We start from the raw sequence: 72,089 nt of genomic DNA on the forward strand, positions 1-72,089 counted from the left end.
AGTCGAAGTAGATACTCCGTGCGAATTGGTATGGGTGGAGGTTATACTTAACAGCCGAACTAAGTTAATAATTGGCTCTTTCTACCGACCTCCAGACTCCGATGATATAGTTGCGGAACATTTCAGAAAAAATTTGAGTCTCGTAACAAATAAATACCCCACTCATACGGTTATAGTTGGTGGGGACTTCAACCTTCCCTCGATATGTTGTCAAAAATACTTGTTCACCATTTCGAGCAGTTAGTCCGCGAACCCACGCAAATTGTAAATGGTTGCAAAAACACACTTGACCTCTCAGCCACAAACAATCCTGAGCTGATAGAGAGCATCATGACCGATACAAGGATTAGTGATCACAATGTTTCTTCCAAATCCACCAGAAACAAACGCAAAATAATGTTATTTAAAAAAGCGGGTAAAGAATCACTAGAAGCCTTCCTAAAAGAAAATCTCTATTCCTTCCGAACTGACTATGCAAATGTAGACGAGATGTGGCTCAAATTCAAAGATATAGTAGCAACAGCAATTGAAAGATTCATACCATATAAATTGATAAGAGATGGAACTGATCCCCCATGGTACACAAAACAGGTCCGAACGCTGTTGCAGAGGCAACGGAAAAAGCATGCAAAGTTCAGAAGAACGCGAAATCCTGAAGACTGGCTAAAATTTACAGCCGCGTGAAATATTGCACGAACTTCAATGCGAGATGCCTTTAACAGGTTCCACAACGAAACATTGTTTCGAAATTTGGTAGAAAATTCGAAGAAATTCTGGTCGTATGTGAAGTACACAAGCGGCAAGACGCAGTCAATACCTTCGCTGCACAGTGCCGATGGTACTGTTACCGACTGTGCCGCTAAAGCGGAGTTATTGAACGCAGTTTTCCGAAATTCCTTCACCAGGGAAGACGAATGGAATATTCCAGAATTTGAAACACGAATAGCTGCTAGCATGAGTTTCTTAGAAGTAGATACCTTAGGGGTTGCGAAGCAACTCAAATCGCTTGATACGGGCAAGTCTTCAGGTCCATATTATATACCGATTAGGTTCCTTTCAGATTACGCTAATACAATAGCTCCCTACTTAGCAATCATATACAACCGCTCGCTCACTGATAGATCTGTACCTACAGATTGGAAAATTGCGCAGGTCGCACCAGTGTTTAAGAAGGGTAGTAGGAGTAATCCATCAAACTACAGACCTATATCATTGACATAGGTTTGCAGTAGGGTTTTGGAGGATATACTGTATTCAAACATTATGAATCACCTCGAAGGGAAAGATCTATTGATACGTAATCAGCATGGTTTCAGAAAACATTGTTCTTGTGCAACGCAGCTAGCTCTTTATTCGCTCGAAGTAATAGCCGCTATCGACAGGGGATCTCAGGTTGATTCTGTATTTCTGGATTTCCAGAAAGATTTTGACACCGTTCCTCACAAGCGATTTCTAATCAAGCTGCGGACTTATGGGGTATCGTCTCAGTTGTGCGACTGGATTCGTGATTTTCTGTCAGGAAGGTCGCAGTTCGTAGTAAAACAGAAGTGATTTCAGGTGTTCCCCAGGGAAGCGTCCTGGGACCTCTGCTGTTCCTGATCTATATAAATGACCTTAGGTTGTTCGCAGATGATGCTGTAATTTACTGTCTAGTAAGGTCATCCGAAGACCAGTATCAGTTTCAAAGCGATTTAGAAAAGTTTGCTGTATGGTGTGGCATGTGGCAGTTGACGCTAAATAACGAAAAATGTGAGATGATCCACATGAGTTCCAAAAGAAATCCGTTGGAATTCGATTACTCGATAAATAGTACAATTCTCAAGGCTGTAAATTCAACTAAGTACCTGGGTGTTAAAATTACGAACAACTTCAGTTGGAAAGATCACATAGATAATATTGAGGGAAGGAGAGCCAAAGGTTGCGTTTTATTGGCAGGACACTTAGAAGATGCAACAAGTCCACTAAAGAGACAGCTTACACTACACTCGTTCGTCCTCTGTTAGAATATTGCTGCGCGGTGTGGAATCCTTACCAGGTAGGGTTGACGGAGGGCATTGAAAGGGTGCAAAAAAAGGGCAGCTCGTTTTGTATTGTCATGTAATAGGGGAGAGAGTGTGGCAGATATGATACGCGAGTTGGGATGGAAGTCATTAATGCAAAGATGTTCTTCTTTGTGGTGAGATCTATTTACGAAATTTCAGTCGTCAACTTTCTCTTCGGAATGCGAAAATATTTTGTTGAGCCCAACCTACATAGGTAGGAATGATCATCAAAATAAAATAAGAGAAATCAGAGATCGAACAGAAAGGTGTTCGTATTTCCCGCACGCTGTTCGGGAGTGGAATGGTAGAGATATAGTATGGTTGTGGTTCGATGAACCCTCTGCCAAGCACTTAAATGTGAATTGCAGAGTAGTTATGTAGACTGAAAACCATCATAAAATGGTCACACAGTAAGGCTTCGTCATTCTGGCAACATCATAATTGGTCATCATCAGGAGGAGTAAAAGAACTATTCTGCCTAGATGTAGTTCATATTTAGAAGTAGGAGATGAAGAAGATCCAGGTTCTTTAAGGCCAGTTTCTCTTACACCAAAAATGTTAGAAAAGGTTCCCAAGTATTGCTTTGTTAGTCGGAAAAAGCAGTAATTGGTGACCATTTAGTGGAGTTTTTAATTGTTTTGATGATGATCAACTCTTGTTGATGATTTAAAACGTTTAATGTGAGAGCACAAAAGAAAATATTATGTGTACAACTCACAAGTTTCTGTAACTTTTTATATACATCTTACTTGTTCTCATCAGGACGTGAAACTTTCGATACATAGACTATAATGTTTTTGCTTTAAATGTGTTTTGATGATTTGAAAAATATGCTGTGCTATACTTTCTGAGATTGCTTTAACAATTCTAATGTTGATATCAAATTTTTTGTTCAGACAAATTTCAGACTTGCAGCTGGTCGTCGTTTAATTCATTTTATGATATGGCGAGTGGGCACCTCTCAATTATCTTCAAGTGAGCCATCGAAGACTGAGGGAGAATTGCTCCATTCCGCTACATATAGCACGCTTTGAGCATTCTGCACATGCATCAAAATTCAAGTTGACAGACAGACCACACTTAACGGCGCAACGACCTCGGTGGTAAAACCACAGAGGGCAGCTGTACTCTGTGTTACTGCTCACTGCAGCCTTTGGCGCACTCTGGCGGCTTCGATTAGAACAAATCGCCATTGGCACTATTTATGGTGCTTATAAAGACAAATGTGCTACATCGTTTGTGAAGGTATTAAACTATAGTGTTAACTTTGGTACATATGTAGACAGACTTGTTATTTGAGCACCAATTTCGCTATGGAACTCATATGTTTATGAAAAATTTCGCTCAACAAGTTAGCATACAAATCATCTAATTTAGTTGACATATCACTATTGGTATACATTTCATTATTCAAAGCAGTCCTTTTATTATTCAGAGTGGATATTTCATTTTTAATACAAATTTCATCACATAAGTTGGATATTTCACTACATATTTCAGATAACTATTGTTTCAGGATTTCACTAAAACTGGAAAGCTGTGTGGTATTCGAATCTTGTACTTGACTATTGGTTGGCTTAGCCACAGTATTAATTACAGGATTAAATGTAGGATTAACTACTTGGTTTTGGCTCACAAATCAATTTCTAGTGATGTAGCGTTTGTACCATCTACAACTGGAGCACACCATCAGTCTCATTAACATCAATACTAGATTCATTATTATGTTGTGTTGCTGGCTCCAATGTACCTCATTTTCCTATCTTTACCACAACAACACAATGCAACTGTATTCACTCATAACTCATGGAATTGCAGTATGCAAGTAATTAATTCTATTGAGCAAGAATGTTCTCACTGTACAACAGGGCTAAGTTGAAACACCATCACACATTCTCGTGACGTGAATTAAGCCATCTTGTATGGCAAAATACCTACTATTGTTAGAACATGTGATTATGGAAATGATCAATTCTGCTGTAGTAAGCAAATGTATTGACTGAATAGTGACTGCAGTTGAATCTAATCTAACATAAGTTGTTGTAATAGACAGTATCATCCCTACCTACTTTTGTATGTTGAGTACAGACAGCAATTTTTTTATATTATAATTTTTCTCGTTGATCCAATAAAATGTATTTGTCGCTGTTCACCATCTATTCGCCTTAATAATCTGCATCTGTTTGTCACATATATTACAGGTTTGTGCATATTGTACACTGGCCGTTCGTACAAGAAATAAAGACAAACATGTTACAACAGTGTAATAATATATAATACGCATCTAATACTCATACAGTTTACACGGTGTCCTCTCTGAAGGAAGCCAGTGTGATATTTCTCCTCATTGAATCGTGCCTCGAATATTAATACTTCTGAAGTGGGAAAATCACAGAAGGTGCAATGGGATTGAAATCGGTTTTGTTTAGGTTTCAGTTAAGATATGATCTGAACAAACTTCCACTGTAGCTGATTTATGCACGTGTTGTTATTATTTTTCCCACTGTGATGAAACCAACCATGGAGATCATTGCACGAGAGTGATACGTTGGGTGATTGGTGACCTTGCTGAAATGTAGTACAGTACAAATATACCACAATGCACAGCAAGAGTAATTGAATTTCGTATAACAAACAGTTCAGAGTGCAGTTTCTAAGAGAAAGGATGCAAATATGCACATGGTAGCGCGCTGATGGCGCGTAATCGTTCCATCACCAAATTTAAACTTCCTGGTGGAATTAGGTTGCTGAAACATACAACAGACTTGTACAAAGAGTTAGTTATATTTAAAGTACTTATTCAATAAATAGTAAGTCGTTCTAACTCAATATCGAGATTATCATTCATTATTTACTTAAATATATAAAATGGTGTTTATACATGCCTATAGGCAGAAGATGGAGTGGGACGTAAGTAGGGCTCTTCAGACGCATTCTGTTCTCTTGTAAGCTTTAGGCGGAAAAAAATTGTTCGTAGGAGCTCGAAAGCATGTTTTTGGACCTTGTTGATTACGTCTATCTTATCTCCATTTCTTTCTGCGGATCTTGGGCTGCACAGACGTGATATTCAGGATTATTAATTTATTTATTCGTCCATAGATCATTTAGTACAATAGTATCGGACCTATCAGAAGCATTACAGAAATAATATACAGGTTACATTGAAAACATTGGCAAAATGAGGCAGGATACGGTGAGGATAGAGCAGAAAGTAGACCATGGTCTAATCAGTGTCACAGAAATGTATAAAAATTAACATTATAGGTATTATATGAGGTGTTACAGTTCGCGAAGTATAATTTAGTCATAAAATCTGTAATGCGATTCGTTGAAGATGAAACATTTGCGTACTTTTAACTCACTGTTCTCATGGGGCTACTCGACTGTAATGACGTGTAACGGGAGCTTTTGATATCGATATAAATACAGCACATGGGAGTGTCAGGACCTACGCTATCGATGTTGATACTTGATAGAGGAAATTTGTTTCAGTTGCTGCAATCCAGGTTATTCTTTTTAGTCATAAATAGTTTTACATAAAAATATTTATATTTTAAGCCAATATTCAGTGAGAAAAATACTGTGGAGAGATAGGGGAATGGAAAGAATTGTCACTAAACGAAGTGGGTGACGCCCGTACTTGCCGCTCTTCCTAACCTGAGTTATGAAGTAATCTGACACATTTGCGACTGGTAAAACGGTGATTAGAATCTTTACACTATAACTGCTGGTTCCAGGGTTTAGTGATTCGGTAGGGATGACCTGTGTAATAAGTTTATTTGTGGTTATGAGATGTAAAACAACTGTCATAATCTGATTGTTCTTGTTTATGTTATTACAGTTCGCAGTCACATCGGATGACTGAAACGAAGAAGGCTCTTTCGCACTTAAAAAATAGTGCCTGCATACCTGCAAATCAGGTACTGGCATTGTGACAAACGAAGTGAAACCTGTGAAACACCAAAGAACTGCAAGGGCTGCAATTACCAGTCTGAATGGCAGCCACCCTCAGGCCGTATCTCACTGCCGTGAGACATACTCTCACAGCTGCAATGTGCCTAGACAATTTTTCGTCGCAGGTTGTGGAGAGACATAACAAACCAGAGGTGGAGGTGAGAACTAGTAAGGAGCTTCTTCTGACTCCAGTAATTATAAGCCGGAATGAAAAAGAAAAGGTGCTTATTGAGACATCAATCAATTCAGTCCGTATAAGTATTGCTGTTAAGCAAGCTGATGAGATAGAGCGCATATTGTGTCACAAATTCATGAGATTCATGATGATGAGAGCAGAAAATTTTATTGTGCTAAGACGAAAACCAGTTGAAGGATATGATATAAGTTTTCTTATCACTAATTTTCACACAGAACAGATGTATAAGCATAAGTTGGTTGATTTTGTCATACATTTCATGGAAGAAATTGATAAAGAAATTAGTGAAATGAAACTTGCAGTTAATGCACGTGCACGAATTTGTTCAGAAGAGTTCTTGAAGAGGTTTTAATGGCGTTTACATCTTACAGTATTTGGCAGTTGAATAGCATTTCTTGTTGTTAGATGACTTATCTGATGTATGAGCTACAGCAACTAAGATTGATACGAATTCTGCCAAGTCATATTCTCTTTTGCTGCTTTCCTGCACTCAGTGTGTGGGTGAAAAGCAGTCAGTGATTACGATTATGAACTTTACTGGCTAAGAATGTGTTATTAGGCTTTCTTTATGTTTGCAGTTCTGACATAATATATAAGAAGGTGCTGTTTGCTGTGATTCATGTAAGGAAATTCGCCTTGCATGCAAATATATTACCCAGAATCATAGTGAAATTTCATGCAAAGACTGTTGTTTCATAGCTCATTTGTTTTAGAATTTTAAAAATTGTAAGAAAAATGTTTTGTTAGCTCTGATTTTGTTGTGAGAAAGCAACAGTGTATGAGACATTTGCATTTGTAGACTATTTTGTTTTATGTAATATAAAGTATGATCCACAAAATTGCATGACCTATTTTTTGTTATAAACATTGTTTACTTATTAACACTGTTTAGTTTATACTTCTATATTAAGGAGAGTACAGTTTGTTCCTAGAAGTCTCATGTCATCCACTTACCACATTTTTGTATGAAATAATTAAAAGTGGTTTTATTGTAGAAATGTGATACAATTTTCATTTTTCTTTGAAACCATTTCTAAATAATGTTTTCTGACAGGAGAAGTATGTAACTAAAATAGCCCAAGACACCAACACTAAATTTTTGTTATACTGTAGATTCTCAATTGAACTTTTCAGTGTTTTTTATTTAATTACATGCTAGTCCTCTTTTTAAGTGTACTCCCCGGAATTGATTGGAAATTGAAGTGTTGGTACAAAAGTAACTTACATTGCACCAGCAGCTGCTATGTGCAATTTAATTTGAAGTCTGTTAGAAGGAATGTTTCATACTGTTCCATTAATGTTTAGATCAGTTACTGTTATCGTTAAAGGATTAAAAATTAAGGAAATTTTTGTGCTGTTGTTAGAAATTATGTAAACTGAGCTTCTAAAAGCTAGTTAGAGTGTGTTACAGAATAATTTTGAGACAGAAGGCAATCGCACAACTTTGTTGGTCACTTCAGTATATCAATTTTGTGAGATACAACATTTTTTAAAAATCATCCGGATAAAGCACCGATTGTGAATGTAAAACTTTAATGCTTTGCAAACAAATGCAGACAATGGCTGTGATGATAAACACATTTCACTGACACCAGAGTTGCAGTGCATATCTTTGCACCATATAAAGACTATCTCCTACTTTCGTCACGTGATCTCCTCCCCGCCTGCCTCCACTTCTCATTAGACACTTTCACGTCCACAATTGAAGTTATATTGCTGTCAGCAGATAAGCAATAGTTATTATAACCTTTACGTATTTTCGGAGTATGTATTTGATATGTTGATAGGTCCAGCTCTTAGGAGGCTGATACATTCAAATACCACAACTGTAGATGATGCAGTTGAACTGTGAAGATGGCATTTAATATGAAAATGAATCATTTACTTTCCTTGGTGGAAAATGGAGCATATATTCTCATAATAAATCATGATGCACTGATGAGAAAGAACATTGAGCAGCAGACAGACATGTAGACTATGTGCAAGGAAAGGTAACAATTTCATTTCACTGGACTGTTGTCCAAAATAAGTAGTACTGTGAATAGTGAAGCTTTTTCGAACTGCTCTGTTTTTGAGCCCTCTTAACACTTATATGTAATCTTGAGGACGTGTATTCTACATTTCATTTGTAGCAGTTCATTTGTTATGTAATACAACAGTCCAGAATCCTTATCAATACAAACAATACTTCCTGTGACCAGTAAATGAAGTTTTTTTTTCCTTATACAGAGTTGTACTGCGCCACCAGCAGACCGTAGTAGATAGTGATGCACTTATTAAAAAGTTTGAGAATAGCACACAGCATTAACTAACACAGTGCTTTGATGAGTCATTTGCATATTGTGGAATATGTTCTAGGATTTAAAATCCATTGACAGTGAGACAGAAATAAGATGCTAGCTGAATAGAACTAGCATGGTGGGTGATTTGTACTACTTAAGAAATCTAGAGAAGCCATAGCTTGCACATTCAGTATGGCGAGTCTGGAAATAAAATCTTTTGGTGCAAAATCAGACCATTCTATTCACCATTGAATATATGTGCACTACAATTACAATTTGTTACTTGGATCAGTGCTTTGTGTAGTTATAGTTCTCTTCTTCAGTTTGTACTTTCAGTAGAAGTTATTGAAAGCAAAATGTTGGGTCTATGTGATGAGTGTAAATAACATATTATGGCAGCCCGCCTGGTTAGCCATGCAGTCTATCACTCTGCTTTCCGGGCGAGAAGGTGTGCTGGTCCCCAGCATGAATCCAACCAGCGGAGTAGTGTCGAGGTCCAGTGTGCCGGCCAGTCTGTGGTTGGTTTTTAAGGTGGTTTTCCATCTGCCTCAGTGAATGGGGGCTGGTTCCACGTATTCCACCTCAGTTACACTATGTTGGCAGTTGTTGCACAAACGCCGTCTCCAGATACGCGTACATCATCATTACTCTGCCACACACCACACAAACATTGGGGTTACACTCATCTGGAATGAGACATTCCCAGCGGGGTCCACTGGGGGCCAAATCGCACAATAACTTGGGTTTGGTGTGGGGCGGCAATGGGGTGATTGGATTGCTGTAGCCTGTTGTTGGGTTGTGAGCCCCTGAGGGCTACAGCGGGGATTAAGCCCGCTCCGTTATTTCTAGGTCCCTGGTTCAATACAATAGAATACAGCATATTATGGCAGGCAAAATTAATCCAGTATTTCAACCTGCAGAGGCTATAATTGAATCAACTTAAGAAGATACCTAACAGTTGTAGTGGACTTGGAGCAGCAGCTTCATGTGCCTACCTCAGCCAATCACATAATGAGATTTTGTAAACATCTCTATGGCAGTGCCTAAGTGTTGCTGCAGTACCATGCAAGACTCTTGTTTTTGCCTGCAGCCATTTGTGCTTTGTAATTGAAGTTAAGCAACAGCACTGCTAGTTGTCAAGGATCGTGGTAGGTGAAAAGTTCTTAGACTGGCTGTGAAAGAAGGTGTTCTCTTTGCTGGCCAGAATTTTTTCAGTTTGTTGTTTCCATCCTGACTCGATGTGGTTGCAAAATATCCACCTAAATCTTATCTTAATTTTTTCCAATGTCTTGTGTTTCACTCACATATTTATTTGGTTGTGGGAGTAAGTAGAAATCAGTGTGTGTTGATGGTGGTGACTGGATTGAATGTTATAACAATTAATACATAAAATATGTTTTTCATTGCTGAATCACCTTATGAGGGTGGTGCATTGCTTGATAAAATATACCTTTCTGTTTTGCAATCTAGGCCTTTTCTCACATATTGCAGATAGTAATTCTACTGTGCAGTTTCTGTAGTAAGTGAAAGATCAGCCAGTGGTCTTGCCTTGTTGAATACACCAGTTCCCATCAGATCACCAAAGTTAAGCAACATTGGGGGGGGGGGGGGGGGCAGTACTTTGATAGGTAGTAGCCAGGCCGCATCACGAACTGTTGACTACTTTCCCTTTTTTAGGAGAGGGGGGCTGATAGCATAAAACGCCTGATCCACAGACTTTACGGTGTGTCCTGGATTAAATTCCAAACCTCTCTACAGGGTCTCATGGATTGAGGGCATGTGACACTGCCAATGCAGATGTTAAGCTTGGTGGCCTCCTTGGTACTATTCAGGAGTAGGCTGTGCGCTGGCACTGGGTTTCGCCTTCTCTCTTCTCTCACCGTACAGTGCAAAAATGACACTTTACTACAGAGATACACTTAGTAATCATCAACATGTAACAGATACACTTAAATGGTGTGTGTGTGTGTGTGTGTGTGTGTGTGTGTGTGTGTGTGTGTGTGTGTGTGTAGGATGGATAAAAACTTTGCTAGTTAACGTGGGAGGATCTGTCCCTCAGAGTCTTCCAGTCAACCATGTCTCTCAACTTTTTTTGTGTGTGAGAATGTCATGGAGATGATCATAAACCAATGGGAGACATTAAAAAAGCATTATCATGCATCGTGGACTGTTCAAACTTTTACTGTGTATGTTCCAAAAAGAACTGGGCAACATGTTTCTTCCTCCATGTTTTGTGAAGTGACCATGCTAGGAAAAATCGGAGAAATTCAAGCTTTTATAAAGTCTTTACTGACAGTTGTTGCACACCATTGTAAAATGTAACAGGGAATAGAGAGTATTACCAGAAATATCTTCAGCCACACACTGTAATGGGGCTTGCGGACTACACATGTAAATACCACTGTTCATGACATTTTCAGTAGAACTACCAACTTTGACTTAACGGCTTGGACTTCTCTTTCGTGCGTAGCATATGCCATTTACAGAAACAAATCAGATCAAAACTAAGTTGCATTGTTTCTAAAGTGGAAACATTTGTAAGAATTTCATTTTCGTTATTTGTTAGCATCCATAGACAAAGCTCTCACTTAGTTTATTTGTCATGTAAAATGTTCTGAACTCTTTCTTATTATATGCTGATAGCATTAAGCTATTACATGTGCAAGTTGTTAAATTCCGTAATGTTCACAGTATGAATATGCTCATTTGTGGTTTTAGTTTTGGCACATCCATGTAAGTTGTCTTGAGAAGCATGTTTGTAATAAACTGTACAGAATGCAAAATATACTGACACATGCTCTTCTAGTTTGAGCCATCTGAATAAATCACAAATGTTAATTGTCTTATACAGCCAAACACACTTAACAACAAAGTTACTAAGTAGTGGATGTTCAAATGTGTGTGAAATCCTATGGGACTTAACTGCTAAGGTCATCAGTCCCTAAGTTTATACACTACTTAACCTAAATTATCCTAAGGACAAAAACAAACACCCACACACGCGTGCGCCCGGAGGAGGACTAGAACCTCTGCCGGGACCAGCCGCTCAGTCCACAACTGCAGCGCCTAATACCGCTCGGCTAATCCCGCGGCAATGAGTTCTCAACTTCAAAGCATATCAGTGGCAGTGACTAATTTGTTGTATAACATCAGATAGAATAATTTAATTTTCATGCAATAAGAGCAACTATTATGATGGTAAGGAGCTGTTGAATATGTACATTGGCCTACAATACCAGAAAATGAGAAAGGTAAGATATATTACAGGTTGTTAGTCATGAAATCCTCAGTAACTAATTTCGTGTTTAAAAATACTCTAGTACTAGTGTGGTATCATACATTCTGTGCACAAAGAATATTTTCCGCAGTCACTAGTTTCGATTCAGTCTCTGTACATGATCATGTGCTTGTGTTGTTCTTTCTCCTGGCAGCTGAAAATCTTGGGGTCTGCTCCACATGAACAGTTTCTGCCTCTGACATTCTTGTGCATAATGTTAGAGGCATGTACATTTGCAGAATGATAGTATTTGTTATGTCATTTGGTGCACTGCCTCTTATCCCCACACCCCCTGCCTCTGTCCCATGCTTACCACTCTTAGAAGTGGACACTATTTATAGTAGAGCTACATGTGTCTGTAATTTGTGGAACATAGGAAAGGCAGCTAGCAAATGAATAATATTATAAATACTGATAGAAAATTAATTTGCATGTTTAGATCTGTCAGAAATATTTAACAACCAGAAAAGTGAATAGACTGGCTGAGTCACTGTAAAGATGGTTACAAAATTGATTATATTATCATACCATTATAAAATATTTTATTTGACAAAGAAGGTGCTCTGTTACCAGTTCATTGATTTTTAAAAATAATCATTTTTTTAAAAGAACATTTAATTGTAGTGAGTGACACACTGGTTACAACAGTAGTTGCTTGCAAGGATGTTCTTATAGCATTTCATCTGCAGTCATAGTGGGTTTTGAAGTGCTGTTTTTTACATTTATTTCTTGGGGTGCAAGAGTACTTGATTAACTACATTGGTTCACGTCATGATTGTGCAGTGATACTTGGTCTTTTGGTCTTGGAGTAATTTAGTTGGTGGTAGTTTCTCAACTCAAGGGTCGCAAACATTAGAAAAAGTTAATATAAACATGTGCAAAACTTGTGGTTAAAGGTACTTTAACATGGTGTGTCACTGCCAAGTAACACTGCATGATGAAACTTGGGACCATATACAGAAAGAACTGCTACAGTATAGTACAGAAGATAACTAAAAGAAATATCCAGTGAGGTGAAAAGAAATGACACCTTTATTAAAAGGCAATAAATACACTGAAGTAAATGATGAAGGGTAACTGGAATGTTCTGCCAGTGAAAATATTCGTGCAGCATAATGAAGCACAAACACAATTTTCTGCAAAATCCACTATAACGATGCTTGAAGTGTCAAGGTTTGATATTCTGAGTGAGTTTCCCAACAAATTGAAGAAGACCACCCATGGAAAAGCAGAAGCATTGATTCATTGACAGCCACACGGAAAATGAAAGATAACTTGCTAGCCTTTGGAGTAATCCTATTTCGCACAGTGTTGACTGGATGAACAGTGCTAGTACTGCATTTCATTTCGGTGAGTGGATTGGGTTGTGCTGTAGCTTGAGTCAGTTGGGGTAGATAGAGGTGGGAGGCAGGGAGAGGAGTTGGAGGCTAGCATCTTAGAGGGAGGCAGTCAGTTTTCCAGACAGGAATGCTTGAGGGACAGATGACAGGTATTGGGGCTAGGCATGTCACACACAGAGTTGGTGCTGTTGGGGAGTGGCACACGCTGAAGGTGATATGAGGACACGAATTGGGGAGGGGTGGCAGGATGGAGGAAGGGGAAACTGTTGGATGGAGGATGTGGAGACAGTGGGTTCCTGGAGACTGAGGCCAGGGCAATTACAGGACAGGAGGATGTGTTGCAATGATAACACCTATTTGTGTAGTTCAGAGAAGTTGGTGGTGGAGGGGAGGATCCAGGCAGCCGGGTTGTGAAGCAGGTGTGTTGCACTCAGCTGCATGTTGTGACACCTGCCACTGTATGGTGGCAACTCTTTGGCAGTCATTCATCCTGGTGGACAGATGGCTGGTAGTCATACTGACGTACAAAAACTGTACAGTGTTTGCAACCAGGTATGACATGGCTTCTGCGGGTGCAGTGCCCTCTGATGGGTTAGGATATACCTGTGGCAGGACTGGGTGGGTGGATTGGGCAAGTCTTGTGCCAAAGCTTACCAGAGGTATGATCCCTGTGGCAAGGTACAGTGAATGGGACTGGCAGAGGGTTGGACTAGGATGTTGTGTCATTTGGGTGGGTGACAGAACATCACTGTAGGAGGGGTGGTAAGGCTCTTGGGTAGGATATCCCTAATTTCATGGCATTATGGTATTAGGAGGAATAGGGGTATGTGAGGATAAACAGCATACTGGGTAAGTTAGTTCATGACACTGCAGGTAAGTTGTCCACCAGTGGCTAAGCTGTAGGGAGAGCTTTTCGTATGGGAGAGGGATGGCAGCTGTTGAAATACAAGTGGGTTTAATGTGGACAGAGGTGTGGATTGAGCCATCAGAAGTGGAGGTCAACACCCAGAAATGTGGCACATTGGAGAACCAGGTGAAGTGGATAGGAGAGAAGGTGCTGAAGTTGTGAAGGAATGAGGACAGGGTCTTGGCCAAGTCTACATCATGAAGATATCAACAATAAACTTGAGCCAGACTAGTGCTTGGAGGGCAAGGAAGGTTTTCTCTAGATGGCTCTTGAAACGGATTGGCATAGGAGTGTGCCATGTGGGTGCACCACAGATTCCTTTGTAAGCATTCCCTCTACCCACCCCACCACATAACCCTCACCATAAACCAGTCCGTCTATCAAAACAGAGCACAGGCATTGTTTTTCCAGCCAGTACCATGAAGGGGCATAGGTGTATGTATGCAACTCTGTGGGTTTTCTGTGTGTATTTAATCTAGAAAAAGTTTCTCGAAATGCTACCAGGTCTTCTTTCTTTTTGTGTGTGCTTATTGATGACTCAGCACTTCCATTTTACGGTGAGCAGTTTCCTTTAATCCTTCTGTAGAGCAAAGCTCACACAACTTTAAACAACCAACAGCTTATTTTTCTTTGAAAGGTAAGTACACATCTTCCTGATGTCTTTTTGTCTTCTAAACTGTTTTGACATTTTCTGAATAGACAGACAGTAGCAGAAAACCAACTTACATCACCATCATAGTAGAAAATCTGGACATGTTTTATCACATCCAAATCTGGACTTGTTTTTATCACATCCTACCTATTCTGTATTCCACTTATGGCTTTATTTTGACAAAATATCGTGACCATGTATTCAGTAGTGTTAAAAATGTTTGGATTTTTTCATTACTTTCTCTTAAACTCAACTTATGCTAAATTTCTCTGAATTTTTTGCATTATTATCACTCCGTGCACTCAGCACTGCCATGTTCCACTGTAACATGTACCACTTCTGAGACAGGTAGCTGAAATTTTAATGATAAGCAATGAGACCTGGGTCAAATGTATTCTGGAGGGTGGTGGGGTCGGACACAAACTGAGAGGTATGAAGTATTTTTAATATTGTGGAAGACGGACGGTGACTTGTAAGTTGTACTAAAAAAGTTCCAGTTCTGGCCCTGTTAAGAACCGGCATGATACAGACTTGCAAATCATTTTCTCGAAAGAAAGACACCTGACTACACTATATTGTTTCATTTCCCTATGAGTGGGGAAGGGGGGGTGTTGGCAGTTTGCCCCAACTTCGTGATTTCCTGTCAGAGGGGTCACAGTTTGCAGTCATTGATGGAAAGTCAAATAAAACAGAAGTGATTTCTGGTGTTCTCTTAGCCGTACGGGGTAGCCTTGCAGTCTGAGGCGCCTTGTTATGTTTCGCGTGGGTCCCTCCCTGTCGGAGGTTTGAATCCTCCCTTGGGCGTGTGTGTGTGTCATCCTTAGCGAAGTTAGTTTCAGTTAAATAAATTAGTGTGCAAGTCTAGGGACCGATGACCTCAGCAGTTTGGTCCCATAGAAGCTTACTACAAATTTCCAAGTTTCTGGTGTTCTCCAAGGCTGTTCCGTATCTATATAAATGATTTAGGAGGCAATCTGAGTAGTGATCTTAAGTCATTTGCAGGTGATGTCATTTATCATATAGTAAAGTCATCAGAAGTTCAAAACAAATTGCAAAATGATTTAGAAAAGATACCTGTATGTTGTGAAAATTGGCAGTTGTCCCTGAATGATGAAAAGTGTGAGGTCATCCACATGAGTGCTAAAAGGAATCCATTACACTTTGGTTACACGATAAATCAATCAAATCTAAAAGTTATAAATTCAAACAAATATCTAGGAATTACAATTATGAACAACTTAAACTGGAAAGAACACAGAAAATGTTGTGGGGAAGGCAGACCTAAGACTGCATTTTATTGGCAGAACACTTGGAAGATGCAACTGATCTACTAGAGAGACTGCCTACACAACCCTTGTCTGACCCATTTTGGAGTGCTGCTGCAGGGTATGGGATCCTTACCGGGAAGGGTTAACAGAGTACTTCGAGAGAGTTCAGAGAAGAGCAGCATGTTTTGTACTATCAAGAAATAGGGGAGAGGGTATCACTGACATGACACATGAATTGGGGGTGGGCATAATCAAAACAAAAGCATTTTTCTTTGCTACGGAATCTTCTCACAAAATTTCATTCGCCAACTTTCTCCTCTGAATACAAAAATTTTTGTTGAGGCCAACCTACATAGAAAGAAACAATCATTACAATAAAATAAGTGAAATTAGAGCTTGCACAGAAAGATACAGGTGTTTGTTTTTTCCACACTCTTCAAGATTGGGATAAGAGAATGTTGTGAAAATGCTTCAATGAACCTTCTGCCAGGCATTTAAATGTGTTTTGCAGAGTTGATGTAGAACTTCACATTCATCCACTGCTGAAAGCTATATAATGTAGGAGGTAAGACTGACTGACAGCATATTACACAAAACTTAATACCTAGGTAAGTGCAATACGTTTATGCTTCCTTGCTGTGGTTAGGTTAAAAGAAACAACTTTCAAACATTTACGTCTTTTTCACCATACTTTTTGAAAGGGTCGCAGCAATTTCTGTGTCTACAAATGTTACACTGTCAATATTTTTTAAGCTACTTCTTATATTCATTACTTGAGTATTAGCTCAATTCAGACTTGTCGTGTTTATTAAATCAATCTCTTTCCTACTATTAATAGTTTTTGGTACACCTCGCTAACACAAACCCTATAAAACATTTGTTTTTTCATGATTTCTGAATCAAGTGTGTGTGCTGTGGTTTTTTTTTCTTTTTTTTTTTTTTTTGCAGAAAAGAACTGGGTGATTGAAGTTTGTACTGACACTAATAGTCTAATTAGCCAAGGATGTATTATAAAAAGTCTGCAAGGGGTGACAAGAAAGAGTTAGTGACTGATTTTTTCATTGTTGTTTAGTCATTTGAAGCAAGAATCATTACAGCTTTATTGAAATAGTGCAAGATCTAGCGAGAAAGAGAAAAACACCCTCCAGTTTCTTTTTAATATTGAAAGTATGTTAATGGGTATTATGTGAAGCAAAAATGATGATGGTGAAATTTCATTAGAGATTTGTAAAAATTTCTATGCACGATTACCCCTTTTTACTAATTTTATACTGTAGTTGATTCTTTTACCTTGACCGTGAAACCAAATTAATTAATACTGATTAATAAATTAAAAAGTTACAGCAGTTACAAATTGAAAGCCATCTTGTTACTCGATGTCACATTGTGAAAATGACCCACATTTGAAATTGGCTTAACTATAACCCATCAAAAAAAGTTGAAAAATTATTTTAACCATATTTCATTTTGTACTTTCTTACACCAAATTTTCACAAACACCTGGGCGATTTCACATAAAACAGGCCCAACTACAAAAGGCAGGACATGGATCTTAATAGGATGTGACATGTTCTGCAACATCCTCCATCCTGTCGTCAGTGGATGTGCTGTAACATATCTTTGACACATCCCACATGTGCTCAATAAAGTTGGGGAAACATGGAGTGAAGTCACTGTAAATCCTCTCATTCCAAGGGCTCCTCCATCTGCACTATTCGATGTGGTTGCACAATGTCAACCATAAAAATGAAGTGAGGGCTTAATGCACACCAGAAAAAGAGGTGCATAGGAAAGGAGTACCATGTCACAATAACAATGTCTGGTAAGTGTACCATGTTCAAATATTTGGAGGTCAATGAGCCCTTGCAACAACTTCCCACACCTGGACCACCAAAATGATCATTTTTAGAAAGTGCTGGGTGCACCCCCCCACAGGGTGAGAGGTGGGAACATGATATGAATCTAGGAACATTATGGAACCTGATTGTTTTGGTGTGGAGATGCATAATGTTGCATAGATAGACTGCCCTCCAAATCTTTGAACTCTGTACTCTCACTTGTCAACATTGTGACAATGTACTAGTTCCCCTCTTTCCAAGGATGCATTTGACCAGACTTTTTTTTGTGGATAATGTTGCCGACCATGAACATCGCACGTGAAGCAACTTTTGGAACAAGAGGATACTCGGCAAATGGACTGGCTCACCCATTCCCCCCCAACATACGTCCCATTCAACATGAGTGGGATTTGTTGGGGATATACATTGTGGAACATCCATACGCACCATCGACCACCCCGTAGTTGTCAGCAGGCTGGGGAAGAAATGGAATGCCACTCCACAAAAAATCCTTACCAAGCTTGTAGTCAGCATGGGGGCACACTGCACAGAAGGCATTGCCATCCACGGTGATCACACGCCCTGTTGAGAATCATATCCCTCCTTTCGTAATGTCTACAGGACCATCATAAATTGGGGTGACTAGAGTGTAATTATTATCTTTGAACAAAAATGTCATTTCTGTATGTGTGCATTATTTCTTTCACTTACCTTCTGTACCACTCTTTAGTTATTCTTCCTATGTATGGTTGAAGTATTATTGAGATATGTTATTTTTGCAGTGACATATCATACCTAAGTTACTTTCATCCTTTGCACACCAGTCTATAAATGCCAAGAAGTCTCTTTTTAATCCATATCCACATTTTGTTAACAACAGCCTGTCCTGTTATTGTGATGTAGATTCTTATAAATTCCGTGTAGATGTCATGGTGCTGTTTCTTGGTGTAAATTTAATACGGTTTCACCTTTCTTTAATCATAAACTTACATGCAGCATTTTTAGTATAAACAAATAAAAGTGGATCATTTGGTAGATATAGGGTATGTTCAGAAAAATCCATCACCACAGGCTAGGCTTTCAAAATGAGCGATTTTACTCTCTGTCATTGTGACAGACTTTGTGAAAATTGCAATGATTATGTGATGCTGTGGGAATTTGATTTTCTGCTCATCCTTTTCTTTAGAGCACTGCGTATAATTTGTTGAATAGCTAACAATCACAATGCAACATATGGATGATTTATTATGATGGGTATTATTGCCCTTGACATTTCTAAGAGAAATGGGGGGAGCGAGAACATTGATAATTTTGCGTTGTTCACATAATACAGCTGTCACTACACCCCCCCCCCCCCCCCAAAGACACACACACACACACACACACACACACACACACACACACACACAAATATTTTTAAACAGTGCCAAAAACCCACATTTCATTTTCTGTTGAGCTGTATGCTAGGACGTCTGATATCAGTTGCAATGAAGTCCATACATATTTCAATCTCTATATCTCCTTTCAAATTCCAGCAACAATTTCCCAAGCAATGTTGCCAGCTGCAACTACACAGCACTGTAATGAGTATTGTAGAACCATATGTTCTTGAGAATTTTTTGATTTTATTTCACTTTTCAAATAATGTACCTCTGTAACCTTACAAAAACACCATCCATGCCTTTAATGTCCTAAACACAATGGAGCTCACGGGTGCCACAGACACATGGCATTCTGAGTGAGGCACTGCTGTAATTGCTGGCAGTAATGTGACAATCAACATGGTAAGTCTCAATGTGGGCAGCCTGTAATAATCCACAAAAACAAATCATGCGTAACTAGCCTGTAACTTAAGATTTACGTTTCAATAGAAGCACTGCAAATGATCTGTGGAGTATGGAATGAACTCAGGGAATAATTACACAGTTTCTTTTAAATAGCAATAACTGTCTTTAAACAAAGAAAAACTAGTATGTTCGTTCTGTATGATCATGGCTGTAATCGAAGTCAAATGCTATATAACATTGGATAATAGTGGGTGAGAAATAAACAATTCAAAGAATGAAGACACCTGTAACTGTACAGTGAACGGATGGGCACATGTGCAAGATCATTTAAGAATTTCCTTCAGGGCACACACAGTCCTCACAGGCAGTGCCATCATGTGTTACTTATCAAGAAACGAAACACACCTGATGTTCATTATACCATTGCCAGTTGTGGAGAGCTTAATTTTTAAGCCTTTTTGCGTTTACCACATTTTGCAACACCTTTTGTAGTATCATCCATAAGCAAGGCAGGAAGCAGATAGCGTAAGCAATCCGAAGTGCCTATAGTCACATTCTTAATTGAACAGGCATAGTAACACGATCTTTATGATATATAGGTTATCACACTATTTCAAGCATATAAGAACCATAGACTCTTCAGAAGTAGTTACCAAGCATCACTCTTTGGTTAACTAGGGCACACTTGCAGAAGCAGGTGACCATCTCGGTGCTAATGCAGTTTTCTGAGTGCAGTTGCTGTAGAAAACCAGCTGATACCTTCCAACTGCAAGGCATCTGCAATGATCAGGCTCTTGGTCACTCTTCAACTCATTGTTGCAATTGAAAAGTTTTGGAGCTGAATGTCATGTGTAAAATTATGGTGACAAATTACGCTGATTGCAAAGCTCATGACAACTTTTTATCTCTCATATTCTTAGAACCAAATTCACCAACAATACAGGCACACTTCAAACACAAACAAACAAAACAAACTTGTACCATGGAAATGCTTTAAGTAAAAAACTCTACCATTCAGAAAACTACTATTCCAAATGCTAATGTCAATTCCTCCTAGGTAACAGATTGATTACAGATTAAGAAGGCAGCAGTTTCTCTGCTGTGCAATATTATCCAGAATGTGTCTCCATTCAATTAGCTTTCTTATTCACAGCTAGGATTACAAATGCAGAGGTCATTAACCTTTCAGAATCACAAACGCTTGTCAATTTTGCCAGAATAACAATAAATTCCAACATGATATTGGAAGAGCTTCTTAAAAGATAATCTTTATTTCCAATGTGGAAGATGTCATGCAACTTACGCTGCAAACACAATGAGACATTAAAATTTTAACAATTCTATTGTACATAAAAAGAAACAACTCTTTCTTGTCATCTTCACTAGCAGATACAAACTGAACACTTCCTAGATTTAGTAGATGTAACAGTAGGTATGAAAGAGGAATGCTTGTACTATACATTGTACACATGACATGTAAAATAACTTGTTAAGCTCATTACTGCCTTGATTACTGAGGGCAAGTATTTTATAAAAATTAATCTTTATTACAAGTCCTTGAGCTAATCATTTACAGCTGAAATGCCACTGTGACAAACAAATGATACAAATAAAAATTAATAGTCATAATTTCACTGACTGCAGTCACAATGGCCATATAACCACAAATTCAGCCCTGTGCCAGAATAAAACTCAATTTCTCTCAAACAGAAAAATCTGAAGCAATGTAGGATAGCACCAATACACTAACTGCCTTTGGCCTTGGGTGGTGGCCTGTAGACACCCACAACTACCGCATGGTCCCGTTCATAAGGTTCCAATGTTATCTGTTCTTGAGGTTTTAACTTATCTCCTTGCAGTTTCTTCACTTCTGCAGCAAATACTGCTTCTGGTTGCGCTGTTGAATCAATGCAACTTGCCTGGAAACAATATTGACCGGCAAATAGTATTTTTAAAGTACACTTTCTGTATTATACTTTTAAAATATCTCTGCAAATATATGACAATTTGGAACTTAAACATCTGCATTGTAACTGTTTCTAACACTTTTTTTATCACGTTAATGATCAATACATTAAAGGCAGTTAAAAAACTAGCTAAACATACTTGAAAGAGCACAATATTAATTAATTACAGTAATCAGTTTAAGATTCCTTTTTGATGTAGGCATAAATGGATATATTTTGTCCTGTGTTATTATTAAAAGCCTATTATTGATATGGGTCAGGCAATGTTGAAAGAATGAGGGAACAAAATAGCCTACTTTAATTTCTGTTTACATGTAAGAGTAATGGTTGTAACCCTATACAGTGAGCATGCATAATTAAACCGCCTGCCTCCATGTCCACTCTAAGGCTGTCACAATGGTGCAGCAAGTGTGCAAACAATTTTACACAAGCGAGCACACTCGGCCCTCAGCCACTCTAATGTTCCACGATTTCTGAATACTCCAGTTAGTGTGTGCCTCAATGTAACTCTCGATTTCGTGTGTTGTACTTAGTACTACATCATTCAGAGTGTCTATATTTTTCTTTATGGGGAAATGAATTAAAAGTTGGCTGGTGGGAATTCTAATATTGTGTTTGTGTAATACTACAATATTTCTGGCGACTAGTGTGGTTTTCTAGTCAGCGTGTTTCGTTTAGGGTTCACTATGGCCAAAATGCTTCTTAAGTCTCTTGTTGAACAGCAGCGGGCTCTTAGCACTCAGCAACAGGGTCTCTCTGTGGTACTACATAATTTGTCAGCTTTGCTCGTGCGATAGGATCCATCACCTTTGACTCAACCCCCACTGTTTCCTCCATATGTTGATACTGCGGACGAATCGGACACGGACACACACACACACACACACACACACACACACACACACACACACACACACACACACACACACACAAAAACACCCCTTTGTCAATATTTCCAAGCTTTTGATGTGGTCGACCCGAATGTGTGTAAAAGGCTTTCTTTCTGTCATGGATTTTTCCCTGTGTTTACCAACTTTTTGTGTTGGCCATCTCGTCTGTAGGAACCTGCCAAATTCTCATTTTATGCGTCAGTTGCTCTCTAATCTGAATTGCAAATGTACTCACGTTATTGCTACTCACATCGAGTTTTACCATTGTCAAAAGCAGCTGCAACAGTTGTACAGAGTTTGGCAACACAACTTCTTTGGCTTAGCTGTAATTGGCAGTTTGTTACTGAAGCACAATGGAACTCATATGCTCACTCGATGGTTCGTGATGTTATAACAGGCTTGGCCCCTGATTGAGAAGTTTGTGAATGCGCTTTACAATGTGAAAATCCCTCTCTCACACAAGTTTTGAGTATTACTCTGTCTTTTGAGGTATTTAGGTAAGCAGGAGATCAGATATAAGATTGATATGAAGTAGCCGGCATTGCTTCTCCCCTCAGCAACCACTGATTAGCTCAAGATGGGGAACATGGCATCACAGTTGTGCAGCAGCAGTCTCCACATCGCATGGGAGACTGCCATACAGAACAGCAACAGCAGTCAGTGTCATAACAGCGACCATGTGTTCCTCTCCCATTGTGCCCTTATTGCCTTGTTCAACACGAGTGGGTGATGGGAGGGGGGGGGGGGGGGGGGGGGGGGGGGGGGGGGAGAAGAAGAAAGAAAGAAAAAAGAAAGATCATATTGTGTGTGTACAACTCTCAACCTCCATCAGACATGAACACTGTTTCCCAAGTGATGACAGACCCACACATATTGAAATAGGTTTTTATGGAAAGATGTTAAAAATCAAAGTACACAAGGGTAAGCCAGTGACTTTGTTAAGTTCTTAAAACTATGTGGGTCTTGTATCACTACCACTGTCCCGTCTATTGTCAGTTGATAAGTTACAACAAACAACCTATACCCATACTGGGATAGTTTTCTACTCATGTAGTGTACGAGGGTCGGTCAAAAAGTAATGCCTCCCATTTTTTTCCTACTTAAAAAAATTAAGTTAAGTGAAAAATTTGAATTTGGCGCCATTCCTCAAACCTTCTTCTGCAATCCACTGCAGTAGTAACTTTCTGTGTCAACAGGTGGCAGCACAGCAGAAGTTTGTAAGATGGCCGACATCGATGTTCGTTGGAGACAGCGTGGTGTGATTGAATTCTTGACTGCAGAAGGTGAAACGCCCATACGCATTCATGAAAGACTGAAGAAGGTGTATGGTGTTGTGACAGTGGATGTCAGCACTGTTAGACGATGGGTTCGTCGTTGTAAGGAAGCTGAAGGGCAAACACCGTTGACTGACGAAAAATGGAGCGGCAGGCCGGTGAGTGCAGTGACTCCACACAACATTCAGCAAGTTGATGACGTCATTCGTGGTGACCGTCGGGTGACTGCATATGAAGTGTGTCGCATTATTTCTCTTAGTAAAGGCAGTGTGATCACGATTATTAAACAATTGGGGTACTCAAAAGTTTGTGCACGGTGGGTTCCAAGCATGTTAACCGATCAGAATAAAGAGGCAAGGAAAACAATAGCCTCCCAACACTTGCAGCGCTTCCGTTTGGAGGGAGATGAGTTTCTGAAAAAAATTGTGACCGGGGACGAAACATGGGTGCATTTTTTTGAACCCGAATCAAAGAGGCAGTCAATGGAGTGGCGTCACACAAGCTCGCCGAGGAAGAAAAAATTCAAAACTGTGTGATCGGCAGGGAAAGTTATGGCAACAGTTTTCTGGGATACAGAGGGTGTGATTCTGGTTGATTTTTTGGAGCAGGGATGCACAATAAATTCTGTTCAATACGTCACAACCCTCAAAAAACTTAAAGCACGTCTTCAGCGAGTTCGCCCAACAAAATCAATGGCAGATGTTCTTCTTTTGCATGACAATGCAAGACCACACACCAGTCGTCACACCTCTGACGAGATTGTCAAAATTGGATGGGAAGTTTTGCCTCATCTCCCATACAGTCCTGACCTGGCACCATCAGACTTCCATCTGTTCGGGCCACTAAAAGAAGCTCATCGTGGGATTCATTTTGAAGATGAGGAGGCCGTCTAAACATCCGTGCGTCAATGGCTTAGGAAGCAGAGCTGTGATTTTTACCGTGCTGGGATACATGCCCTTGTTCAAAGATGGACCAAAACTGTAGAGATAGGCGGAGATTACATTGAAAAATGACAAAATGATCCTCAATGTTGTGGTTTTCAACCTATGTAATTGCATTTAAATTTCCTGACAATTAAACGTAGAAAAAAAAAGGAGGCATTACTTTTTGACTGATCCTCGTATAAAGTAGTCATTTGGCCTTCGACCTTTCTAGGGATAGATGCCAACACTGAAAACTTGCTTTGGGTTGGATGCCTTCAAAAAGTTTGGAATTTTTATTTCTGATGAAGTGCATCTGGTATTGGATCGAGTTCCATACCGGCACTTGGACGTGCTCTGTTTGGAATTTTTCCTCTCCGTTTTCTGAGTATTAAGGGTGTGCTACCCATTTTAGGGCTCGTATAACAATGAAACGAAACGTGCGCACTTTTTTTTTTTTTTTTTTTTGCCCATCCAATCCTCATTGCTTTATGGAGCAAGCCAAAGTGGAACTCTTATCGATTTACGTCCTTGGGTGTTGTCATAACTGTTTCATCTAGTGAATGTCTACTCCATTGGTAACTGTCCCAGAACCTAATGAAGGCTCTGTGGCGATTTTAAAAAGCCTGTAAATTCACTGTGTATTACTGATTCCTATCCCTTATCTCATCATGATGAACACTTAGGTTGGCTTTTAGGGGCCAAAGTTTTTTTTAGACTTGTCCGAAGCCTACTTGTAACTGTATCTGGATGATGAGTCCAAAGATATCCTGGTACTGAATATCCCCTTGGGGCTATACCAATAGCAGCACCTGCCATTCTTTGTAGCTAGTGCCCCTGCTATTTTCAATGATTTTTGGAGCAACTCCGGCCCCTGTGCCAGAGGGCATTAACTACCGGGATGCACTAACTATCTGGATGTGCTCTCCAGTTCCTAAATGGCTGAGCAGTTGCAGAACCTTCAGGCCTTATTCATGGTGCTTCAGGCAGTTGGGTTGAAATGTAATTTGGACAAATTGCAATTTTTTCAGCCATCTATCTCAGTTTCATAGTCTCGTATGTTGGCAGCAGGCAGTTATGCCAGCATGTCAAAGCCATTGCAGCTTTGCCGCATATTACCAATGTCAAACAGTTGCAGGCCTTTCTCAGAAACCACGGTAGCTCAGCCCCTTCATGCTATCTTATTTAAAGGTGTTCCTTTCCAAAGGTCATCCACCTGCAAGTGTTCTTTTACACTTTTGAAACTAAAATTACACTTCGTTCCTTGCTTGGTTACTTTCCAACTAGGCCAGCATCTTGTTTTGGCCACAGATGCCTCCCGTTATGGCCTTGGAGGTGTTCTTGCACACAAATATGTGGACAGTTCTGAACACCCTATTATTGAGTATGCTTCCAAAACTCTGAATCAGACGTAACACCACTACTCCCAGATAGAAAAGAAGCCTTTGCTATTGTGTACGCACTCTCAAAAAATTTTGCGTTTTTTCCTACGGTTCTGAATTTCATTTGATTACCGATCATAAACCTTTGGTTTCTCTTTTCCATTCTTCAATGGTCCTTCCAGATGAAGCCGCGCACCCCTGAAACGCTGGACTCTGTGTTTGTTGCGCTGTAACTACAAGATTCACTTTCGCCCCACAGCACAACACACTAATGTGGATGCTCTTTCTCAGTTGCCAAATGGCCCCGATTCAGCATTTGAGCAGGACGAACTGTTGTGTTTCCATTTAGATGTAGAAGTCCAAAATGCTGGATGATTTTCCCATTAACTGTTCCCAGATTTTGGTGGCTGTTAATGTCTTACACCTGATTGTTCAATTTGCCCACCACAGCTGGCTGGATAAACTACCAGGCCAAGAGTCAGATCCTTTGAATAGTTGTTATTCTCCACACCACTGCCTCTCTGTTCTGGGTGGCGTGTTACTGTTGGCTACTGAAGAGTCAGCAGCCATGTTGTGATCCTATATGCCTTGTGGGAAGACATCATGCGCCTTCTCCACCAGGATCATTGGGGTGTTTCTTGCACAAAATTGCTGGCCTGCTGCCACGTGTTATTGCAGGGTATTGACATATTCAAGATCATATTGTGGGTCCCTTACTTAACTCCTTTTGGCACGTTGCTGCTGTACTTTCTCAGAATTTCCGTATGTGGTATGTTGTCCATCCATGTCCACAAGTATGCCCTCGCAAAGTTTTTTTTCCTTGGAAGGATTACTACATATGCTTGTGACGGAAAATGGCCCACAATTTGAGTCTTGGGACTTTTGAGAATTTTTGTACAAAGAGTGGCATTTGGCATGTTACAGCCCCTCCATTTCACACTCAGGCAAATGGTGACCAGAGCGGCTGAACTGTACTTTCGAAACTCAGATGAAAGAGTACACCCATGTCCAGAAAAAACAGAACATCTATAATGACTAGAGATAGGACGTTCATATTCACAGGACATTTACATATATATGTTCTGCAAAAATGATTAGCATTTGAACCACATTGGCCTGCAGGTTCAAGTTCAACATTGATATAGTGGCTGTCACTATAAACCAAAGGTAACGGATCATTGAGACTTTAGTGAAAGTGCAGGATACCCCGTACATGTATGTGCATACTGTACTGTCAAATCAATGGGTTTGAAAGAGGATGCATTATTGGCATGAGGTAATGTGGTGCACCAATCCAGGAAATTGCTGTTTGTGTGGGAGGAAGTGTTTCAGCAGTGCAACAGGTGTGTGCAGATTGTTTCATGGAATGCTTTAGAACATGACAAGGTGGGTCAGGTCACACCACCATACCACCCCCCTCCCCCCCCCCCCCCCACCCCCAAGAAGATCGACACCTCATGCTAATGGCAATGCACGACAGATCTGCATCCTTGTTGGCTCTGGCACAACAGTGGAACAGCTTAACACACTACACACTAGCAGGGGTAATAGAACATACTACTGTACATGTCCTGTGAATATGATGTCCTATCTCCAGTTGTTAAAGATGTTTTTCGTACATCATGCAATCTTTTACCAAGAAAGCTCTCGATACATTCTTGAGCTTCTATACATTCACTCCAGTTGGTGAGTGTAGCCCAGCAGGGCTGCTCCACAGCTGCCAGTCCATACACTGCTTATCTGCTCCAATTGATGACTGGCCACCTGCTGGTACAAGCCTCACAGTGGTTCTGTCCGGGCTACACTGCCTGGGACTGGATAGGTATATACTCGGGCGCACACACGCATATCCATCCATACATACACAGACCCCTAAGGTAAGTCTTTCCGCTCCCAGGATTGGAATGACTCCTTACCCTCTCCCTTAAAACCCACATCCTTTCATCTTTCCTTTTCCTTCCCTCTTTCCTGAGAAAGCAGCCACCGGTTGCGAAAGCTCAAAATTTTGTGTGTGTGTGTGTGTGTGTGTGTTTGTGTGAGATATATATATATATATATTATATATTAAAAACAAAGATTCCAAGACTTACCAAGTGGGAAAGTGCCGGTAGATAGGCACAATAAATAAAACACACAAACACACTCACAGAATTTCTAGGTTTCACAACCGACGGTTGCTTCTTCAGGAAAGAGGGAAGCAGAGGGAAAGATGGAAGGATGTGGGTTTTAAGGGAGAGGGTAAGGAGTCATTCCAATCCCGAGAGCGGAAAGACCTCTCTTAGGGTGAAAAAAAGGACAGGTATACACTCTCATACACACACATATCCATCCGCGCGTGCACACACACACACACACACACACACACACACACACACACACACACACACACACACACACACACAGAATTACTAGTTTTCGCAACCGATGGTTGCTTCTTCAGGAAAGAGGGAAGGAGAGGGAAAGACGAAAGGATGTGGGTTTTAAGGGAGAGGGTAAGGAGTCATTCCAACCCCGGGAGCGGAAAGACTTCCCTTGTGTGTGTGTGTGTGTGTGTGTGTGTGTGAGTGAGTGTGTGTGTGTGTGTGTGTGTGAGTGTGTGTGTGTGTGAGTGTGTGTGTGTGTGAGTGTGTGTGTGTGCGCGCGCGAGTGTACACCTGTCCTTTTTTCCCCCCTAAGGGAAGTCTTTCCACTCTCGGGATTGGAATGACTCCTTACCCTCTCCCTTAAAACCCACATCCTTTCGTCTTTCCCTCTCCTTCCCTCTTTCCTGAAGAAGCAACCATCGGTTGCGAAAGCTAGTAATTCTCTGTGTGTGCGTTTTGTTCATTGTGCCTGTCTGCCGGCGCTTTCCCGCTTGGTAAGTCTTGGAATCTTTGTTTTTTTTTTTATTTATTATACAGTTTCACTTCTCACTCTGACTCCTAACCCTGAACCGAAGCTGGAACAGCAGTGTTTATAATGTACTTTCTTTGATGACTTACCCTCTCTGATGCCTCCGTCTGTCATCTTAGTCTCACCTTTTCCTTACGACAGTGGGTCCTTCTCACTTGTGGGTCTGAATAGTTTGCACTCCTTTCCAAACCTATCCTGCACTTATCCCTGTGAAAGGAACATACTGAAAGCTAGATGTAGTTCTCCTCCTTTTATTCTTAAGTGTTTCTGTTGGGAATATTACCTCCTGATTGTAGACACTAGCAGCCATTCTTAATTTTATATTTTTCTCAGTTGAATTTTCCATTTTGATGAAATGCAATTTTGCAAATACAGTGCAACCTCTTTATAACGTTCCTCCATATAATGTTTTCCTCTATGTTACGTCCGTTTTTTTTGGTCCCGACTAAAAGCCCATATAAATAATGTTAAATTTTCCTCTTTACTGCGTTTCCTCTATGTTACAGTTTCCTCCATGTAACGCTCATATTTTTGGAACCCTGGTCAATTATTTACCTCTTTATAACGTTTAAGTGACTGGATGTAGACGCATTGATTTCCGTCCTGTTGTTTCACAGTTTGCACCGGCTCGGAAAGCCCGCACTCAGCGTATTTCATATGTCAGCAGCAAAACTGGATCATGTGACATGTGACGCACATTCTGCTTGCGATTTTGAAGGAGAAGGCACTTCAAATATCACTGCAGTTAGAAATGGACAATTTTAAGGCATCCATTTCAGTTGATGCTTTGTATTATTACTTTAGTAGCGTGTTGTGTGAGCTGAGCAGCAAACAGTTTGTGTGCCTAGTAAGTGTGTGTCTTCGATATAACGTTTTTTTAAAGCTTTCATCAGTGGACATGAGTGAAAAGCGGAAGAATATTTCTCTGGAAGAGAAGGTTTCTGTTACCAAAAAAGTGGAGGCATCTCCTGGCGTGAGTCGCATGGAGCTAGCGAAGCAATCGGAACTGGCCCCTTCAACACTCAACACTATTATGAAAAACAGATCGTCGATAATGGAAGGGTTTGAGAATTGTGGAAATTCAATACATATGCGTTTGACACAATCGACTTACAATGAGACGGAGAAAGTTTTATTAACTTGGATTCAGCAAGCACGTGCTGCAAACATTCCTATAAACAGAACTATTTTGAAGGAGAAGGCACTTCAAATATCACTGCAGTTAGAAATGGACAATTTTAAGGCATCCAATGGTTGGATTGATAAATTTCGACAGCGTCATGGTGTTGTGTACAAATCGGAATGTGGAGAAAGTGAAAGTGTGGACGAACCAACTGTAGCTCAGTGGATGCAGACTCTCCCTAATCTTATACAGGGCTACAAACTGCGTGACATTTATAACGCTGACAAAACCGGCATGTTTTTTCACTTTAATGCCGGATAAGACATTTACTTTTCGTGGGGAAAATTGCCATGGTGGTACGAAGAGCAAGGAATGTCTTACTGTTTTGTTGTGTACAAACGCTGATGGTAGTGAAAAACTGAAACCTTTGGTTATCGGGAAGCCAAAAAATCCGAGGTGCTTCAAAAACATTTCCAAGTTTCCGTGCAAACAAACAAACAATGCCAAGGCATGGATGACGAGTGAAATATTTTTACGTTTTCTAAGAGAATTTGACGCCAAAATAGGGAGTGCTGCAAGAAAAGTGCTGTTGTTTGTGGATAGATATACGGCACATCGACCAGACATACCCTTTCTGAGAAATGTTAAAGTAATTTTCCTGCCACCCAACTGCATCAGCCGTCTGCAACCTTTGGACTTGGGCATAATACACGCCTTTAAGGTTAAATATAGGCCATCCCTTGTAAAAAATGCCTTGAATTTGATGGACCAAAGAAAACCAGGAAGCCAGCAAAACTCACAACTAAAACTGAACATTTTACAGGCAATAAATTTAATTATGTACTCGTGGAGGGAAGTAAGTGCTGAAACTATTAAAAACTGTTTCACAAAAGCGGGATTCTGTGAGAATGAGATGGCAGCTCCTGTGGAAGAAGTTGCAAGTGATTTGCAAGAGTTTCACCAATTAATAGGCAGTGATTCTGTCACTTTTGAGGACTTTGTGGCTGTGGATGACAATGTGGCAACCACAGGAGTACAAAGTATTGAGGAGCTGACTGCAGTGGGAAGCTTGGAGAGTAATAGTGGTAGTGAAAGTGACAGTGACAAGGAAGGTGACCCTGTGCCCTCATATACTAAGGCAGCTGAAGCCTTTGAAACATTCAGGAGATATATGATGGCCCATAGTCTTGAGGACAGAACAGCAGTTCAACTTGCTCATTTGGAGCAAGAAATGATTGCCAAAGAGCCTAGGAGAAACAGAAAACAAGCAAGCCTGCTTGAATATTTAAAAAAATCATAAGTGTGTTATTTTCAGATTGCTTAGGTTCCTAGAATTTTGTGCAAATTTAAGTTCCATTTGATAATTTAATTATTGAAGTAATTGTTTTGTAACTAATTCTTTTTAAATCTGTGCCATTTACTGTGTTTTTAGTAAATATGTTCAGTATATCATAAAACTGAATTTGGCTCATATTCTATAATTGGGTCAACTGAAGAATGGGATACCACCTGTCAGCTTTGGAGAATGAGGTCAATCTTAAGAATCTGTTATAACTTTTTACTGTACAAACTCATCTATTTACTTTCACCCATCCACCTACCAAGCCCCATGTTTTAATTAAAAAAAACTAATCAGTTGATACATTGATCATTTGCAATGAATATCATATGTTGTGAAAATTTAAAATGTCATCTATGGCACCATTTGTCAAAGCTGATAAGTGGTATCCTGATCTTCAGTAATGCCCTACAATTATTATTTGGAAGCCTTCCTCTTTATAGTGTTTTCCTCTATACAGTGTTAGAATTTGTGGTCCCTTGAAAAACGTTATATAGAGGTTTCACTGTACGAAGAGTATCTCCAGCACGACCTAAGACTTGCTAGAGAGATAAGCTAAATTGAATAGCTGCGGTCTTTTGAGATTACCTTTTTTGTTCGCATCCTTTTCCTTTTTTTTTTGTATAGTTTACTTTCAGAGGAAAATGTCCATTTCTGTCAGGGTGTAAGAAAGCACACAATTGCAAGTTTGTTCAAGAAATTTCAGCACCAACTGTACTGTCTGGAGGGGAATCTTACTTAACCATACACAGGATACCATTGCAATGGTATGAGTCCAAATTTTTGCAATTTTAATTATACTATTTTACAGCTGCACTCACTCTTATCAACAACGTGCATCCTTCAACCCCAACCACAATCTTATCTACAAACTTTTTTCATTTAGTCTAGGTAACATTCCCCATTACCTTTCACTTTAGAAAGCTTTTACTTCACACATATTTTATCAGAGATCTTACACTACTTTGGATTACCTCACCTCATGAGTTTTCTAACTTTTATTTGTAGAAAGCTCCTCAATGCTGGTTCTTCATTGCAGACTTGCTATTTTTCTTCAACATAACACATTATTGCCTGAAAACATGGTTTCCTTTCCAAATACACCGCTGTTCACATTAAACAATATTTGAGATCCAATAACATATCTCAATGCCACGTCCACTGCTCAACAGAGCACTAGGGTACCCACATATTGGGAAACTTTATTTATATTTGTACAATTAGAGCACACAAAAATAAGGCCTATTTGCAGAAGATTCTTTCTTCCTTGGGCATTCAGAAAGTCCATGTCTTTTGCGTCTTATTTCTCTATTCCATCCTACACAGTACTGTGCTGGAGTCTTAAAACACAGTCAAAATTCAAGATGTGTGTTTTAGGAGCAGGCACCTCAAATTATGTGTAATTACATTAAATTTATGTACAAAGAGCCAAGTTGACAATTTCAACCCCCCCCCCCCCGCCCCCTCTCTTTCAGTGGTTGGTCACCAGGTGGAATCTCCACCACAATCACTGTTTCTTGTTTGGCCACCAGTTCAAGCAATATCCAAGTTATACTGTACACACATTTGTTGCTTCCTCCCAAAAGAACTACTTATTCACTGTGTACAAAAGGGTACAGTGAGTATGATAAATACCTTGATTGAAATGACGAAATGGCCACCATTTCGCAGATAATACTGCGCATTGAGAGCCACAATGCGAGCTTGATCTGGTTGAGCCACATCTGCAAAGATTGTATCAACCATACCAACCAACATTCGGTACTTATGAGGGTGTCGGGCATCCTCAATTATGGGAATGACATTCGTACGTTTCTTTGCCATGTTGATGAGATCTCGTCCAGACCTATGGGAGAACTCAACTGCATACACCAAACCTTCCTGTGAAAAAATTGTCACATTTAGTTGAACTAATTCACTATGAATCTCTCTCTCCAACACACACACGCACACACACACACACACACACACACACACACACACACACACACACACACACACACACACACAATTTCTCACAGAGCAAGCACTATATAGCAAATAAAACTACTGGTTGTTTTATTTTTATCAGCTGAACTTTTACTGCTCTCTACTAGCAGCTCACAAAAACAGAAAAATAAGCAGAAGAGAAGACTCATTTCCAATAATATTAAAAAAGATAATGCATGCACCTTATGACTTTTTAAAGTGGATTATGTGCTACTCACATCCCATCTGCACATGAGAAGTTGATCACACTCATCTGCTGTTTGTTGTTTCAATTCCAGGATTTCCTTCATCACAATGTTGTTGTCATGCAGCTCTCTCCATGCTGGTCTACCTTGTGCAAGCCCCATAACCTCTCCACAACTAGCACAAACTATATCCATTGAAATCTGCTTACTATCTTCAAGCCTTGGTCTCCAACAATCTTACCCCCCCCCCCCTCCCCCCAAAAAAACTTCCATTACCAACATGACAATTCCTTCACACACCAGGATGTATACTATCAACCAATCTCATATTTTGCTCACGTTGCGCCAGAAATTTCTTTCTTCCCCAATTCCATTCAGTATTTATTAGTTATTCAATCCATCCATCTAATCTTCAGGATTCATTTGTAGCACCACATTTCAAAAATCATCTTCCCTCTTCTTGTCTGAACTGCTTATCGCCCACATTTCACTTCCATACAAGGCTACTACACTCCCGATGACTATTTTTCGAAGTGACTTCCTAACACTTAAAATTAAGTAAGATAGTAGCAATGCATCTTTTTCAGAAACGCTTCTCTTGCTTTTGCCAGTCTGAAATCATAATCAGTTATTTTTTCGCCCAAGTAGCAAAACTCATCTACCGTTTTTTTTATGTCTCATTTCCTAATATAATTCACCTCAAGCACTGACTGATTTAATTCGAATTCACTCCATTACCCTTGTTTTGCTTATGTGAATGTTCATCTTACAACCTTCTTTCGAGACACTGTCCACTCCATTCAAATGCACTTTCAAGTCCTTCGCTATGTCTAACAGTTACAATGTCATCAGCGAACCTCAATATTTTTATTTATTCTTTCTGAAATTTTATAATCTTTCCAAATTTCCCCTTGGTTTCCTTTACAGCTTGATGCACAGATTGAATAACGGCAGTGTTAGGCTACAACCCTGTTTGACACCCTTCTCAACTACTGCTTCCCTTCTATGTTCTTCAGTTCTTATAAACGGCAGGCTGGATTCTGAACAAGTTATAGGCTAATCAACATTTTGTTCCCTGTATTTTATCTCTGCTACGTTAAAAACTTCAAAGAGTATATTCCAGTCAACACCGTGAAAAGTTTTTTTCTCAACAACAAACGCTATAAAACACAAGGTTGCCTCTCTTCAACCTATCTTCTATAAGCCATTGGCTAAGCTTTGCCTCACATGATCCTTCAGTTCTCTAAAACCCAAACTGAACTTCCCCGAGTGCAGCTTCTACCAGTTTTTCCATTCTTCTGTAAATAATTCAAGTCAATTTTTGCAATATGTCATGACTTTTTCAACTGACATTTCGCTAGTATTCATGCCTGTCAGTAGTACTTGCCTTGTTTGGAACTGAAATTCTTCCTCAAGTCTTGGGGTATCCTGCCTGCTTTGTATGTTGCCCACGAGGTGGTGCTTCCAAAGAATAATTCTGGGGGAATGTCATCTACTCCAGGGGCCTTGTTTCCACTTAGTTCTGTCATTACTCTGTCAAATTATTTTTGAAGTGTTATATTTCCTATCTTATCTTCACTCACTTCCTCCTCTTTTGTCTCCACGATGGTTTCCCTTCTATAGACATATACATTCCTTCCACCTTTCCCTTCTTTATTTAGTAGTGGCTGGCCATCTGAGCTTTTGGTGTTCCTGCAGTTGCTTCCCTTTTCTCCAACATTATTTTTAATTTTTTCTCGATTTATGGACGCTTCTACAGCCTTTCATCTGTTCTCAAATCATTCCTGTTTAGCCGTTTTGCACCTTCTGTCCATCTCACTTTTTAAATATTGGTGTTCCTTTTCCCTGCAACATTTGCTTCATTTTTACTATCACAATACTTTTAATAACTGAGCTATTTTCTTTGTATGCAGGGAATGCAACAAATAATGATGACTTATTGCAAACCAAAACCAGTTGGCACTTGATGACAAAAAATAAGAACAAAATAATATGGGAAAGTACTATTAACCATGAACAAAAATTAAGGAAAAAGTAGCATGTGAAATCGGTGTAGTAGACAGTGTTAACTTTATTAATTTAGCAAATTTCTTAAGAAGATGAACTGCCATGAAGCAATTTTACCATACATAATTTGTGTGCTGGAGTGATAACACTCTTGTTGCTACAATAAATGATATAGTTTAGTATCATTTGACTAGCATATTGTCAGATATCGAATTGACTGCCAGCCTTTCACTCAAGCGCAGCATAGGCAACATATATAAAACCCATCTCTACGACTAGTTGAGAATTCCTAATTCATGGTGGCACTTCATAACCGAACAACTTCATGCAGGCACTGAATTTTGCACATTGCCATGTGATGTAGATATCGACAACAATGTAAATGTGGGATTTGTTTAATGTAAGTTGAGCTACAGTTCTCATTCCTGTATTCACGATATTTCAATTTCCAATCAAGACTGTAAAAAATTAATGAGTCATCTAACACTGGAGAAGTTAATCCTGTCTCAATGCTGGAGGGACTTGTAGCCAGCCAAGCAATCTACTTTAACTGGCTACTGATTTTCAAAAGCTGACATCTAATGGCTGCTTATTGCCCTTGAAATCAATAAAACTGTGATATAAATTAAAATGGACAAAGCAATGTCAACTAGGCATAATTGGTTTCAAGTGTCAAAAGAAGCCTGGAGAGGCATGCTGCACCTTTTTATGTTTAATTTTGTTAGTAAAACTCTAGACAAGGTAGGCTAGATAAACATGTTAAGCTAACATGTGGACAGAGTACACGAGTAGTGATTTGATGTGATTTGTATTAAAGATACTAAGAATGTTGAAAGACCCAACATAGGGCTCTGATAATGACATTTATATATATCAGAAGATTTTTAGATTTTGCTATGTACTAAAGCACAGTTGATAATGGTCGCACAACGGAATTTTAACAGTGCAAATAATTAACTTTTACTGTTAAAGGTGACTATGATGTCATTTACAAAATTGTACATGGCTGTAAATATCAACCACAAGAAGTTAATCAGTTCAGTGTGTGTTCCATCCATCTGTTATATGCCAATGAGAAGTGTTTCTTTCAACCATGGATGTAAATGAGCACTAATTTCAAAGAGTCATACCTAGTGTTGTTACTGTCAAAGTAGCATAGTGAAAATGTGTGCCAAGAAAGAGAACAAATCCACCATGCATGTAAATGAGCACTAATTTCAAAGAGCCATACCTAGTGTTGTTACTGTCAAAGTAGCATAATGAAAATGTGTGCCAAGAAAGAGAACAAATCCCCTAAGTGAGGCAGAGTTCACAATTAGGGCAGGAATGTGGACTTCACCACTCTTTCCTATTATTTATATGAATAAAATCATTCAAGAGTGGAGACAAATGTCACATGGCTTCATTCAAATCAAAGAAACACAAAGCTTAATGTTTTATTTTTTTGCAGATGATATAACTCTCATAGCATTTTCAGAGGCTGACCTACAGCATATATTACAGATTATATCTGAGAAATATAGCGTGGACATCAATACCGAAAAGAACAAAATTATGGCTTCCTATGGAAAATACCCAGAGTACAATGGAAGATCTGTTTGATAAATGAAATTCTAGAAAGAATGAACACATTCACACATTTTGCCTATAAATATCTTTTAAGGAAGAAAAACTTAGTTGAAAAATCACTATGAAATCTTCCGTAGTCCACAAGCACACCAGAATACACCTTTATAAAATCTTAACAAGACTTGCGCTATGGCAACTTTAAGCCAGGGAAAGAAAGGCAAAAGATGCGAAAAGAGTCATCTGTAAAAGGAAACTGTTGAAACGTAAAGCTTTTACACCAAATGGGATCACAAAATGAATGAAGACGAGTTGAAACCTAATATGGAACCCATCACACATTATATTCAAAACTACCAAAACAACTGATGAGAATATCTACAACAAATGAGTTCAAAGAGGGCTTCAAAATCAATGACACACTACCACTCCAACAGTGTAAAACTGCTAGGCCAACAAACAAAAAAATGGCAGAACTTCTCAACGAGACCATAACAGGTCAAGAGGCCAAACACTTGGAAGGAAGGTAATGAAGATAACTAGCACTGACATAACTTATTTGACAACGCTATGCTTGATGCACATGGTTGCCAACAGTTCAGCTCGCTTATGTTCGAAAGAAGAGATATGGCCACAATTTCACAACAGTATTATTTGACCATAAAAATTGTGATGTGGGTGCCAAAGTAAATATAATGATAGCCAAATAATTCTAATCACTGTTAACTAAGGACTTGGACTACAGCAGAACTTTGGAAAAAAAAATAGCATTTGCACCATCGACAAACTAAAATAAACAACACACATTTTCTTGTATGTTCAAAACCTTGGGCATTGTATATTTGGTAGCCAATGTGAACATTTTGCAAATAATAATAGTGCCCAGTTTTAACATAAAATTTGAGAATTACACTGAAAATCAACAAAAAATATGTTAATGGTAAATAAAATAGCATAATTTGCATCTTTGATGGTATGATTTCTGGTTTCCAAGAATGAAACAATTTGACTTTTGCAAACAGTATTTCAATAACTGACAGTGGTCATTAAGTGTGTGTGTGTGTGTGTGTGTGTGTGTGTGTGTGTGTGTTTTCCAGAAATGGAACTGTAAGACTGACTGGAAACTTAGAATTCTACCACCAGCCACAAAAAATATGCACTTATTTATAATGTATTACATAACTGCATGTAGCGACTTATCCGAGATTTAACATATAGGAGAGTAGAGCATAACAACAACTGGCTTTGTCAAACAGCGAAGGAAGGAAAAAAATTACACAGGTAAAACATTATTAACAAAAACTATCTGCATAAGCTCAATTAATTTAAATCTAATGTGAGATAAAATGCAATTCTACATATTTCAGCATACACTAATACATACCGGTCCAACAACATCAGATACATGGGATACAGTTGTTCCTGAAGCAGCACCTAAGTAGAGTACTTTGCTTCCAGGTGGCATGTGGATTTGATCAACACCTCCCAGTATAGCAGCCGCAAGCTTCGAGCGAAACGGATTCCATACTCTGTACTCAATCTTTGTTTCTCCTTCCTGAAAACAACACAAGCTGCATAAAAAAACCACCAATGAAGGCACTGGAAATTCCACCATCAACAGAAGTTTACCTTATCCAAAGGCAAGAAATAAGGTCGAAGAACACCTTGAATGAAAATTTGTGCAACTTATCTGCATGGACTTCCCCCAGTTCAGTTGCTTTTGCAGGCATAATTCTGAGCTTTTTGTGCATGGTGTTATCTTAAGGCATAGCCAGTTGGACCAAGACCAAAATACTGTGTCTTCATAACAAATATTGCACCTGCCTCAACTGCAGTTTAATATCTCCAACACAACTAATAACTCATCATGCAATGTTCCATTTTGATGTATGACCATAGCAGTATCATCAAAATGCACCTCGAATTACAAAAAGAAATTAGCCAGTAATTCACTATTATGCGAACACCATTAGCAAGTAAGGAACTAACTGGCAAGGCTTTCGTGAAATTATTGCCAGATGCTGACATTTATGTTACTGTACTCTAGTTCATTCTAGTGAGACATCTACAAATGTAGCAAGACTTCACTTCCATGGCTAGAAATCTCAGTACAAGAAAAAAATGTTCAACGCTATCAAATCATTAATATTAATGTCAATTAATGAACCATCAAGCTACTAAAGAGAGATTTAGGTACATGACTTCATGGCAAAAGTTCAGTGATTATATTCATTCCCTTTTGTTGTAAGTAGTGGATGTTCGCCTGACCCTCTTACATGCAGCTAGTTGGGCACTCTAGAAGCCTGTAACAGCTGTACTCCATAGAAACCACATCCCAAACCTATGCTACACAGAGTTAACTAACTCTGCCTTAGAGTCTGTAGTTATAAGCTTCGCCTGACCAAAACTATTTTCGACTGTGGAGGAAATTTTCAGGCCCTTAAAAATCTTGTGACAGTAGTGGAATGGGTGGTAAAGAAAATCACTACAGTGGTGACAGTGATGACACTGATATTTAGTATGACACTGCATTTCAATTTATGAAAGTCTGTCATTTGATACACTAGTCAGCTAAGTACTTTTTGTGCTTCTATGAACACACCACAGTCAATGAAAGTTTTGTTTTTGGATGAACTGTTAAAGAAACCTCTGAGAGGACCATAACATTAAAAAGAATTTATACATAAGAGATATATTCCACTTTAAAAAACTCAGGATGGTTTGACACCTAAAACAATATGATTCAAGTAATAAATTTTTCTTTGACAACATCCTTCAGAATGTGGTACGTATCGCGTAAACAAATGTCAATACACCAACAGAAAATATAAACATACTGAACGGACATTTTATCCTTGTCTTCCATTACAAATGCAGATATACTGGTTTTTCATAGGCTGAAATAACTTTGTACCCATTAACTTTTTTAATTAGATAATGCTCAGAAAAAGTAACTTGGTCCATGTACAGAATCAATTCTAGTCACAGCTGTTAAGGGAATTCCGCCACTTCGTGGCCACCTTTCATGTGACGGCCCTTTCCCTTGGTCCTTTTAGTCAGAAACTACTGAACTTAAATGACTATGTTATGCAAGATAAGTGCTTTAGTTAGTTGAACTGCACCTTCCATACTGTAGAGTTGCCATTTACAACCCCCTCCCCCCACTCGCTACCACTACTACTGTACCTTTTGCTAGCATGCACACAATTAGCACTAGAATATAGGAGTCATAATTAATACAATGTGGTACTTAATTGTAATCGTCTGGCTAGCAAACGGTGGCTTTTGTAAAGCAAGCAGAAGAGAAATAACTACCTATAAAACTAACTAATCACAAAAATGCCGCCAAAATAACATATAGGTAAAACTGCTTTATCTGTCATGTAGCACTGAACATATGTACAAATAAAAACTCACAAGTATTTTAACTGATAGAATCAGAAAATTAATGGAAAATCTCATATAAAGATGTGAAACAAATACCAACAAAGAGATAGAGAGTACTTACCTCAGCTCAGTACAGCCGATAGATACAAAAAAAAAAAAAAAGAAAATTTAAGTTCCTAGCTTTCGGAATAAATGTTCCTTTATCAGGAAGGAGAGAGGGGAAAGAAAGGGAAGAAGGGAAAGTGGATTTAGTTACTCACAACCCAGGTTATGAAGCAACAGGGAAAGGAGAACCTCTGACAACCATGCCTCCATCCTTGCTACCCTCCCTGTTCTCCTTTCCCTGTTGCTTCATAACCTGGGTTGTGAGTAACTGAATCTACTTTCCCTTCTTCCCTTTCTTTCCCCTCTCTCCTTCCTGATAAAGGAACATTTATTCCGAAAGCTAGGAACTTAAATTTTCGGTTGTTTTTTGTGTATCTATCAGCTGTACTGGCCAGTCCCTCTATCTCTTTGTTAGCATTTGTTTCAGAATCAGAAAATTCTGTACTTTGGTTAAAGCCAAGATAGCATAAAAGGAAATGTGATTATTTCCAGAATTAATGAGGATATGGGTTTATTCAACAACAGAATACTGCAGCAAAAGATTAACAATGTCATTAACATGATGGAGATAAGTGCCTTAAAAATGAATTGTGGGTCATATCACTAAACATATGAGAAAATTTCCAAAAGAAAATATGGAAGTAATGGGTCTGATATGGTAATATTATTGTTATTAAAATCTTCAAACATATGAGGTACTTGAAAATAGCACTCTAAAGTTGGAAAACAGGCATTTTAGATCAAGGAAATAACTACCATGAGGCATTCAGTAGCCCTGCCTACTCAGAATGAAGCTGTCACCTTCCAACATATCCTAGGCCACAGCTACAATACAGATCATGATCACTACAATCTCACACAAAAGCGTGTGTGTGCGTGTGTGTGTGTGTGTGTGTGTGTGTGTGTGTGTGTGTGTGTGTGAGAGTGAGAGTGAGAGAGAGAGAGAGAGAGAGAGAGAGAGAGAGAGACCAATACAACCCCCCCCCCTCCCAACAGATTGGCTTTTCACAAGATCTACATAACATTGATGAACAACATGACCCAAGCCACCACATACAAGAAGTAAGATACACACTAAACACAATCAGCATCTACAACTATAGGATACAAGATGTGGTTTTTTCCCCAAGTATGTCATGATTTAAATATTGTGATACTCGAGGGAATGGTTAGGCTTGGATGTAACAGCACAAGTGCAATTACTGCAACTCAAGCTGTGACATTAATATTCTTCACAGCCACAAATATTTGCTGAGTTTTCTTTTTTGCAAACAGGTATCTATTTCTAGGATTCCCATGAGCTGTCGGTTTTTTTTTTAATTGTGCTACAGTGGCAGGAGGCCCAAGGTATATAAAAACACTACGGTGACCCAAATGCTACCTCCAAAAGCTGCAATCAGAAAAGAGTGACTGTTCAGCTGTGTAGTGACTACTTGCAAATTTTTTATCTGCCCAGGCACTGAAATGATTTTTTTAATGGAATTACTAATGTATCACGAATAAATGAGGACACATCTATATCACCTATCATTAAACGAAGGTAACACAAAAATTATGACCAAAAAGAGCATAAGCTCATTTTCACCACCACAAAGAGATTCATTATCCAGGAATGTCCTACAGATTAATTATGCATGAACATTTAACATAGCTCACAAATCAAGTTTATAAGAAATGTTGAATATAATTTTCTTGTTTTGGCAACAGCACTACAAAAAATACATGGTATGTGAATTTAGATAAGCTAAATCATTATGGTTTGAGGGGGGCAGTGCACAAATGGTTTAATTCATACTTAACTGGAAGAATGCAGAAAGTTGAAATAATTGGTTCATGTAATGTCAAAACAACAGCTGATTCCTCAAACTGGGGGGGCTATCAAGTACAGGGTCCCACAGGGTCCTTTATTGTTCTTGATATACGTTAATGACTTACCATTCCACATTTATGAAGATGCAAAGTTAGTTCTTTTTGCTGATGATACAAGTATAGTAATAACATACAAAAACCAAGAACTAAGAGATGTAATTGTAAATGATGTTTTTCACAAAATTATTACGTGGTTCTCAGCAAATGGACACTCTTTAAATTTTGATAAAACCCAGTATATACAGTTCCGTACCGTAAATGGCACAACTCCAGTAATAAATATAGACTTTGAACAGAAGTCTGTAGCTAAGGTAGAATTTTCAAAATTTTTAGGTGTGTCCATGGATGAGAGGTTGAACTGGAAGCAACACATTGATGGTCTGCTGAAACGTCTGAGTTCAGCTACGTATGCTATTAGGGTTATTGCAAATTTTGGTGATAAGAATCTCAGTAAATTAGCTTACTATGCCTACTTTCATATGGCATCATATTCTGGGGTAATTCATCTTTGAGTAGAAAAGTATTCATTGCCCAAAAATGTGTAATCAGAATAATAGCTGGAGCCCACCCACGGTCATCCTGCAGACATCTATTTAAGGATCTAGGGATCCTCACAGTATATATATTCACTTATGAAATTTGTTGTTAATAATATAACAGTTCAAAACTAATAGCAGTAAATTAAAAGAATTTCTAGATGACAACTCCTTCTACTCAATGGCTGAATTTTTAGATATAAATTAAGGGAGGGAAAAAAAACTAACTTAAACATTAGTGTCATGCAATATTTTGTGTAATGTAATATCTTGTACAGACATGTTTTATTAACCTGACACGTTCCACATCATTACGAAGTGTCGTATTCAAGATCTATAGAACAGGTATTAATCTAATCTGATTGTATTACATGCGCTACAGACTTTAATTAAAATTTGGATTCCAGAGGCCTCCTCCGATTAAAAATCCAAATAGTAAAAAATTAAATAAATACCAACCTCAACTGCAATTCTTTTCTCTCCATACACTGATTCACCAGGCACCATATTCTTTGTGACCAGAGCATCTTCTTTCCCTCTTGCTATAAACACACCTTCATGTCGATGTGGTTCGATTATAACCGTCTTGCCTCCCTTAAAACCACCTAGGAAATTGGAAACAACATGAGCGAACATTCCAAACAGAGTGGTAGGATACATACCAGTCTGCCAGGCTAATGAAACTTCTGTGACGCTTTGCAGCAAAACACAAAAAAAAAAAAAATTCATTGCTTTACAATAAGTCCAAATGATGAATTACTCTGATGAAGGTATGTAATTCCATTTAAACAGATATCCAGAACACTTAAGAAGTAACAACATATAAGAATATGAAAATATAGTAATTCCTCAGCTGAATTTAACAACTTAAGTAAAAAGTTAGCACCCACGATTTAAAGAAATGAGACCATTATCTGAAAGACACAAAATGACACAGTATAACAACATGTCATAAATTTCCAAATGAGGAAACTCACAAAAGTTGAAATGATTTAAATGCTCATGTTTAACCTTCAAGCGACTTTTTTAAAAAAAAAAAAACTTTATACTCACCACCACCCCTACCACCTCTTCCTCCACGGCCTCCAGGACTGCGTCCAAAACCACCTCGCCCTCCACCTCCACGGCCACCCCCTCTACCACCAAAACCACCACCGCCGCCACCACCTCTTCCACCAAAGCCACCCCCACCACCTCTTCCACCAAAGCCACCTCGTCCACCGCCTCTTGGAGAGAAACCTGCAACAGTTGTGCATTACAGAAATAAATATCTTCCTTACTGACTAATATTTATGAGCTGAGAAAGTTTCAGCAGCCAGCATGTAACATAGATAAGAGTTCTTTTAATACACACACCACAGAAAAGTAGCACTCATATGAGGCTGGAATCAGTCATTTACTAATAACCAGGATTCGAACAGTTGGCAGGAAGCCAAAAAATCTAAGCCCCAGCAGTCTTTCTCCTCCAAGACTGTGAGTAGTTACACAGAAAGCACCTTATCCATCATTATTTAGTGCAACTCATAATTCTTTCTCCACAAAATATCAGAACACTTAAAATCAATATTTAGAATCTAATAATACACATTTCTGTAAAATATTTAGGTCTGTACATTTCAGTGGAAATTTTGAGAGCAATAAAATTATTTTGCTGCATGTTTCAATCAAATAAATATTACCACATGGCTTATTTTGTGGTTAACAGAAATAAACTAAGCACTAAACGTCATTTTCGCATTAAATTCCGTAGAAAAATGTCAAACCTAACTTATTTCGCGAAATCAAGTACACTGAGATGCAATAATGTATGATTTTTAAAAAAAACCTCATGCTGGTATCATGGGACAAGCTGTAGGCACCTTATAGCCTGTACACTATCTTTTGAAGTTTGTTATAAATAATCACAGTTCCAACAGAAACGAACACAAATACTGACAGGAGAAATGCAACACTATCCATCACGCAATCTGTGTGATGTGGGAAGGAAAAAATTAATTTATCCACAGGAAGTTTTGATGACTTACGCCGTAATGTAAACATTCCTGTACATAAACAGTACACTTTACAATATAAACAAAATGGATCAAGAGTAATGCAAACTACCCTCATGTAAACATTAGACAGTGAACCACTAAATGTTTAACACATCAAACGTTGAGTCGAAGTTAGTCTGAAAAAAATAGCAATATTCAAAATTAAAGAAAACTGTACAACCCCAGACGGATGTTATTTAATATTTTGGTTTGTTTCCAGCTTCACAATTTTCTTCGAAAATTTATCCATATACTCAAACCTATACAAGTGGGAAAAAAATTATAAACTTTTAGTGTCGGTGGGGAACCTATGTGCTCAATGACACAAATGTTTGCCGGCGAACACGTGGTGTTATTTATACACTTATGAAACGTATTTACTGGGTGAAATGAAGTAGAATTACCTGGTCTGCCCATTGCGAAACTAGTAACTAATATTGCAGGGCATATAGTGTAGTAATGCAATACACTTAACACTTATAAACAACGATTCCACGTTTCACGCTCCACATTCCACAAACTACCTCCCGCCGGCCAAAGTACATAATCAAAGTTAAACCGTGGAGCCATGTTGCACACAGCAGTAAACAAAAAACAAAATCTATGGCGAACGATCATCATCCAAACATGTGCAGTATACCATTTATCATATACCACTTTTTATTATTCTTAACATTAATCAGAAATTACATTTATGATATGTCTTACTTGAAATATGTTACAATGGCTTATAGAAATAGCAAAACAAATACTTGGGACTAGCATAGTGGTCGTTAAACTGCAACCCGTGGGCCGTAATCGGTCCGAGTTATCAATTAAGAATTCGTGCAACACGCGGTTCAAAGACCTATTATAATAATACTAGCAACTAAGAGCCGTAACTAAAAACTTTGCAGAAACAGACATAATGTCTTTTGGGACAACAGCAATCAGTGAAATTATAATGTTACTTAAAAACCGTCGTGATTGCAAATATTTTTATTCATATGACCGGTTTCGGTTCATTCAGAACCATCTTCAGATCTGATATTTCAGTTACAGGAGTAACCCGTCCAAATCCAGCATGACGTGACGTAGCATGTGAAAACTGATGGATTTGGACGGGTTACTCCTGTAACTGAAATATCAGATCTGAAGATGGTTCTGAATGAACCGAAACCGGTCATATGAATAAAACTATTTGCAATCAAGACGGTTTTTAAGTAACATTGTAACTAAAAACGTCAACTAAAACTAAAACCTTGTGAACGGTGTAGCTGCCCTGCTTAGTAACGAAGAAAAACACTTACAGAGACAATAATATTTTAAAATGTGCTTAATTTTAGTTGAAGTTAGTGATATCGGTTGTGGGATAAGTAAAGTTTGTTGCTTTCCTCAGGACCACAGGGGTAAGTAGTGTGGTCACTGCGAGGTTAGAGGATGTGAGTGGGGTAATGTTGAATTCCAATTTCAAATCTGCCACACTTGCAGTATATATATTTTGGCGACTAGTCTCGAACCAACAGCTCTATTCTCCAGCGTGGCCTTACTGAGGCTGCACTCAGAGTCCCTGATCTTAGTGACAATCACCCAAAAATTATTCGAAACAATTATGCACGTGAAAGCAAATATTACCATCCTGTTGAAGAAAGATACACTCAAATACAGAACGGGAAATACGATGACCATCTACACAGGAAGCGGGTCAACTTATCCTAAAAAGATCCTATAACTCCTGGATGCATTTTAAACAATAAACTGCCAAATAGAATAAAAAGCACTGAAAGGACGTCTACTTTCAGAAACAAATTAAACCGTTATTTAGTCTCCTTAGCCCTATATACATTGAAGTGCCAAATAAGCTGGCACAGGCATGCGTATTCAAATACAGAGATATAAAAACAGGCAGAACACGTCCCTGGGGTCGGCAACGCCTATACAAGACAAAAAGTATCTGGCGCAGTTGTTAGATCGGTTACTGCTGCTACAATGATAGGTTATCAAGATTTAGGTGAGTTTGAACGTGGTGTTACAGTCGACGCACGCGCAATGACGCACAGCATCTCCAAGGTAGTGATGAAGTGACGATTTTCCCGTACGACCATTTTACGAGTGTGTCCAGAATATCAAGAATCCGGTAAAACATCAAATCTCCGACATCACTGCGGCCAGGAAAGGATCCTGCAAGAACACGACGAATGACGACTGAACAGAATCGTTCGACGTGACAGAAGTGCAACTCTTCCGCAAAATGCTGCAGATTTCAGTGCTGGGCCATCCAAATGTCAGCGTGCAAACCATTCAACAAAACATCTACATGGGCTTTTGGAGCCAAAGGCCCACTCCTGTACCTTGTGACTCGACGACACAAAGCTTTACGCTTCACCTGGGGCTGTCACCACCAACATTGGACTGTTGATGACTGGGAACATGTTGCCTCGTCGGAAGAGTCTAATTTCAAATTGAATCTAGCGGATGGAGACAAACTCATGAATCCATGGATCCTTCATGTCAGCAGGGGCTGTTCAAGCTGGTAGAGGCTCTGAAATGGTGTGGGGCATGTGAACCTGCAGTGGTATGATTCTGACAGGGGACACATATGTAAGCATCCTGTCTGATCACCAGCATCCATTCATGGCCATTGTGCATTCTGATGGACTTGGGCAATTCCAGTAGGACAATGCGACACCCCACAAGTCCAGAATGGCTACAGAGTGATTCCAGGAACACTCTTGTGAGTTTAAACACTTCCACTGACCACCGAACTCGCCAGACATGAACATTATTGAGCATATCTGGGATGCCTTGCAGTGTGCTGTTCAGAAGAGATCTCCACCCCCCTCTCCTGTACTCTTACGGATTTAAGAACAGTCATGCACGATGCACGGTATCAGTTCCCTCCAGCACTACTTCAGACTTATGCCAAGTCCATGTCATGTCATGTTGTGGCACTTATGTGTGCTCGCAGGGGTGTTACATGATATTAGACGGGTATACTAGTTTCTTTGGCTCTTCAGTGTAGTTTAAATGAATATCTAGAAGCTAAAGGTCAGAGGAGATCTTATTCAAGCAGAGGGGCCATCATAAAATGTGTATCCACAAACCAGTAACCACAAATATAAAATACATGTAATGTCGTATTATATAAGAATGATCTTGCTGCTACTTGCCCCTTTTTTGTTAGTTTCAAGGGCCTTGAAACACATGCTGTTACAAAGTAAGGCTGCCAGAATGTAAGATGGCAGAGATTACTTAGCGCATGGTGTACATTACTGAAGTGTGATGGTGAAAGTATAATAATGTGGAAATGCACAATAATAATACTAATAATAATAATAACAATAATAATAATACTACAACAGATAAATACAGACTTTGCAAACAACAAATATAAACAGTAGACCACATCACAAGTGGATGTACAATACTAGCAAATACAGAATACCCCAGAAAACATGACAGTGTAGCAAAAATAATGCATCAACAGCTTGCCATACAACATAAACTAATAAAAAAACACGTTCCCACATACAAGTATGCACCACAATATGTACTGGAGAATGATGAATACAAATTATATTGGAACAGAACCATTATAACAGATAAAACAACACCACATAACAAACCTGACATAATACTCACCAATAAAAAGAAGAAATTAACACAACTAATTGAAATATCCATACCCAATACAACAAATATACAGAAGAAAACATGAGAAAAAGTTGAAAAATACATCCAACTGCTAAGAAAGTCAAGGACATGTGGCGTCAGGATAAAGTTGACATTACACCAATTATACTATCAACCACAAGAGTCATACCACACAGTATCCACCAGTGCATCAACGCAATGCAGCTACATCCAAACATATATATACAACTACAAAAATCTGTAATTATTGATACATGTTCAATTGCCCAAAAGTTCCTAAATGCAATGTAACATATACCGTACAGTTAAAAGGAAGTCACGCTTGATCAAGGTCCACATCACTTTCCATTTTTAACCAGACATAACGTCTGAGACAGGAAAGAGAAATAATAATAATAATAATAATAATGTTATTGTCATTCGGCCATTACAGCAATAGACAACGTCATATACATACTAAAATAAATTAATAGTTTGAAAGAAACAACAGGTTTGTTGTTAACATTATAGTGTTATATTACAGTTGATAAATTCTCTTATATCAGAGAATGGGTGCTGGGCTAGCCAGTCATGAATTGTTTGTTTGAATAATTGTTCAGGTAATTCTTGAACAGATTGAGGAAGATTATTAAATAATTTGAACCTCATGATTTCATAGCTATTGAGTGACTTTGACGATCTTTGGTAAGGAATATAGAGGCACCTATTCCTTCTTGTATTGTGGCTATGTACATTTTCTCTGGTTTTTGTTTCTGGTAATTTCTTTTTCGTATAAATTAGAACATAGTATATGTACAAGTTTATAAGTCATGATTTTCTGATCACAGAACAATGGTGTACAGTGTGCCTTATATGCAGAACCTGTAATTATCCTAATAGCTTTATTTTGCAGTATTAATATGTCATGTGCACAGCTAGAGTTCCCCCACAAAATAATTCCGTATGTTATTATACTTTGAAAGAATGAAAAATAGGATGTTCTAACATATTTTTCAGGAACACAATCCATAAGTCGTCCTAACAGGTAAATAACTGTTGAAAACTTACCACTACTGTACATGTCGACCCCAAGATAATTTATAATCTATGTATACCACCAAAAATTTTACATAACTTGGATCATCTGACAGAAGCTTGTCTCTAAGACTACAAACCATCTGCTATGTTTTGTTTTCATTCAGCAGGAATCCATTTGCCTTGAACCAATAGGATGCTTGGTCAATTGCCTTTGCTGTACAAGTTTTAAGACTATTGAAATCATCACTAACATGAAGAAATGTTGTATCATCTGCATACAACACAGTGGTGGACTTGATAAATGATGGAAGATCATTTATCATTATCAGGAACAAAAAAGGTCCCAGCACAGATCCCTATGGAGCACCTTCCTTGGCTTGTTCTATACTCGACATTTCTTTCCCTACACAAACAACACGCTTAGGATTCTGAAGATTTTATTAATTTAAGGCTGTAATGCCATAAAATTCCAGTTTTTCTAGGAGTGGCTTATGCTTTACACAGTCGAAAGCTTTGCTTAGATCACAAAATGCGAGTTGAGTATAGCCCTTATCCTCAAACACTTGAAGTAAATATTTGACTACAAAGTCTATAGAATCCACAGTAGATAAACTTTTCCTAAAACCATATTGGGATTCACTAATTATTCCTAATTTTGCAAAATAAACAGATATCGTATGGTAAATTACACATTCCAATATTTTAGAAAAAAGCTGGGATATTGAGATTATAATGTTACTTAAAATCCGTCTTGATTGCATTTTTTTTATTCATATGACCGGTTTCGGTTCATTCAGAACCATCTTCAGATCTGATATTTCAGTTACAGGAGTAACCCGTCCAAATCCAGCAATTTTCACGTGCTACGTCACATAAACATTCATGTGAAAGTTGTTGGATTTGGACGGGTTACTCCTGTAACTGAAATATCAGATCTGAAGATGGTTCTGAATGAACCGAAACTGGTCATATGAATTTTAAAAAAATCCAATCAAGACGGATTTTAAGTAACATTATAAAATCACTGATTGCTGTTATCCCATAAGACATTATGTCTGTTTTTGCACAACTATGGAGATTGGTCTGTAACTGGAAGGTGAGTCTATATCTCCCTTTTTATATATTGGAACTACCCTAGGCACTTTGAGCTCTTCAGAAAAATATCCATCAGATAAGCATTTATTTCTACAGAATGTTAAGGGCTACACAATATAGTCTATTACTTTCTTTACTAAATTACATGATATGTCATATGTATCTATACTGTCTGAAGATTTCAACCATTTTACAATGCTTAGGACAAGACTAGGTGAGACCTCGGAGGACATAAACTTGCCCGTGTCTGTTGGTGGGTTGCGTTGTTTGGCGCAAGAGACCAAACAGCAAGGTCATTAGTCTCATCGGAATATGGAAGGAAGTCGACCGTGCCCTTTCAAAGGAACCATCCTGGCATTTGCCTGGAGCGATTTAGGGAAATCATGGAAAATCTAAATCAGGATGGCCGGATGTGGAATTGAACCGTCGTCCTCCCGAATGCGAGTCCAGTGTATGTGTCTGTTGGTATTCTGCAAACATTTTTACACAGTAACTCTGATGAACTGATATCAGGTATGATTATAGTATTTCTTACATATTCAACAGATTTAATAAAGAAATCATTGAATTTTTGGGGACTTGTATTAATTTTTTTTGCTTCTTACATCTTTAGCAGCAATATTTATTAATTTCCATGCAGCTTTGAACTTATTTGTGCAGTTATCAATGGTATTGAAATTATGTGCTTTTTTGGCTTCCGTGATGGCTTTTTTATAATCATTTCTGTATTTTATATAGGGTAATCTGACATGTTCTGTTTTCTGATTGCTACATATATATTTTCATATTTGATAATTGTTTAGTGTACCAAGGATTTTGTCTGTTTGTAGCCCTGTTTGTAAAGCCTTTGTCAGTTAATTTGCATTTCTTTATGGGGATGTTGTCATTAAATTGTGTCAGAAATGTTTTAAAAATCTCTCAAATAATAGTTCACCTGACAAATTAGCACTAGGACTATAACTTGTGTCACCATGACATTGGTTGAACCAGTCTCTCTCAGCAAGGGACTTACAGAGCTGAACAGTTTTGTCATCTGTGACAGGTCTGGTAATTATAACTTTTGGGACAGGCTTAGGAATATTACTGTTATCAATACAGAACCTACTTATATAGTTTAAAGATACAGAGTCATGATCTGAAAATGGAAATGCTGTAACATCACATGATTCTACTGTAGTTTTTAAAGTTGACAAAAATATTGACAAGACATGGTTATTCTCTTGTGGGCCAGCTATTGATTGAGTGCAAATTGCACTGTCTTAGAAGGTTTTTCAACTCAGTCACAGTACGTTTATGTGTTGTTATATCAAAAACTGCATTCAGATATCCACCAATTACTATGTCATAATGCAACCATCTGGTCCCTCTTAGTCCATCTAACAGCATGTCCAATTTTTCTAGAAATACATTGATGATACCCTTAGGTGACCCTTAAAGGAATACTATTACTAACTTAAAACTGTCCATAACTATACCAGTGGCTTCAAAGTTCTGTTCCTCACACAAACAATCTAGGTCCAACTTAACAATGGAACATCTGAATGACTGATTAATATATATTGCCACATCACCTCTTATATGCAATTTTCGACAGTAACTATTTGCTACATTATAGTTATTAAGTTTGACAACTGGAAGTACACTCTCAGTAACCCAATGTTCACTCAGACAGAAAACAACATTTGTTATCTAGTCCAAAACTGTTTACAACAAATTCTTTATCTATTAGTCCTTAAACATTCAGATAGCAAATTTTAAGATCATAATTGTTGTTTATTTTAGATTGAACGTTTTGGTGAAGTGTTATGAAATTTGTTAAACTACTTATCTCGTGGGCTTCTTCATCTTGCTGCCTTCCACTAAAAAATCATTTAGACAGAGAGGAGGTGCTGTTTTCCGTCTACCCATAACACTTGATGCTGCTTCTCCTGCTGCAGTTCTGTTTTCTCCTTTTAGAGGCACTGTAGTTACTGTTGCTGGTGAAACTACTGCTACTGTTACTTTCTTTTCCACTGCTGCTACCGATAATGCCACTGGTGACTGTGACGCTTTACAGGTTTGCACACATATAATTTTTTCATCATAGCGTGTATCTGCAGATGTTTCTTCCTCATATGCTGTTGGTGCACTTTTGTTTTTTGTTGTCATTGGCAGAAAACCTGTTTCAGGTAGTGCTATTTTTACATAGGCATCCACCCCTACTGTCTTTATCACCTGGAGAATTTCTTTGGACAACACTTTCTTGCCTAGGTTGCTTCTGTGTAGTCCATGTCTAGTAAAATGCTCTCTTACTGAATTCGTTGCTTCAATGGAAGTTGTGTGCAAAAAATCGCTACATATCTTCCTGAATTTCCGATTTGTTGCGATGATTTCTCTGTTTACATCCGAGTCTTCTGTTAAGTCGTGTCTGTAGGGAATGTTTACAACAAATACCTTCACCTGTGAAATTTTTCCTAGCGATTCTTTCAGTGTTCTTACAGCAAGTCTGCTTTCGTTTTTTTCGACATCGTTTCCCCCTTCGATTATGACACAGTTGACGTCGCTTTTCACGGAACTTCCACAGTTTGCACCACTTCCTGTAGAGGAGCACCAAGTTTCGAAATTCCACTCACTTTATATTTGGACTGCATATCAGACATGACTGTAGCCAGTCACTTACCATGACTCGTCAATAATATGTATATTTCTTGCTTCTTCTTCACTGTTTCCTTTTTTGACTCATATTCAGTTTTATGATGAGCATGTGATTATTGTATTGTCATGAACATGGTAATTTCCATGTATCTGTCTCTGCAGGTTATGTTAAAGACATCTTTTTCTAGTTGTTGTTGTTGTGGTCTTCAGTCCTGAAACTGGTTTGATGCAGCTCTCCATGCTACTCTATCCTGTGCAAGCTTCTTCATCTCCCAGTACCTACTGCAACCTACGTCCTTCTGAATCTGGTTAGTGTAGTCATCTCTTGGTCTCCCTCTACGATTTTTACCCTCCACCCTGCCCTCCAATACTAAATTGGTGATCCCTTGATGCCTCAGAACATGTCCTACCAACCGATCCCTTCTTCTGGTCAAGTTGTGCCACAAACTTCTCTTCTCCCCAATCCGATTCAATACTTCCTCATTAGTTATGTGATCTACCCATCTAATCTTCAGCATTCTTCTGTAGCACCACATTTCGAAGGCTTCTATTCTCTTCTTGTCCAAACTATTTATCGTCCATGATTCACTTCCATACATGGCTACACTCCATACAAATACTTTCAGAAACGACTTCCTGACACTTAAATCTATACTCGATGTTAACAAACTTCTCTTCTTCAGAAACGCTTTCCTTGCCATTGCCAGTCTACATTTTATATCCTCTCTACTTCGACCATCATCAGTTATTTTGCTCCCCAAATAGCAAAACTCCTTTACAACTTTAAGTGTCTCACTTCCTAATCTAACTCCCTCAGCATCACCCGACTTAATTCGACTACATTCCATTATCCTCGTTATCCTCCTTTCAAGACACTATCCATTCCGTTCAACTGCTCTTCCAAGTCCTTTGCTGTCTCTGACAGAATTACGATGTCATCGGCGAACCTCAAAGTTTTTATTTCTATTCCATGGATTTTAATACCTACTCCGAATTTTTCTTTTGTTTCCTTTACTGCTTGCTCAATATACAGATTGAATAACATCGGGGATAGGCTACAACCCTGTCTTACTCCCTTACCCACCACTGCTTCCCTTTCATGTCCCTCGACTCTTATAACTGCCATCTGGTTTCTGTACAAATTGTAAATAGCCTTTCGGTCCCTGTATTTTACCCCTGCCACCTTCAGAATTTGAAAGAGAGTATTCCAGTCAACATTGTCAAAAGCTTTCTCTAAGTCTACAAATGCTAGAAACGTAGGTTTCCCTTTTCTTAATCTAGCTTCTAAGATAAGCCGTAGGGTCAGTATTGCCTCACGTGTTCCAACATTTCTACGGAATCCAAACTGATCTTCCCCGAGGTCGGCTTCTACCAGTTTTTCCATTCGTCTGTAAAGAACTCGCGTTAGTATTTTACAGCTGTGACTTATTAAACTGATAGTTCGGCAATTTTCACATCTGTCAACACCTGCTTTCTTTGGGATTGGAATTATTACATTCTTCCTGAAGTCTGAGGGTATTTCGCCTGTCTCATACATCTTTCTCACCAGATGGTAGAGTTTTGTCATGACTGGCTCTCCCAAGGCCGTCAGTAGTTCCAATGGAATGTTGTCGACTCCGGGGGCCTTGTTTCGGCTCAGGTCTTTCAGTGCTCTGTCAAACTCTTCACACAGTATCGTATCTCCCATTTCATCTTCATCTACATCCTCTTCCATTTCCATAATATTGTCCTCAAGTACATCGCCCTTGTACAGACCCTCTATATACTCCTTCCACCTTTCTGCTTTCCCTTCTTTGGTTAGAACTGGGTTTCCATCTGAGCTCTTAATATTCATACAAGTGGTCCTCTTTTCTCCAAAGGTCTCTTTAATTTTCCTGTAGGCAGTATCTATCTTACCTCTAGTGAGATAAGCCTCTACATCCTTACATTTGTCCTCTAACCATCCCTGCTTAGCCATTTTGCACTTCCTGTCGATCTCATTTTTGAGACGTTTGTGTTCCTTTTTGCCTGCTTCATTTACTGCATTTTTATATTTTCTCCTTTCATCAATTAAATTCAATATTTCTTCTGTTACCCAAGGATTTCTACTAGCCCTAGTCTTTTTACCTACTTGATCCTCTGCTGCCTTCACTACTTCATCCCTCAAAGCTACCCATTCTTCTTCTATTGCATTTCTTTCCCCCATTCCTGTCAATTGCTCCCTTATGCTCTCCTTGAAACTCCGTACAACCTCTGGTACTTTTAGTTTATCCAGGTCCCATCTCCTTAAATTCCCACCTTTTTGCAGTTTCTTCAGTTTTAATCTACATGTCATAACCAATAGATTGTGGTCAGAGTCCACATCTGCCCCTGGAAATGTCTTACAATTTAAAACCTGGTTCCTAAATCTCTGTCGTACCATTATATAATCTATCTGAAACCTGTCAGTATCTCCAGGCTTCTTCCATGTATACAGCCTTCTTTTATGATTCTTGAACCAAGTGTTAGCTATGATTAAGTTGTGCTCTGTGCAAAATTCTACTAGGCGGCTTCCTCTTTCATTTCTTTGCCCCAGTCCATATTGACCTACTACGTTTCCTTCTCTCCCTTTTCCTACTACCAAATTCCAGTCACCCATGACTATTAAATTTTCGTCACCCTTTACTATCTGAATAATTTCTTTTATTTGATCATACATTTCTTCAATTTCTTCGTCATCTGCAGAGCTAGTTGGCATATAAACTTGTACTACTGTAGTAGGTGTGGACTTCGTATCTATCTTGGCCACAATAATGCGTTCACTATGCTGTTTGTAGTAGCTTACCCGCATTCCTATTTTCCTATTCATTATTAAACCTACTCCTGCATTACCCCTATTGGATTTTGTGTTTATAACCCTGTAGTCACCTGACCAGAAGCCTTGTTCCTCTTGCCACCGAACTTCACTAATTCCCACTATATCTAACTTTAACCTATCCATTTCCCTTTTTAAATTTTCTAACCTACCTGCCCGATTAAGGGATCTGACATTCCACACTCCGACCTGTAGAACGCCAGTTTTCTTTCTCCTGATAACGACATCCTCTTGAGTAGTCCCCGCCCGGAGATCCGAATGGGGGACTATTTTACCTCCGGAATATTTTACCCAAGAGGATGCCATCATCATTTAATCATACAGTAAAGCTGCATGCCCTCGGGAAAAATTACGGCTGTAGTTTCCCCTTGCTTTCAGCCGTTCGCAGTACCAGCACAGCAAGGCTGTTTTGGTTATTGTTACAAGGCCAGATCAGTCCATCATCCAGACTGTTGCCCCTGCAACTACTGAAAAGCTGCTGCCCCTCTTCAGGAACCACACGTTTGTCTGGCCTCTCAACAGATACCCCTCCGTTGTGGTTGCACCTACGGTACGGCTATCTGTATCGCTGAGGCACGCAAGCCTCCCCACCAGCGGCAAGGTCCATGGTTCATGGGGGATGGCTTTTTTTAGTATATATATATATATATATATATATATATATATATATATATATATATAACATGACCATATGTATACAATGAAAATCGTCTACAGATGGATTAAGAAATAAATAAATAAAAGTGGCAATACATGCATTGCACAGTGATGGTAGATAAATGTAACAACATACATCTGCTCACTGTACAAGTCAGAATAAATAAAAGACTTGATTCTGACTTGTAAAGCAAACATATGTTTACTGTGAGATCTACTGCCACTGCGTGATACATGTATTGCTAATTTTAGATGGTTGTGACTACGATCATGCTGTTTGAGTGCATTCTCAATAGGCCAGGCCTGAGAATGAACCAGTTGGTTCAAAAGTAGTTGCCAAAATATATGTACTCCAAGTGTTATATTTCTGTGATAAAAACTTAATGAAATAAAAATGAGAGTTGGTCCTACATCTACAAAATTTTGAAATTCCACAAAAGAATGATGTATTCTTACTCTTACAGAATTGAAAATTCATGTACATGTTTGAATCATACTGATCAGCTATGATGATATAAATTTTGACTTGGAAGTAATACTGATTCTTGAATAAATGTTACAGAGATGTCATTTTCAAATGCAGGACATATTTCTAGCGAGGTACATTAAAGTAAACAAGGCTGTTGTAATACTACACAGTAAATATAGGGAAACTAGCAACCATGAAACTTTTGTGGTGATGTCTCAGATTCAATAGTGCATTTAAATATATGTATAAATACTGTTATTAACAAGTAGAATAAACAACATTTCACCACTCAGCAATAATGTCACAACTTTTAGACTGCTGCGGCCGGCAGCAATCTGAAACAGAGAGCAGTCGACACTTATGTGTACCAAATGATGCCAACTTTAAATGATCAGAACTTGGGGGCTAAAGGTCAGCTTATCGTGCCTTTACTATAGCTACTCTATTATGGACTTAGTAATTTATATAGGTTACCTACTAATAATAAGATCAATGCATATGCAGCTTTAGGCGCCACCCCATAATGTCAGTAGTGGCTTTTAAGCAAAAAAGTTTGATGACCACTGGACTAGCATGTATTCTTCGTTTCAAAGTATGGACTGAGAACATTTGCAATACCTCCACAAACTCCACGAGCTACTACAATGAGTATGTTACAACTGGCATTCATCTAAAATTGACTGATGAAATATCACTCAAATGTAAATGATACAATGCTACACTTTGTCACCATATCCTTTATTTGGGTTTCACATTTGTGTCTTCATCAACTCAAAACCAAATTCTTTTTCAACCTAAAGAAGATCTCAGGCTATGATACATATCCAACTGACACCACAAAATAGAAGCTGATTGCAAGATAGTTCAGACAAGGCTTAGTGTCATGGATGGGCATTAAGTTATGATTGGATCATACTACAGACCACCAGAATCACATCCTGATCCAGGTACTATAACCGAAAGCTTTAGAGAAACACTTAACTTGTTTGTACATAATTTCCCTAGTCATGCTGTAGTCATCAGAGATGACTTTAATTACCTAACAATCAGTTGGGGTACTTAGAGTTTTATTAGCGATGGCGTGGCAAGGAACCCTTTGAAATACTGCTAAATGGCTTCTCTTAAACTGCCTGGAACAGATATTTCAGAACACCACTCACAATGGAAATATATTAGATCTGATAGCAACAAGTAGACCAGACCTCTTTGAGGATGTCCTCATCAAAACTGTTATCAGTGACTATGAGGCTGTTATAGCAACAATGAATACCAAAATACAGAGGGCAACTAAAACAAGATTTACCTATATATGTTCAGTAAACTAGATAAAGAAGCAGTATCATCATACCTCAATGAGGAACTTGAAACTCTTATCTCATAACAGAGGAACTTTATTTGGCTGTCAAGAGAGCAATGCATGAGACCTTCAAAGATTGCGAGGTGCTGGGATGGAGAAGAGTTTGTACCTCTTTAATTCTGACGAATTATGCATGAGAACGAGACATGCACTCAACCCCTCCTTAATTACCACCTAAGTAATTATGCACACAGCGAATGAAAGAAAGTGATGGTGGACCCTGTTAGTTGGTAAAATAAGGAGTGCACACACTCACAGTAATTTAATAAAAATCGCAATTTACTCAGAGAAAAAAAGAGAACTTTATCATAATAAACAACAGGAAATGAGATTCTGCATATATCTACAAAATGATACGTGGATCAAATATGACAATGAGATTTAGAATGCACCAGAACATAAAGGCACATGATTATAGACACAAACAGTAGGTTAAAGGATAGGGTATACTGAACTATTATGAGAATAAGAGTTAGCTCGAGAACAAGGGGCTCCTACTCTCTGTGATGTAATAGATTGATGATAATGACTGGAGGTCCATATTAATCAAATATTACTCTTCCGACTTTATCGCAGTATCGCGATTAGCAACGAGAGATCAAATGGGATCACATGGAGAAACAGGCAAGGTGGACTTGCAACAAAGTGAGCGCGACTGCTGTTGAGGACTTAAGTATAAAACTGATATGTCCTACTATGCCAGAGCAGCAAAATACTTCACCAATCCTGAAATCTGTCGCAGGTCGTTGGTAAGCAGCGTTCTGATGATGTAGCCGCCGACTTCTGCTGTGCAGCTACTCTGTTTCAACCCCTGGCTTCGAATGCTATCCGAGAATTCTAAGTTCTGCAGAAAAAGTGCGACTAAGTCGCAAGACCGTCCTACACCGACGAAGATCAGATCCTGAATCCCAGCGCCCGCGCAACGCAAGAGTGAAGCCAACATTGCTCAATTCCCTACCATCCTCGAAAACCACGAATCAGCATTTAGTGCTGATTCCAAAATTCCCCCACACTGTCTCAGAACATCATTCGCGCCAATAGCGACCATTCCCTCCAATTTTGAGCAGGGCTTTATGACGTCAACTAGCCTCAATTTAAGTTGACCAATCATGCCTCTGCTATTCATCTGAGGGCACTGAACTTACCGTTTGACCGGCTACGAAAACAACATGCCTAGACCACCGTCCATCTGGCGCCATCTGGCGCCATCTGGCGCACAGTCCACAAGTATTCTCAGAATCATGAGGACAATGCAGTCAGTCAGTGCCAGCAGTCTTCGTTCTGGACGCATTGGAATGGTAAACTCATAAACTGCAGCGACACTCAGACGTCTCGTAGCTCGTCTCGCCCTGCATACAATAGGAGAAACTCGACCGACGTCAGTCGTTCCGCCGGGCGCTGAAGCCCAATGACGTATGAGCCTCTCAGTATTCGCAGAAGTGCAGTCCCCAACCGGAAACGCAATGTGCCGCGTCCCCTGGATCTCACCTCGCACAGGCCACCCAGCGAAGTAACCCAACATGCATAGGAATCAAGTGAAAAGTATTTTGAGCTCTCGGCACAAATACTCTCATTACAATAACGTTATTCGGCCTGTTACCACCGTGCAACGACATAAACATTAATAAAAACTGATGAAAATGAGAGGAGATATACAAAAGAGGGCATGGAACGTCTCAAGATTATGCCTACCATTGCAGAATACTGTCGAAATACCTCTCGAACAACTGAAAGAAATTCTGGCCATATGTCCTCATAAAGGCTGTTACTGGCACCAAAGTGTCTCATGGATGAGACAGGAACTGAAATTGAGGATAGCAAAGCCAAAACAAATATGTTTAATTCAGTGGGAATAGAACAATCGATTAATCGAAAGTGAAGTGTGATCTGTGAAGTAGTTCTTTCCTGATGGATGGTCTTTGTACTGTTTTGGTTTTGATTTGTGGAGTCATCATCTCGTATACACTTTACAGGTCTCAGTAAAGTAACCTGTTAAATACCACCCTGTATTAACGTCATACGTAGCTACAAGTTCTCACTAGATAAATGGTGACCACAGTGAAGGACTAATTCATTATGCACAGGTTATGTTTCATGATCAGCAATAACACGATTTTGTCAGGTCTCTTCCATTATGCAATGGTCACTAGATGCAGTCCCATATGTAAATCCAACCCCTGTCAATATGCTAGCATCTGCGCCAGTTGGACATTTGAAAGTTACAGTATCATTTCCACAACACAAAGCTTCGAATGTCCCTGCTATGGCGGATTTTGATATTAAGCCTAACATGACTATGTTACCAGTTTCGGTGCTTTCTTCTGCACTGTAACCACATTCAAGAGCAACAGCTTATTTGGTTCTTCTGTGCCACCGTTACAATTACAGACCTGAACATTAGTGCCTGCCCAACCTGAAGTATAGTTCGCAATTATGGAAAACATTTTTACACGTCAGTGAATCCCTGAAGACATCGAACAGTTTACAATGGTAATCAGCAACCTGGACCAGCGTGCAGCTGTTGCACTGTCATATATCATTCCACCCACCGCATCAAGAATCATACCTTGCTCTCAGATCGGCTTTAAATGCCCATTGGACAAAACCAATAGACCAAAAACTTACACAAGAGTTGTATCATGAAGAACATCACGACAAAACCCCATCAGAGTTTCGACATCATTTACATGATATGACTCACACTAGTGAAGTTCTGGCACTTTTGTTTTTAAAATCTGGCAACAACAGCTGACTTCTCAGGAATGGGTAGCCACAATAGTGCACATGGGACAGCTATTACATAAGTTACTGCAGGCTATGCAATGCTAGACTCGTCCACTATGGCAGCCTTGATGTCAACCAATGTTCCAGGCGAGTGCAACCAGCAACTAACGAATTCACCCAACAGTGAGACATCACATTGGGCCACCCCTGCTGCCTGACACTCACGGAGCACATCTGAAGAGCGCTGGAGCTCGTGCACCATGATTGAGATGATGGCTAAGCTGCTCCAGTCATTACAAATACAAACTGGTCCTAATAACAGCTCATGCTCCCAACAAGCTTTGGCGTTTCAATCTCTGGCTGCAAATTATTCCCTGTCAAATCTACTAGCATTTGTTGATTTCATAGATGTTTTGGACCTAAAGCTGTGGAAATGCACAAAGCCCTGAATGTAACCAAATGTCAACAGTGATCAGAATTAGGTGCAAACAGATTGCAACACCTATAAACAGCATCACCATATCAAGTGACAGTCTCTCACAATCGTTCATCTGTAGCACATTGGCAAGTATGCCACTCATAGCAGAACAACATCCGTGCAGATGACTCAATCACCACTACCTCCAGCATACACTGCTGTGTCATGGAGGTTACATATACTTGAAAAAATTTCAGGCTTGGTTTCCTTTATTGACATTGGCCCAGATGTCAGCGCCATCTCTGTCTCATCTGCATCTGACGTCAGGCCTGATGAGCCTCTACATCTAATGATTGTGAATAATCCTGCTTTCCTCGCTTGTTGCTGCAAGATATTGACAATCGACATATGCCTTGCTTTTCGTTTCAAGTGGATGTCAATAAAATAATGTGATTGTTGGTTGCATGGTGACTGTAATTCGGGGTCGCTTACTGTGGGGCGTAGTGAGATCATAAAGACATTCAACAATGTCAACAAACGTCCACGGCTAGAAACAGCCACTGCACCTTTATTTCCAACCTACATGAACTCAAAGAGAAGTATGATGTAGTGAAGAGCGACGCAGACTGGCTGCATACAGAGAAGAAAAATTTAAGATGTAAATTGTTGACGAGAGAAAATGAATTATTTGCAGTCAGGAAGTTGATACAAACTTTGAAGATGGATATGCAGGCCTCACAGGCCTCAAGCAATATTCATTTATATGGCAAAGTTTCCCACAGCGCTACAGATGTCAATGCAACAGTGCAGTAGTAAGCACAATACTGTAAACCTTATACATACCAGTCTGGGTTCAATTGTTTCACAACATACCCACAGGATCGCATAGAGCGCCTATAAGAAACTACCATGATTTTGCAAGAGATGCTTCTATACATAGTTGTTGACCATTTAGATAACCTGTGGCCCTCACCACTACACATCGTGCATACGAATAACGGTTTGTGGTGCCTTTGTGGTGATTAATTTGCACGAATCCCAGAACAATCTCAAACAGGTATTCCTAACGCTAGGCACTGAATGTTTTTGGGCCCCTTTCAGCCTCCATACACTGCACCTTTCCCGGTATTGGGACTTCGAGGTCATACAATGGGCATCTTGGAAAATGCAACAATGTGTCAACTGAGAGAGTTAAGCCAGCATGGATCATGCATTCGCCATCACTTGACAGCAGAACAGCGACCACTGATATGCAATGAACTGACACAACCATATTGACTTCATCGATAGGTTCCATGCCCAGCCACCTGCACTGGACTCGCCTGCGATAACATTTATGGCTCCACAGGTGCCACAACCAGCCTTCTGAATGAGAGCTGGCCGAGAGGCTCAGTGCCAGCACTCCAATATCCTCGGTGTTTCACGTTTTAGGGGAATAAAACAATCGATTAATCGAAAGCGGTGTACAGTCTCTGAAGTAGTTCTTTGCTGATGGATTATATTTACAATATTTTTGTTTTGGTTTGCGCAGTGATCATCTCATGTATACTTTACAGCTATCTATAAGGTAATCAGGGTATATACTAAGCTGTGTTTATCTTTACATGTAGTTAACCACTTCGGTCCCCACACCCAGTGGGCTGGACACTACTTCTCTATTTTTCTTCAAGACAAGTTACAGATTTTTCTATAATGTAACAATATGTACATTATGTTAGACTAGGATGTCCATTTCATTTTCGTTGAAAAAGGCGACAATTAAAAAAAAATTGAGAAAAACCAGGGACAATGAAGTAAAACACGGGACACAAATATTGTATTGACTAAATTTAATTCAAATACAAGTTTACCTTTACAATGTGCACTCAGATGATCCCAAATCACTTTTTACAACTATTCTGCCACACTATCACCGTACTTTTCACTTTTATGTACTTTATCAAGAAGTGCATTTTCGTTCGAAATTGTATCATAAAATTCAGTACACGATACACCATTAAAGTGTGTTTTGACAATGAGCAAGGACCTCACTGTTTCAACTTTCATTCTGTTTTTGTCATCTGACCACAAAGAGTTCACTAACGAAAACACACATTCCACAGCAGCATTTGACCCAGGAATTGTCAGGCAAGACTCCACCAAATAATAATGTTTTTCAAGTCAATGTTTTTACTATTGAAATAAGCAAATACTTTACACCACGTTGCACTAACATTTTCTTTCTCCTTCTTCACTTTTTTATGAAGTCCTGTGCACATGAAAATTCATCAAACAGTTCGTCTTCCTCTATCAAGGGAAATGAAATATGATTTCAGAGCAGGAAATATCTCTACAATTCTTTCCAGTGCTGGTAGCAGAGATAGCCACCTTGTCTTGCTGTGACCAAGTACAGTTCTGTATTCAGTTTCAGTAAACTTAGAGAATGACTTCACAAATTAAACCCTTACTTTATACAGGGTGTTACAAAAAGGTATGGCCAAACTTTCACGAAACATTCCTCTCACACAAATAAAGAAAATATGTTATGTGGACATGTGTCCGGAAACGCTTACTTTCCGTGTTAGAGCTCATTTTATTACTTCTCTTCAAATGACATTAATCATGGAATGGAAACACACAGTAACAGAACGTACCAGCATGACTTCAAACACTTTGTTACAGGAAATGTTCAAAATGTCCTCCGTTAGCGAGGATTTTTGTATTCACCCTCCATCGCATGGAATCCCTGATGCACTGATGCAGCCCTGGGGAATGGTGTATTGTATCACAGCTGTCCACAATACGAGCACGAAGAGTCTCTACATTTGGTACTGGGGTTGCGTAGACAAGAGCTTTCAAATGCCCTTCATAAATGAAAGTCAAGAGGGTTGAGGTCAGGAGAGTGTGGAGGCCATGGAATTGGTCCGCCTCTACCAGTCCATCGGTCACCGAATCTGTTGTTGAGAAGCGTATGAACACTTCGACTGAAATGTGCAGGAGCTCCATCGTGCATGAACCACATTTTGTGTCGAACTTGTAAAGGCACATGTTCTAGCAACACAGGTAGAGTAGCCTGTATGAAATAATGATAACATGCTCCATTGAGCGTAGGTGGAAGAACATGGGGCCCAATCAAGACCTCACCAACAATGCCTGCCCAAACGTTCACAGAAAATCTGTGTTGATGACGTGATTGCACAATTGCGTGCGGATTCTCGTCAGCCCACACATGCTGATTGTGAAAATTTACAATTTGATCACGTTGGAATAAAGCCTCATCCGTAAAGAGAACATTTGCACTTAAATGAGGATTGACACATTGTTGGATGAACCATTCGCAGAAGTGTACCCGTGGAGGCCAATCAGCTGCTGATAGTGCCTGCACACGCTGTACACGGTACGGAAACAACTGGTTCTCCCATAGCACTCTCCAAACAGAGACGTGGTCAACGTTACCTTGTACAGCAGCAAATTCTCTGACGCTAACATTAGGATTATCGTCAACTGCACGAAGAATTGCCTCGTCCATTGCAGGTGTCCTCGTCGTTCTAGGTCTTCCCCAGTCGCGAGTCATAGGCTGGAAAGTTCCGCCCTCCCTAAGACACCGATAAATTGCTTCGAATGTCTTCCTGTCGGGACACCTTCGTTCTGGAAATCTGTCTCGATACAAACGTACCATGCCACGGCTATTGCCCCATGCTAATCCATACATCAAATGGGTATTTGCCAACTTCGCATTTGTAAACATTGCACTGACTGCAAAACCACGTTCATGACGAACACTAACCTGTTGATGCTACGTACTGGTGTGCTTGATGCTAGTACTGTAGAGCAATGAGCCGCATGTCAACACAAGCACCGAAGTCAAATTACCTTCCTTCAATTGGGCCAACTAGCGGTGAATCGAGGTAGTACAGTACATACTGATGAAACTAAAATGAGCTCTAACATGGAAATTAAGCGTTTCCGGACACACGTCCACATAACATCTTTTCTTCATTTGTGTGTAAGGAATGCTTCCTGAAAGTTTGGCCGCACCTTTTTGTAACACCCTGTATATGCGGAAATGCTGGTAGATTTTGTTTACAATTCATTGGCTGTCGATGAGTAGGCAATCTGAGCCAGTTTATAAGGAATTGTGCACCACATGTGCTGTACAGCAAACACCTACTATATTATTCACTGTGTTCTGTTGCAGTTTATAGAACAAATTGCTTTTCCTTTCCTCTGCTTAGCACCAAAATTGGTATTAGTGTTGTCTGCAGAAACTGCAATCACCTTTCTCTCAAGATCATATTTCTTTAAAACCACCAGCACATAATTCTGAAGTAAATTTAAAGTTCCTCCAGCTAAATTAACCAATGCGAGCACTTTCACCATGATGCCATTTTCAGGGTATGAAATGTCGTGTGACGACAGCCGGGAATCGAACCCGGGCCCTTAGGATTGACATCCCGTCGAGCTGACCACCCAGCTGTCCGCAGCTCGTGGTCGTGCGGTAGTGTTCTCGCTCCTCGCTCCTCGCGCCCGAGTTCCCGGGTTAGATTCCCGGCGGGGTCAGGGATTTTCTCTGCTTCGTGATGACTGGGTGTTGTGTGATGTCCTTAGGTTAGTTAGGTTTAAGTCGTTCTAAGTTCTAGGGGACTGATGACGATACATGGGGTGTATTAAATTAACTCTTCATAATTCTTTTATAATTACTATTTTGTAATTAAATTTAAAGATACATAACTATTGCTCCTCTCACCCATTTCAGGCGTGAATGAACGACTCACAGATGCTGAAATCGAAAGAGAACTCCTGAGAGATGAGGAAGAGCTTGATATTACTACAAATACAGACTTGATGTCGAAAGTGACAATTCATCAGACATGGTGAACCTCCCATTATTAATTTAATTTACAACAATAGTTTCCTTCTAAGACACCTACTCAAAAAGTACTGAAGATTGGAAAACATACTACATTTCAATTATTTGTCTGAAACCATTTTTTTACTTATAATTTCTTCTTTCAGAATGAAACTGAAAATAGCAAACTGTGCCCAAGCGCTTCAACTATGAGTTATGCTGCTGCTGGAAAATCTAAAGTAGAACTTAGACAAATGTTTTGGAAAAAAGGATCTATTATTGATCACACAGCCAATATTACCAAGAAGGAGTGGTGAGTGGACGACAGGAAACAATGGGCACCACTAAGATATTTTGAACAGTATTTTGGAAATGACATGTGGCGTCTCATTGCTGAGCAGAAAAACATAGAGGCGCTTCAGGATAACCAGGTTCTGTTAAATACAACAGCTACAGAAATTAAGAAACTCATGGGTGCACACATTATAACAGGTTGTATGAAACTACCAAGAGTGAGAAAGTATTATCGCAGTAGATTTAGGGTCACTGCAGTAACTACAATTCCAAGGAATCTTATGTTCAAATTGAGGAACCACTTGCACTTTGTAAATAATATGCGTTTTTTAGATGAACTCAAGAGAAATACTAAACGATGGGAATTGCAGCCAGTCATTGACAGTATTAGGAGAAAATGCCAGTTTCAAGCCACCTTTCGATAAATGAGCAAATGATTCCTTTCCATGGCAAAACATCTCTTAGACAGTATGTCAAGAACAAGTCTAATCCAGTTGGTCTGAAGAATTTTGTGCTGACAGCTTCTGATGGGATGGTACTTGGCTTTTTCATTTACCAAGGAGCACGCACTTGACCTTCTGGACAACCAGAGCCAGATCTTGGTTTGGGAAGTTCTGTGGTGAAGAAACTGGTGGAGAGAAGAGTTCCCAGCGAACATATCGTATATTTTGACCGATATTTCACATCAATTACACCATTACAATACCTGATGGAAAGAAAAATACAAGCAGGAGGGACGATTTTAGTCAGCCGTATTCTGTCTGCTCATAAATCGAAACTCGCAGACAAGGAATTGATGAAGACAGGGAGAGGTTCCTTCGATGAGTTTGTCACAGAAGATGGAAAAATTTCTGCTTTGAAATGGATCGATAATCGTTCTTTAACTGTAACATCTACATTCTCTGGTGCTTCTCCTACCAATGTAGCTAAAAGATGGGAGAGACAGAGAGGCAAAAGAGTTCATTGAAGTACCTCAACCCAAATGTATCTGTGACTATAACAAATCAGTGGGAGGTGTGAACCTTTGTGACAGAATGGTTTCCTATTATCGAATCACCACATGCATTAAGAAGTTGCCTGTAAGAGTCTTCTTCCATTTATTTGACATGGCAATTGTGCACTCGTGAATTCAGTACAAAAAGGATTAGCAGGCACTAATTGTTGGAAAGAAATCAATCATGGATTTACTATATTTCAAGATTTACATTGGTGAATCACTGAGTTTGGGTGCAACTTCCATGAGAGACGACTTTTACTCTTCAGACTCTGAATCTGAATTTCATGAAGTGGCTCCTACAAAACGTGCAAAAATAGCTCAAATTCCAAACAAAGATGTTAGGAAAAGTGAGAGAAAACATTTATCTCTCTGCCCAAATACAGACAAAAATAAATGGATGAGATGCCAAACAAGGGATGCAAAACTAAAACAAAATTCATATGCTCAGAATACCAAATATATTTGTGTATAACTAGTGACAGAAAATGTTTCTTTGACTTTCACAAATGAAAACGATTATGATGTACTAACACAATTTCAGAAATATCTGTGACAAAATTCTTTTCTTATGTCATAATTTTGTAACACTCTGAAAGTAATGTTTCTTAATGATAAATAAATAATATAAAACTTATACTTGTCTTCTTCCTTCAATGACCATCTATCGTCAATAGTTACTTTGAGTCCCAGTGTCCAACTGGCTGACATAGGAAAATCTCTTCCCAGATGAACAGTAACAAAATATTACCATTACAATGCTCATTGATGATACCTATATGCAATGCTATTATAATAAAATATTTGTAAAAATAGAAAAATTTTCCTTGGGACTGAAGAGATTATAAGCATTTACAACAATCCCCATTTTCAAATGTTCCTTTACAAAAGAAACCCCCAAGAGTATTTTCTCAATTTAATCTTCATAGCACTGAAAATATGAGTAAAACAGATATTACTGTCAATTGTGTTGAGAAAAATCTGAAATAGTTGAAACTGGACAAAAAGCCAAGGTCTGATGAAATCCCTATCAGATTCTGTCTGAATTTGTGGCCAAGTTACCTCCACCTCTAACTACTATCTAGCATATTTACATCTACATCTACATGGATACTCTGCAAATCACGTTTAAGTGCTTGGCAGAGAGTTCATCGAAGCACGTTCACAATAATTCTCTATTATTCCAGTCTCGTAAAGAGTGTGGAAAAAACGAAGACATCTTTCCAGTGAGCTCTTATTTCCCTTATTTTACTATGGTGATCGTTTCTACCAATGTAGGTAGCGTCAACAAAATATTTTCACATTCAGATGAGAAAGCTGGTGATTGAAATTTTGTGAGAAGATTCCGCCACAACGAAAAAGTCTTTGTTTTAATGATGTCCACTCCTGTATCATTTCCGTGACACTATCTCTCCTATTTCGCAATAATACAAAACGTGCCTCCATTCTTTCAGCTATCTCTATGTACTCCGTCAATCCTACATGGTAAGGATCCCACACTGCGCAGCAGTATTCTAAGAGATGAGAGGACAAACCTAGTGTTGGCAGTTTCTTTAGCAGATCTCTTACAGTTTCTAAATGCCCTGCCAATAAAGTGCAGTCTTCGGTTAGCTTTCCTCAAAACATTTTCTATGTGTTCCTTTGAATGTTAGTTGTTTGTAGTTGTGATTCCTAGGTATTAAGTTCAAATTATGGCCTTGAGATTTGACTGATTTATTGTGTAACCGAAGTTTAACGGATTCCTTTTAGCACTCATGTGGTTGATCTCACACTTTTCATTATTTAGGATAAATTGCCATTTTTCACCATACAGATATTTGTTCTAAATCGTTTTACAATTTCCTTTGATCTTCTGATGACTTTACTAGTCGACAAACGACAGTGTCATCTGCAAACAATCTAAGACAGCTGCTCAGAATGTCTCCTAAACCGTTTATATAGATAGGGAACAGCAAAGGTCATATGACGCCACCTTGAGGGACACCAGAAATCACTTCTGTTTACTCGATGACTTTCCATCAGTTACTACAAACTGTGACCTCTCTGACAAAAAATCACAAATCCAGTCACATAACTGAGACGATTTTCCGTAAGCATTCAGTTTCACTACAAGCTGCTTGTGTGGTACAATGTCAAAAGCCTTCTGGAAATCTAGAAACATTGAAATCGATCATCAATAGCACTCAGCACTTCGAGTGAGTAAATAGCTAGTTGTGTTTCACAAGAACAATGTTTTCTAAATCCTTGTTGACTGTGTGTCAATAGACTGTTTTCTTCGAGGGAATTCATAATGTTTGATCACAGTATATGTTCTAAAATCGTGCTGAAAATCGACATTAATGATAAGGGCCTGTAATTTAGGGGATTACTCCTACTACCTTTCTTGAATATTGGTGTGACCTGTGCAACTTTCCAATCTCTGGATACGGATCTTTCATCGAGCAAGCAGTTGTATATGATTGTTAAGCATGGAGCTATTGTATCAGCATACTTTGAAAGGAATATAACTACTATACAGTCTGGCCTGGAAGACTTGCCTTTGTTACCTAAATAAGTTTCTTCACTACAACTAGGATATCTACTTCTACATCACTCATGTTGGTGGCTGTTCTTGATTCGAATACTGGGATATTACTTTGTCTCCTTTGGTGAAGGAATTTCGGAAGGCTGTGTTTAGTAACTCTGTTTTGGCAGCACTGTCGTCGATAGTATTTCCATTGCTAATGCGTAGAGAATGCATTAATTGTGTCTTGCCGCTAGCATACTGCACATACGACCAGAATCTCTTTGGATTTTCTGCCAGGCTTTGCGACAAAATTTCGTTGTGGAAACTGTTACAAGCATCTCACATTTAAGGCCCCGCAAGATTTCGAGATTCTGTAAGGGATCGGCAATCTTAGAGATTTTGCGTCCGTATAAATCTCTAGATCTCTCGAAAAAGAAAAACCGTGCCCAGTAGTTAGAAGAAAACGTTGATTACACCTGTATACAAAAAGGGTGGCGAAAACGATCCAACAAAACTACTGTCAAATATCCTTAACATCCATTTGTTGTAGAATCTTAGAATATGTCCGAGTTCAAATGTAAGGAGTAGCTTGAAAGAAGAACTCCTTGACGCCAACCAAACTGGATTCCAGAAATGCCGATCAGTGAAACCCAGTTCACACTTTTCTCACATAGACACTGAAAGCCATGGATCAAGACAGTCTGGTTGTGGCAGTCTTTCTCGACATCTTAAAAAGCATTTTATTCAGTGTCACATCTACATTTACTATCAAAAGTACGATCATACGGTATATTAAAAAAAAAGCTGAAACTGATTGAACATTTGTTGGTGGGGAGGACACAGCACTTTATCTTGGATGGTGTATCACACAGATGCAACAGTAACTTCAGGAGCTTTCCGGAGAAGTGTGTTGGGACCCTTGCTATTCTTGTTGTATACTAATGACCTGACAGACAATATTAACTTTCATTTCAGACTTTTCTTAGATGATGCAATCATTTAGAGGGGGTTCGGAAGTTCCTGTTACGAACTTCTAGGTCTTGTAGAGGGAAGTGAGTACATAATATATTGAATAGGAACCCATGCAGCCATTTCAAAACGTGTTTGCAAGATAGGTTTGCAATATGGAAGTCACTGTGGAAGTTGCTGATCTAAGATTGGCTGTTGTCATTTGAGATCTGTCTGACCTCTCTCAAGTGGTTCGAGCCTCATTAACGTGTCTGTGCGTGTTACAGGTGATATGAAGTGTTGGAAGTGGTAATAGATTTAGTTGTCAGTCAGCCACAACATACTAGACGATTCTGGGAAATAAATCCATACCACGCGCATTTGCGCGTGTATTCATTGATGGGTTCTCTTCAATATGGTTCACAGTCATGTCTGCTGACAGTGAAGGTACCCCTTTCTTGTAGTATACTAATGACCTAGCAGACAATATTAACGTTAATCTCAGATTTTTCTTAGATGATTCAATCATTTAGAGGGGGTTCAGAATTTCCTGTTACAAACTTCTAGGACTTTTAGAGGGAAGCGAGTACATAGTACACTGAATAGGAACCCATGCAGCCATTTCATAACGTGTTTGCTAGATAGGTTTGCAATATGGTAGTCACAGTGGAAGGT

At 39.1% G+C, this 72,089-nt stretch overlaps 2 protein-coding genes across 3 annotated transcripts; one reads left to right on the forward strand and one right to left on the reverse strand.

Annotated features, from left to right (window-relative positions):
- The first annotated feature begins 5,452 nt into the window (after positions 1-5,452).
- On the forward strand, positions 5,453-7,191 carry LOC126334889 (actin-related protein 2/3 complex subunit 4). 2 transcript variants are annotated; one of them, XM_049997589.1, is made up of 2 exons: positions 5,453-5,793; positions 5,884-7,191. In XM_049997589.1, the coding sequence occupies exon 2, from the start codon at positions 6,038-6,040 to the stop codon at positions 6,542-6,544; it is 507 nt and encodes a 168-aa protein (XP_049853546.1). In that variant the 5' UTR covers positions 5,453-5,793; positions 5,884-6,037; the 3' UTR covers positions 6,545-7,191. The 2 variants fall into 2 exon arrangements, with proteins under 2 accessions (XP_049853546.1, XP_049853547.1); XM_049997590.1 differs by having other exon boundaries at positions 5,453-5,548.
- A 13,592-nt stretch (positions 7,192-20,783) lies between these two features.
- On the reverse strand, positions 20,784-45,581 carry LOC126334890 (rRNA 2'-O-methyltransferase fibrillarin). The gene is made up of 6 exons (XM_049997591.1): positions 45,412-45,581; positions 44,028-44,213; positions 43,434-43,579; positions 38,462-38,632; positions 32,966-33,211; positions 20,784-21,462 (listed from the first exon to the last, which is right to left on the reverse strand). Exons 1-6 carry the CDS (start codon positions 45,422-45,424, stop codon positions 21,289-21,291), a joined length of 936 nt encoding a protein of 311 aa, XP_049853548.1. The 5' UTR covers positions 45,425-45,581; the 3' UTR covers positions 20,784-21,288.
- Between the last annotated feature and the right edge of the window lie 26,508 nt (positions 45,582-72,089).

Source organism: Schistocerca gregaria, chromosome 2 (assembly GCF_023897955.1).
Source record: "Schistocerca gregaria isolate iqSchGreg1 chromosome 2, iqSchGreg1.2, whole genome shotgun sequence".
NCBI lineage: Eukaryota > Metazoa > Arthropoda > Insecta > Orthoptera > Acrididae > Schistocerca > Schistocerca gregaria.

Coding starts and splice junctions, on each gene's coding strand:
- LOC126334890 (XM_049997591.1), bottom strand. Junction 43,580..44,027: donor AAGAGGTGGTAGGGGTGGTG/GTGAGTATAAAG, acceptor CCAATTTCCTAG/GTGGTTTTAAGGGAGGCAAG. Junction 21,463..32,965: donor ATTTCGTCATTTCAATCAAG/GTATTTATCATA, acceptor TATTGTTTCCAG/GCAAGTTGCATTGATTCAAC.
- LOC126334889 (XM_049997589.1), top strand. CDS start 6,038: ATGGCAGCCACCCTCAGGCCGTATCTCACTGCCGTGAGACATACTCTC.